The sequence below is a fragment of the Tasmannia lanceolata genome, unplaced genomic scaffold (assembly GCF_043159265.1).
Source record: "Tasmannia lanceolata isolate RefF3 unplaced genomic scaffold, GAP_Taslan_0.1 ptg000007l, whole genome shotgun sequence".
Classification (NCBI taxonomy): domain Eukaryota; kingdom Viridiplantae; phylum Streptophyta; class Magnoliopsida; order Canellales; family Winteraceae; genus Tasmannia; species Tasmannia lanceolata.
In genome coordinates this window covers 7552924-7622911 of record NW_027518684.1, presented here as the reverse complement: position 1 = coordinate 7622911, position 69988 = coordinate 7552924, and the positions used below count along the sequence as shown (strand labels likewise).

Sequence of the window (69988 nt, the reverse complement as noted above, 5' to 3'; positions counted from 1 at the left end):
ATTAGGGGTGGACATGGTTCCGGTTCGAACCGAGGAACCGAACTGAACCGGCACATTTGGTTCGGTTCGGTTCGGTTCCATTTCTATATGATTCGGTTCTGGTTCAAAAATCCGGGAACCGGTGAAAATTCGGTTCGGTTCCGGATTTGGGATCCCAGAACCGAGAATCGAATAGGTGTGGGCCTCACTGTATTTTTTTTAAGGTGTTCTTGCATGTAGCGTAAACACCATATAAAAGAGCATTATTTTTTATCAAGATACTGATAACAGCTTAAGGATAAAGGATCATCCAACAATGATTAACCAGGAAAGTTGAATAGGGCGGTTCTTTCTAGGGAAATGATATTTCCAACCCTTTTTGTTTTTCCTTTTTTTCCCTAGAAATGAATACACGCTCATGGCATTGGGCTACTCTTTTTCTGAGAAAAATAGTGATTTTCAGGAAAAGACAAACAAAAGGTGGTGGAACTTCTGAGAAAGAGGGGTCTCTTTTTATGTCTTGTTTCCTCCCATTGGTGGATGGGTGTAATACATGGGACCAATTCCAATGCAGGGTGGGTCACCTTGCTCCCTCCAATAGTAATGTACGTCTTGGATGGTTAGTGAAGGGTGGCCCACTTGACATTTAGCGTTAATTGAAATCGATTGGGTCCGCCCACGCTGATAGGATTCGCCTATAAAAGAGATCAACGGTAACGATCAATTTTTAAGTCGCATACATTTATGTGCAATCAAGACCGTTGATCTTGTAGAACATCGTGCCCACATGATCTTGTTCTCATGCCAAGTAAGCACCCCTTGTATACGAAAATCAATGTTCTAGATTTTGTTGGTGGAGCCTTAAGCAAGGCATGATTGATCAAGGGCCTACAATCATCCAGTTAAGGTGTTTGGATCAACGGATCAGATTGTTTTCATTGGTACAAGGAATGGGAACCATTTATCTTCAATCGATATCACCTATCATTTTAAATGGCCCCTACAGCCTCTACCTGTACGGATCCATAGTCAATGCAAACCATCTCTTATGGTCCTTCCCAACCGAACCGAACTGAACCGATTATATATGGTTCTGGTTCGGTTCGGTTCCACACATATATGGTTCGGTTCTGGTTCCAATTTCAGGGAACCGATTATTCATGGTTCGGTTCTGGGTTTAGCCCAAAACCGAACCGAACCGAACCATGTCCACCCCTACATACTATAACTTATGTAACTCGGGTCGGGTCGCGCCCCTTCAAACCCGGCTTGACCCGAGATTCATGCGGGCTTTTGAATGCTCAACCCGGCTCAACCCGAAACCCATGAAACCTGAACCCAACCCAGGCTATTTTCGGGTCGGGTCGATGCGGGTCGGGTAAAACCCGGCTCGAGTTGCAGCCCTACGTACGCCCCTAGTCACGTCCGGGTCGATGCTGAGTTCTCATTCGAGTGTCCAAGTTTTGCCTCCAAGTCCTTCATAACTCCTTTGACACATTAAAATAGAAAATTGACTCAGCAACATTTAGCCATAAATTATCAAAAGAAGTGAACTCGCACGATGTACAATTCATTTAACTTATCCCATTTTTGGACCAAAAGAAAAAAGAAAAAAAAATGAGATTATGGATTTATAGGTCATCATGACAAGTTCTATTTTATTTTTAGCTGAGATACTTCTCTATATAAAGAGTAGGTTGATGCACCATTTTACACAGACCAATCTAGAGAGAGAGAGAGAGAGAGAGAATGGGCAGCTTAGCGAATCTCCCACCGGCCGTAGAGAATCCCCCACCCGCTGTCGGGGAGATGGTGACTGTGCTTAGCATAGACGGAGGTGGTGTGAGAGGCATAATCCCTGGAACCATCCTTGCTTTCCTCGAATCCAAATTACAAGTAACTAGCAATCTATATTTCTCTTATTCTTTTTTTTTCAATGATCGACGATCAAAGATGATGATTTGTTCGGTCTCATTCGTGTATTTTATAAAGGCTTGTTCTGTTTCATCTTTGGTTCTAAGTGATTTAAAGTTTCATTAAATGGCATGATTTGTTATTTTTATAGGAACTTGATGGACCGGACGTTCGGCTCGCCGACTACTTTGACGTGATTGCCGGAACAAGCACTGGCGGCTTGGTGACCGCCATGCTTACCGCCCCGGACAAAAACAACCGCCCGCTCTATGCAGCTAAAGACATTAATAACTTCTACTTAGAACACTGCCCCAAGATATTTCCTCAGAAGGGGTGCGTTTATCAATACTCCCTCCCTTGAATTCACGTATTTGCATGTATTTATTTCTACCTAGTTTTATAAGGATTCTGATTGAAAATCTTGGGTGCAGCTTCTTGAGTTCAGCTAGAAACTTGTTGGGTGCAGTCTTTGGACCTAAATATGACGGCAAGTACTTGCACTCTTTGGTTAGAGAGATTCTAGGGGAGACTAAGTTGCACCAAACCTTAGCAAATATTGTAGTTCCAGCTTTTGATATTAAGTATCTTCAGCCAGTCATCTTCTCCACCTACAAGGTACTAATATACATTCCAACCTTCATATTTCAGTGTTTGATTTTGAATCTCAAATTCTCTCCCGTGTCTATTCCTATGTCCCCATAGGAAGGCTCTGAAAATTCTACGATTTTGGTATTTAGGATATATAAGGTCTTGTTTGCCCACCTTTTGGGTGTCATTCACTAGAACCAATAGTCATTTCGGTGTCCCACATGGGGCCTATTTCCTCACCAATAACAGACTCTCTCTATTGGGTATCCCACAGTTGATTTCTTTCTTTTTTTTGTCTCAATGCCACATATGTTCAACTCTAATGTTAGCTTGTTATATAAATTTCAGGCAAAAAATGAAGTGTCTAATGACTTGTACCTCTCCGACGTATGCATCGGTACATCGGCGGCCCCAACATATCTTCCAGCTTACTTCTTCCAAACCCATGATGCCAAAGGAAATGTGAAGGATTTCAATCTAATTGATGGAGGAGTCGCCGCAAATAATCCTGTACTTAAAATCATGTTTGCTATGTTATCATGGCTTTCTTTCTTTCGATGTACAATTTTAAGTCATTGCAATAAAGACAATATGGAAATTTATGTATATTTTTCTGTTTATGTAGGCATTAACGGCAATATCGGAAGTAAGCAAAGAAATATTAATGAATAACCAAGATTTCTTAGACATAAAGGCTACGGATTATGGGAAGTTCCTAGTGTTATCTTTGGGGACGGGGTCAGCAAAGCAGGAAGAGAAGTATAGTGCAAATATGGCGGCCAAATGGGGATTTTTTGGATGGCTTTATAACATTGGGGCTACTCCTTTGATTGACTCTTTCTCACAGGCAAGCGGAGACATGGTTGACATTCATATCTCTGTTCTCATCCAAGCTCTCCACTCCGAGTGCAACTATCTTAGAATCCAGGTCTCTCTCTCTCTCTCTCTCTCTCTCTCTCTTGTTTTGTGTCTGACTTTTCAGCCAATTTTTTTCCACAGTCATTAAATTTATCTAATGTGGCTCTTCTCTTGGGAAAAAGTTGGCCGCGAAATGGCTTTCCATCGAAATTGCTTAGCAAATCCCAAAAAAGTTTTATATATGCATATTTTCAAAGTAGGCTTCAAAGCTTTATTTTCAAAGTCTTTTTGAAGGGATTTGCTCGGACTATTGCAGGAGAGAAAAGCCACGCAGGCTCACTTTCTAGCTTTGTCTTATTCATTTAATTGATCTGAGGAGGGGGTTCTCCCATGCAAAAGTCAGGTGCAAAATGGCTTCCACGAAATTGCGTAGCAAATCCCCTTTCTGAATAATCAAAGTTTCAAAGTTCTGAGTTTTATAAACCTTTATGGCAATGTCTAAGCCATTTTGAGGCCCCTCTTTTGCTGAATTTGTCTTAGAAGTTTAATTCAAATGAAGTAGCACTTCTCTTCTTAAAAAGAGGTGCTGCGGAATTGCTTTTGGCGAAATTGCCTTTATCGAAGAAAAGCCAATAGTATGTTTTCAAGAAGAAATAAATTAAACGTATAACATGAAAAAAAAATGCAAATTTTTGCTGACATAAGTTCTATCATTTGGGTATATAACGCTGTCTTTAGCTCGAATGATGCTATTTATTTTCTAATTAATTCATACTTAATTAGTAAATGAATCTTTGCTCGAATAACAGGATGACACATTGGTTGGCAATGCATCATCGGTCGATATATCCACGACAGAGAACCTATTAAATTTGGTGGAGGTGGGCAAAAATCTTCTGAAGAAACCAGTGTCTAGAGTGAACTTGGAGACAGGCCTTTTCGAAGAAGCAGGAGGACTGATTGGAAATGGAACCAACGAAAAGGCCTTGATTCATTTCGCAAAGCTTCTATCCAAAGAACGCAGGCTCAGGCAAAAGAATGTGTCTCCTGCCTGATTCCAACGTTCTAAAGATTACATTATATGCTTAAATAAAATGTATGAGAGAAAATCCATGGATCATTGAAGATTGACCATTCATTAGTAGGTGCGATATGATTATTGTAAGAGAATAAAATCAGATCATCATTTGATTGATTAGCTTGTAGTTTATAAAACCAGCTTTCGTTTGGTAGTTAGGTTCAAGGTTATCTTTTTCAAATATTATTATTTTTATCTATCTCCTTGAGTGTTCTGTTCTGTATTAACTCATAAGAGATAATTGCATGGTAATCCAAGATTGTTGAGCAATTATTTTCTTAACAATTATAGTCAATTCTCAGTTTTTTAGCACTATACTTGTGCCACATGTCTTGTGTGATTTGTTAATGATTATAAGAATTTTGGGAAGAAACTTATTTCCCTTAGCTTCGTGTCGGGTCTAGATAAAATGGGCACATAACAATTTTTACGCCCATTTTTGCCACATAGAATCGGGCATAAAATTTGTCTTGCACCCATTTTACCCATTTTACTGCCGGCAGAACACGTTATTGCTGAGAATGGTTGAAGAAGACTGAGTTATTCTCGACCATGCATTACAGACATTGAAGGAAAAGAAGGAGAAGCCAAATGAAAAAGGAACTCACTGATTCTGTCTAGGGGAGAGAAAGGTTCCTTAACGTGCAAAAGATTTAAAAGAGTGTCCTTCCCCCACAGGGAAGCAGTAAATACCACTTAATAAAGGAATGAGCTGTATCCTTCATCGTTATTTACATGACTATGAGGAGCTCTGCTAAAAGCACATTATCACCATTCTCACTTGAATTAGTTGACTTAAGTAATTCACAAATCATAAAATATGTTAACAAATTGTAAAAAACACACAGTTCCCTTTCGACAAAAATACATTCATTTAGGCCATGTTTGGCAAACCATGAAAAATTATTTCACGGAACATTTGTTGGCCCGATTGTGTGAGAGTGGCAAAGGAGGGAGAGGAAGAGAATTGAGTTGGCACAAGTAGGCAGCGTCAAGAATTCTTAAAAACTAGTGAAACATTACCTATTAAGGGCACGTTTGGCTACCATGAATTGTTTTTCATGATAAACTAGTGTCTCCAGACATGGCCTTAGAATTGATTACTTATTTTCCTTATTTTTAGGAGCTTTTCACTCCCATCCTCACCGGGCCCAACAAATGTTCTAGGGAATATTTTTTTTCATGCTGGCCAAACATGGTAAATAGTTTTCCTCTGCTTGGGAGAGGTCTCCATTCCTTTTTGTCAGCATTAACAAGAGGACCGGTTCATTCTCTCAATGTGTCTAATAGAAGAGAAGCAACGCGAAGCAAGACTGACTGGTTTGGTAGCTAGCTATATTATAGAAAATAACTAAAGTATCCCTATTTGAAGGGTCAATTTTCAAAAGAATGCCATGTCATTCATTGGAAATTTGTGAAATAGGGGCATTTTGATCATTTCAAATGAAAGCAAATAGAGGCAGCTAATGCCTGTTGCTCTAGCCTAATTACTTCTTTTCTTGGAAAACGTGGCTTGCAAGGAGGTGGCCTACAAAAGAAATGAGAGGTATACACATGTTTTTTGAGACTTTTTTTGGGCGATGATATTTTCACTCCCCCTGCAGTACGCATTCGCTCCCCTTATCAATGCTTTTTGACGTCACATCAAGTTAAAAGGGGAGCGAATGCGTACTGCAGGGGGAGTGAAAATATCATTGCCCCTTTTTTTTTATCAAAATATGTGCAAAAGTCTCAAAACATGTGTAAAATTAAGGGGATGTTTTTTTCGCCCCCTATTGAATGATACACCCCACTGTTAACGTGAATTGTGGGCAGATTTTAACATTTTTTGACGTCAAATCATGTTAAAAGTTGGGCCTATCATCCCAGGGGATCATAACCCTAAAATTATTGCAAAATTAAGTTTCCAATGCACATCTTAAGGAGTGCCCTAAGGGCATGAAATTCTTCTCATTTTCTTTGTGAATGTAAATGGAAAATCACATAAATCTTGTCATGTTCTGTGTTTATGCTTTATTCTTTTCTATCCGGGTTCTTATGAAAAAAAAAAAGAAAGACAAATAGTAAAAGGGTTTTACTCACGAGTGCCCTAAGGGCACCGGTTAAGGTGCATTGGAAAAGAACTTTTCCAATCATTTTACACATACTTTCACACTTTTACACCCATTTTGAGATTTCTTTATAAAACATGTGTAAAATTTCTTTCCCAATGCACCCTAACTGGTGCCCTAAGGGCAGTCGTTAGCAAAACCCATACTAAAATACTGTTTTTAATATCTCCCATTTGTTCTTAAGTGCTTTAACCAAACATTTGGTATCCTCCTAATTGAAGGATGTTTGAGATGGGGCTCATCCTTTTACAATATTTCTCAACATTCATCTCCCTGTCATATCTTCAAAATCATCTCCACTGCTGTATATAGAACGAGTTGGTGGAGAGTTCCTAAGCATTCAAGATAAAAAGTTGGGGGTAAGATACCTCGGACCATTACCGGAGTTTCGTGGTATGATACGGTCGATTGAATTAAGGGATATGGTTGGGGGAGAGATTAACGAGTCTCACAGGAGTGAATCTTCGAAGAAGTCATTCTGAGAGTTGGCTAGATTGAAATCGGGGGCTAACTATGGGGATAAGAAGAGTGAGGGAGGTAAGAAGGGTTCTCCATTGAGTAGTGTCAAGTTAGGGAGAAAGGGGAGAAAGTACGTGAAAATTGGTTCCTTATGAAGACGTTATCATGGAATGTAAATGGATTGGGCTCTTTGGAGAAGAGAGCTCAAGTGAAGGAAATGGTTAAAAGATGTAAACCGAGTCTTGTACGTCTACAAGAAACCAAATTAGAGGTTATAGATAAGGTTACTGTTCGGAGTATTGGTCTCAGAGGTTAGTGGAGCTTTTCTTTTGTGGGATCAAGAGGCCTTTCTGGGGGGATTTTGGTTGCTTGGGGGGAGTCTTATTGGAAGGTGGTCGAGGAATGGAAGCGTAGTTTCTCCTTGTCTGTCGTTCTGGAAAGGGTGGAAGACGCCGTGAGGGTTGTTTTCTCTGGGGTCTATGAGCCTTCTCTAAGGGTGGAGAAAAAGGTTGTTATGGGGGGAGTTAGATAGGATTAGGGTGCGATGGTCCCATCCTTGGTGTCTAGGTGGAGACTTTAATGAAATTATATTTGTGTGTGAAAGGGTGGCTTGCACGAGGTCCAATAGAAATATGGTCTTGTTCGCTGATTTCATTTCTAGGCATGAGTTAATCGACCTTCCATTATCTGGGGCTTGGTTCACGTGGAATAGAGGGGAGAGTCATAGTAGGATTGACCGCTTCCTTGTGGATGAGCTTGGCTCCTGAGGTGATACAAAGAACCTTGGTTCATTCGGTTTCGGATCACTGTCCTATTCTTATGGATCCGAGGTTAGAATCTTAGGGCGCCCCGCCTTTTCGATTTGAGATAGCATGGCTCCAGGACCCGAACATGGAAGAAAGGTTGGGAACATGGTGGGCCTCTGAAAATTTTGAGGGGCCTGCAGACGTAAGAATAGGGAGAAAATTGAGATTTGTTAAGAAGATGTTGAAGGAATGGATTAAGGAGAAAAGAGTGTCTGACTCTTGCAGAAAGAATTGGTTGGAAAGTAGGATTGTAGATCTAGGCGCTTTAGAGGAAGAGGGATTGGGGAACATGGTTTCTAGGGAGGAGCTGGGGCTTTTTCGGGAAGAACATAAAAGTATTCTTCTACATGAAGAGATATTCTGGAGGCAAAAGTCGAGGGTCAAGTGGCTGAAGGAAGGTGATAAAAATACTGCTTACTTTCATGCTATTGCAAGTGCTAGAAGGGGTAATAGGATTGTCTCATTGATGGTGGATGGGGAGGTCGTTTTCGGAAAGGAAGATATTTTGAGTGCTATATTGAGCTTTTATAATGCCATATATACATCAGATGGTATATCGAAGCCTATTCTGAAGGGTGTGGATTTTAACCATTTAGAATGTGACCAGAGTAGGGAATTGGAGGATCCGTTCGAGATCGAAGAGATTGAGAGGGCTGCTTTTTCTTTGGGTAGAGATAAGGCTCCCGGGCCTGATGGCTTTTGTTTGGCATTTTTCCAATCTTGTTGGGAATATGTCAAGGGCGACCTTGTGGTGTTTTTTCATGAGTTCCATCACGGTATGGAGTTGGATAGAGGTACGGGGGCTACTTTCATAGCTCTAATTCTTATGGTGGAAGGTGCTAGTATGATAGCGGAGTTTAGGCCTATCAGTCTTGTGGGATGCCTTTATAAGGTTTTGGCTAAAGTTTTAGCGGAACACTTAAAGAGGGTACTTCCATCAATCATATCGGATTATCAATGTACTTTCATAGAAAAAAGACAAATCTTGGATTGCTCCTTGATTGCAAATGAGGCTATTGACTCGTATTGCAAACTTTGTAAGAAAGGCATACTGTGTAAGTTGGACATGGAGACAGCTTATGATAGAGTGGATTGGAGATGTCTGGATTACTCTCTTGAGCGTATGGGTTTCGGATGTCTATGGCGTTCGTGGATGAAGAGTTGTGTGTCATTTGCTTGGTTTTCTATTCTCATTAATGGATCTCCAAAGGGTTTCTTCAAGTCGTCTAGAGAGCTTAGACAAGGGGATCCTTTATCCCCTTTCTTGTTTGTCATTGTGGCGGAAATCCTTAGTAGGTTACTGGCGATGGGAAGTGGCCTTGATCTTTTTAGAGGGTTCAGGATCGGCTTGGAGGAGGTGGAGGTTTCCCACTTGCAATTTGCTGATGATACATTATTATTTTGTGAGCAGGAGACTGGGCAAGTGAGAAACTTTAAAGCCATTTGAGATGCTATGAGCTCATTTCGGGCCAAAAATCTAATTTCCACAAGTGTAAAATTTTTGCTTTGAATATTCCTAAGGAGAGGGCTCAGGAAATTGCTGTGATTCTGGGAGGTCAGTTGGACTCGTTGCCTTCCTTGTATCTGGGCCTTCCGTTAGGGGTTCGTAGACCGAATAAAGATCTGTGGGATCCTATAGTTGAGAGGATTAAGAGAAGATTGGGTTCACGAAAAATGAATCTTGTTTCTCGTGGTGGTAGGCTTGTGCTGGTTAAGGCGGTATTGTCCAATATACCTATATACTTCATGTCTTTATTTAAATGCCCTGTGAGTGTCTCCCTTAGGATTGAATAGATCCAGAGGAGATTTTTGTGGGGTGGGAATGAGGATAAGAGAGGTATTGCTTTGGTCAAATGGGAGGAGGTTTGTGTCCCCATTAAATTGGGTGGTTTGGGTTTAAGGAGAGTTAGAGATTTTAATCATGCGCTCTTGGGTAAATGGTTATGGAGATTTGGGGAGGAGCATGATTGTTGGTGGGTCAAGGTCATCAATAGTAAGTATGGATGCGATATGGGGAGATGGGAATCCTTGGACTTGTTTGCAAAAAAAGGGTTGTCGGTTTGGAGAGACATTCTAAAAATGTCTTTTCTTTTCAAGTCAAAGGTTAGATTTAGAGTGTATAGAGGTGATAGAATATCATTCTAGCAGGATGTGTGGTGTGGGGATGTGTAATATGGCTTCAAATAGCGAGGCCTTTGTTAGCGATTGCTTTGAGTTGAATGAGGGTGTTCTTGTGTGGAACCCGGGGTTTAGAAGATCATTTTTTGAGTGGGAGGTGGAATTGGTCTCTAGCCTGCGGGCCCTTCTTGAGGGATGTTATATTAAAATGAATGGGGAGGATAAAAGACTTTGGACTGAGGAACTTTCTGGGACTTTCTCGGTTAAATCTTTCTATGAAAGTATTATGCAAATTTCTAACCCTTCATGTTCGACAAAGGTATGAAAATTTCATTGCCCACCTAGAGTTTGTATCTTTGGTTGGGCGGTTTGTCGTGATATAATACAAACCATTAATTTTCTGAGAAACCGTGGTATGTGGCTTATTATCATTGCCCACTATGTCTGCAAGATGGGGATATGTGGATCATTTGTTTATGCATTGTTCGTTCACTAGGATCATATGACGATTCATCTTCATGAGATTTGGGATTTGTTGGGTTTTTTCTAAATCTATTCCGTCGCTATTGCACCTTTGGGGAGGGGTTCCTTGGAAGGAAAAAGGAAAAACCTTGTGGAATTTTTGTTTACTAGCCATGTGGTGGTCTATATGGAAGGAGAGGAACTCTAGAGTCTTTGAGGGGAAAGCCATGAATCCTCATTGGATTGACTTGAAGATCATCGCCTTGGTTATATCTTGGGTGAGATGCCTCCCCTCTTTCCGGTTTGTATTGGCTTTTGATCTTTGGGAAGGATGGAGGGAGGTGTGCTTTAGTGTTGAGGGGAGAGATCTTATTTTGCAAAGATGGGAGCCCCTGCTCAAAACATGTATGAGGTTAATTTCGATGGTGGTAGTTCCGGCAATCCAGGAGTGGGAGGGGTTTGTCACAATGATAAGGGGGATGTTGTGTGGGCATACTATGGATCTATTGGTGTGTCGGGCGGCACATTTTGGCATTTTGGATATTGATAGAAGGTTAATGGATCTGACAATTGTTGAGGGAGATTCATTAAATGTGATTCTGTGGACCCCGATCCGAGAGAGAGGTGGGGGACAAGCCCCCAGCGGCCTCTGGATCATCCACGCGTGGAGGAGATCTCTACCAAGGAACTCTCGAAACGGATGCCACCCTCATAGCATAGCACGAGTGACGATATAAAAAGAATGAGATACCTCTTGATCCAAAGATAAATCCTCAAACCAAAACGTACTTGAAATAAACTCAGAGTCGCCATCCATGGATAGGCCATGGAACCCAAAAAATAAATCCTCTGTGTAATGGATAACCGGAAATATATATGGGCCCATGCCTGATTACGAATGGAGAAGGTCCGAAGAGCACCCCAAATTCGTCCGAGTGCAAGCACTTGGTCCCTTATGCCATTTATTATTAACCTTGAAGAGTTTTGGGCGAAAATCATGTGAAATTGGAACAAATATCCCCAAAAAAATGTCTACCTAATCATGCATGACTTGGGGATGGAATAATAAGCATACACAAAATAAATGAAAGAAGTGTCACCTAAGCATAGCTAGGTTATGAGTGTCATGCCCAATGAGTGTTTAAGTTCTGGTGAACAAACACATGCATGCTACAGCTAAAGGTATAAGGTCTGCACAGGAAAGTAAGAAAACACAACAAAATACACAACATGACAAAACAACAAATCCTAGGACTCTAAACGATTTAACCCGAGTCTTCGGATGGTCTGATGTTCATCCAAAGAAGCTTACGTATCCCCTCCTCCCCAAGAATCAGAGTCACTTAGTTCTTCGCACCTATTCTAAACTATGATGCCTAAGACATCTAGACCTCTATCCTAGACTCGATCTAAAAGACCGAACTAGTTATTAAAGCTTCTTATGTGATTATTTAAATTCTAATGGATTGTGAATTTTAGGACACCCTATATGCCCTAACTAAATGCAGGTTAGCCCTAAGCTAATGCAGGTGGTTCCTACAACCTATGTGTAACTAGGTTGTGTTTCCTACGAAAAACAAAGGGCGGACTAACCCATCCTATTCTAGTCATCAGTCGGCGATGTGAATCGCCAACTGACCGGATGGAGGCGTTCCTATAACTCTAGGACAAACCCCTAACTCTAAAACAAGCACATAACAAACAAACAAACACCAAGGACAAACCCTTAACTCTAAAACTCTCTATCTAGGACAAATCCCTAACTCTAGAGGAAGAGCTTCTTGAAAACAAGGTTTTAAAGTTTTATTCAAAAAGAAGATTTTCGATACTATTTACAAAAGTCTGGTTAGACTTGGGATGAAGATCTGAAGCTGCACTACGTACCTCGTGAAAGAGGATTAAGCCAACGTAGTTCGAAACGAACTTTCCTAAACTACTCCAAAACATAACACATTACACTTTTTTAAGGTTTTTGATGTTTTCAAATGTTTTTGATGTTTTAAATTTATGATGTTTTTGAGTTTTCAAATATTCTAATGTTTTTGGATTTTAAAGCTTTTTCAATATTTTTGGATTTCGAATTTCAGATGTTTTGGATTTTTAAAATATTTTAAGTGTTTTTGGATTTTAAAGTATTTTCACCCTTTTGATCAAAAATCTAAGGGAATACACAAAATAACACCCTGGGCCAAACCCTAGGGCTAACAGGGGAAACCCCTAAACCTGGTAAACTAATGCCAAAGACAAGGAATTAATAGAATCTCAGGAGGCAAAGCTCTAATGAGACTATGCTAGTTTCTAATAAAGAAGAGTGACAACAGCTTCAAGGAGAAACTCCTAACTAATGCTACTAAAGAAGGGGGCAAATGAGTCAGAGACTCTAATAGCACTATTAGAAATGAAAGTAAATGAGTCAAGGACTCTCTAATAACACTACCAAAGCGATAAATCAGTCAAAGACTCTCTAATGATCCTACCAAAATAGGGCTACCGAGACAATGTATGTCTCTTAGTGTAACTCATTATGAGACCACAATGGTCTCCTAAATGAAGGGCTCTTCTATCTAAAAGATATCTAAAAAGACTGTGTTAGTCTACTAAATAAAGAGGGGAGCACTACTTGGACTGAGCAAGTCCCCTAAGAAAATGGGCTTGGGCTAACGCCTTCATCGCCATTATATTCCACGGATTAAATGAAAGGGTAATAGGACAATGAATGCAATCCCATTAATAATTATGATATAATAAACACATCTGATGCACAACATGTCAACAAATCTTGATGAAAGAAAATAGTAATTCATATTATAAGAGAAATTATGTATACGACCATAACCATTAAACACAGGTGAACTCAGAAATTGAGATTTTCTATTGACTTTAAGCTAAAAAAATGGACTCTAAGAACCCTTAACATTTCAACACTTGAATAAGCATTACAAAATTTAACAGGTTACAATACATGCTGTAATATGGCACACCATCTATCACCAACAAGAAACTGAAATTTTATGCCTCAAATTCAACTCAATATTCTTAAAATTCTTTGTGACTGGAATCAGTTTGAGGAACAACAGATCATAAACAAAAATTGAGACCTAAACAAGCATTTTACATGCTCATAGAGTATCACTGCTGCCCTGTTTCTTTAAGCAGGAAGAATATATAGGAAAAATTACAGCACAAAAAAATCATGTCCACACTTCAATTCAATTGTAATATATCATCAACCTTTCAGGCATTCTCACACATTATGCACCAAAGACAACACCACAAAGAATCCCCGAACAAACCATTGTCCATATCATGAATCATATGACAAAATTATTTATTCATACGAGGTGGGGATTATATATTTATGCAAGGTTGTAGTTCAAACCAAAATTCATCCACAACAGAAATATCCCAACCACTTCTCCTTATTTTCTCCTATGAAGCACTGACCCTACAATCGGCCCTTGCAATTTATTTTGAAATAACCAAAGCATAAACTCCCACCCCTTAGCCATTTGAGCAAAAGAAATGAATTATTGGTCAAGAATTCCACACAAAGCTCATATGTGCTCATTCACATCTCAGAAGTTCACATTCAAGCAAAACCTTCCTTCGAAATGCATCATAAACTAGTAAAACTTTTGTAGTGATCAAAGAAAATCACACAGATTTGATTCCGGAAATCTAAAACAATAAGTTCATCATTCAATATAAAATCAAGAAGAAGTACTTTCCTGAACTGTCTGGATATGCCAAAACATTGCAGGCCAATATCTGCTGAAATGTATGAACTGAATAGGGAAGGAGATTGTCACTCTACTCATGCTACTTTCACGCAAATATTCCATCTTTCCTTTATGGGAATTTCTCATTTAAAATTAGTGTTCAAACTTAATTAACCTTTTCAAAACAGAATATTAAGCCTTCTCTATTTAAATGAATTGCAATACCTCTATGCTCTTATTTTAAGATAGCTAAACATGATTTCCATATGATTACCTTTGATATTCACAAGGCTATCAAGAAGACTTAACAGTTCTCACAAATTTCATAAGGAAATGAATGGGTCCAACACTCACATTTTAATATTCTATGAACCATTCATACATTATCACATTCCACAAGAGTTTCTCAGAAGTCATTCTGAAAAAGAAATACAAACAGGTTGTGTAATAGCTGCAACAAAGTTAAATTGATAACCACATATTTAGTTTTTTACAGAGTTGCATCAGGCTATTAATCAAGAAAAATGAAGGGGAATCACAAAAGTATTATTATAAATGACAATTAAGGGTGTTAGTCTCCAAGGGAAAAACTCTAAGGAACAAACCCACAGATCACTGAAATAACATAAGAAAGACCAGCTAAAAGAAACATGCCATTCTTGGACTTGCTAAGGATTAGCTTTCCAATTGAAAATCTACATTTAGACTACAAACAACTGACATCCACTACATTCTTAACAGACTATGAGATCATGAATATATGACACACGTATTAACTTTATTAAAAATGTGAGCAAACATGAGAACAACACATATTATGGATAAACACATACCAAATGAACTCGGCATGGACATTACCATTACATACACATACATACATAAGCACAGGCTCACAGATATATACACACGTACTTACACACGGTCTCGTACACCTTGAAAGCTAAATGTAGATCACCAGGTAATCTGATGATGCGTTGAATGCTATATTAGATCTGTACGATTTAATAAATAGAGATAACAGAAAAGGTTTAAATCATGGAATTTTTTTAATAAAAATTAAATAAATCCCGAAAGGAAATGATAAGATCTTACAGAGACATAGCTAGATCTACTCAAATACGATCAAATTCGAAGATTCATAAATCCCCAGGAAGTAACAGAAAACAAATCCTATTATGAACAAACTAGATCTACATTTATTTAATAGAGGAAAAGAAAGAAAAAAAAATGAAAAATTAATTGGACTTACAGACGATGAAGAAGCCGAAGATTTGATCAATCTAGCTGAAGAAGAAAATGTAATGACTCCTTTTCTTCACCTTTTCTTAGAACCGATGAACACTCCTGATCTCTTTGCTTGAGAAGGTAATGATCTAGGGTTTGGTGTCACACATCATAAGATCCAGAAGAAATTCTCAAATTAAAACCAAATCTATCTAGGCAACAAGCAGATTTGAGTGTAGAACAACCAGATATGCATATAGCAAAAATTAAAACCAGCTGAAATGATCAGATGCTAATGAAATTATTGGAATCTGGAAGAGGTCATGTTCAACTCCAATAGAAAATAAGTTCAATTTTAACAGAGTTGAGCTGGTTTGAACGATGAAGAAATGCTCCAATCTAGACCGAGAATAGCAAATTTAGCCCATCACAAACAAATTGATACTCAAGGGCATTTAGATCTGAAATTTGATGCTATCAGAGGGACAGATCTAGGGTTCTAATGGATAAGGATTTGAAGGTTTGAGAGTTCGAGGGTTTGAAGGAAATAAAGAAGAATAGGATGGCTGTGAAATTAAGATGGTGGCTAAGGAAGGTTGAAGACGATGGTGGATGAAAGTATAAGCTGGAAAATGGCCAGATTCCGGCAAATGTCACCGGATTTGTAATGAATTTGGCCAGATCTGAGCCAAATCCGAACGGAGAAGAAGGTATGAAAGGGGAAAAATGAAAAATGCTATTTCTAGAAAAACTTACACAGATTTAAGGTGATAGGATTGAAGAAACTCCAGCGTAAATGATCTAGGAAGATGATCGGAACATGGCCGGAGCTCCGGTCAAACACCTTGGAGAAGAAGATCAGAAATCTCTCTCTCCCTCTCTCTCTCTCTCTCTCTCTCTCTCTCTCTCTCTCTCTCTCTCTCGCTCTCTCTCTCTCTCTTTCTGTAAAAATGAGAAAATGAGCTCCTCCTCTTATTTTTATTTTATTTTCTGCTTTTATATAAAGAGGGGCACTGACCGATATTAGCACTACCATTTTTAATAGGCTCACCACAAAATTTATGAGCGCATGATTACGCAAATTGTGATAGGCGCACAAACGAGTCGCGTCTTATTCCAAATTTGCTCTGCACCGCTCCAGGATAATTCACCCTCCTTATATATTTACACCGCGATGCCGCTCAAGGTTTGTTCACTGGAAAAACGTGCTCGGATCTCGACGAAATTTTGCAGGGACTCGGGTGGGACCCTAACCTAGCTTAGGGTGCAATTTGGAGTTCCAATTCCATGATTTGATAGGGTTTTTGCTTAATAATGTTCTAAGAGGTTTTGCTTGTCGAGAGAGAGAGAGAGAGAGAGAGAGAGAGAGAGAGAGAGAGAGAGAGAGAGAGAGAGAGAGAATGGGCAGCTTAGCGAATCTCCCACCGGCCATAGAGAATCCCCCACCCGCTGTCGGGGAGATGGTGACAGTGCTTAGCATAGACGGAGGTGGTGTGAGAGGCATAATCCCTGGAACCATCCTTGCTTTCCTCGAATCCAAATTACAAGTAACTAGCAATCTATATTTCTCTTATTCTTTTTTTTTCGATGATCGACGATCAAAGATGATGATTTGTTCTGTTTCATCTTTGGTTCTAAGTAGATAAACTTAAGTATCTATAAAGGTAATATAATACATTTTCCCACATCTAGATTCAAGTGATTTAAAGTTTCATTAAATGGCATGATTTGTTATTTTTATAGGAACTTGATGGACCGGACGTTCGGCTCGCCGACTACTTTGACGTGATTGCCGGAACAAGCACTGGCGGCTTGGTGACTGCCATGCTTACTGCCCCGGACAAAAACAACCGCCCGCTCTATGCAGCTAAAGACATTAATAACTTCTACTTAGAACACTGCCCCAAGATATTTCCTCAGAAGGGGTGCGTTTATCAATACTCCCTCCCTTTAATTCACGTATTTGCATGTATTTATTTCTACCTAGTTTTATAAGGATTCTGATTGAAAATCTTGGGTGCAGCTTCTTGAGTTCAGCTAGAAACTTGTTGGGTGCACTCTCTGGACCTAAATATGACGGCAAGTACTTGCACTCTTTGGTTAGAGAGATTCTAGGGGAGACTAAGTTGCACCAAACCTTAGCAAATATTGTAGTTCCAGCTTTTGATATTAAGTATCTTCAGCCAGTCATCTTCTCCACCTACAAGGTACAAATATACATTCCAACCTTCATATTTCAGTGTCTGATTTTGAATTCCAATACTTTGAATATACCTTATATTTGTATCTCAAATTCTCTCCCGTGTATATTCCTATGCCCCCATAGGAAGGGTCTGAAAATTCTATGATTTTGGTATTTAGGATATATAAGGTCTTGTTTGCCCACCTTTTGGGTGTCATTCACTAGAACCAATAGTCATTTCGGTGTCCCACATGGTAGGGGTGGTTATTCGGTTAAAACCGAACCGAAATAACCGAGAAGGTGGAACCGAACATATTTCGGTTACTCGGATTTTGGAACCGAAACCGAAACCGAATTTGTGAGAACCGAACAGGACTGAAACCGAAAACCGATTTCGGTTTTCGGTTTTAACCGAGTAACCGATTAAAAGCAAAAAACTAGATGAAAAAAAAAAACATAAAACCCTAAAGCATGGTTATTAACATTTGTCAGAGGTTTCAAAGAAAATATATGAAAGCCTTAACCTCTAATAGATGAAAACCATAATAGATTGAAAACCTAAACCAAAATAGATGAGATGCATGCCCCTAAACCCTAAACCCCTAAACCTATAAACCATAAAACGAAAAAAATAGCTTCACAAATAGATGAAAATAGATGAAACCCTAAATAGATGAAAAATAGATGAACACTACTAACCTATGAGAGAGAGACAGAGAGGCGACAGGGAGAGTCGAGGGATGTTGATCCACACTTCTTCTTTTTCCTCTTCTTCTTCTTCTTTTTCTTGCCGACGGTTGTCATATGGATGAACTGGTGGAGACGGCGGTCCGGCGGAGTCGAAGATGAGGCCGTCCGGCGGTAGAGAGGAGAGTCAGAGAGGAGAAAAAACCCTAGCTGCTTTTGGGTTTGGTCTTTTGACTCTTTTGCACTACGATGATAAAAGGGAAAATCGAAATTAGGTTTTGATTTTTGAAAGACTAAAAATTAGGATCGTTATTTTTACAAGGGACAACCTCCTTGCATTGAATGATATGTACTGTATCATAAACAGGGGCTGTCCCAAGTGAAAATGGGGTTAGTAGATATCAAGTTAAGCAACTCATTAATTTCGGTTTTAGGTTAAACAGAATTTTTTTCCTCCGGTAACCGAAAACCGAAATTTGGATTTTTTATAACTGAAACTGAACCGAACCACTCTGAAACCAAACCGAATTGACCGACCGAATTCGGTTCGGTCGGTTAATTCGGTTTTAACCGATTAATGCGCACCCCTACCACATGGGGCCTATTTCCTCACCAATAACAGACTCTCTCTATTGGCTATCCCACAGTTGAATTTTTTTTTTTTTTTGTCTCAATGCCACATATGTTCAACTCTAATGTTAGCTTGTTATTTAAATTTCAGGCAAAAAATGAAGTGTCTAATGACCCGTACCTCTCCGACGTATGCATCGGTACATCGGCGGCCCCAACATATCTTCCAGCTCACTACTTCCAAACCCATGATGCCAAAGGAAATGTGAAGGATTTCAATCTAATTGATGGAGGAGTCGCCGCAAATAATCCTGTACTTAAAATCATGTTTGCTATGTTATCATGGCTTTCTTTCTTTCGACGTACAATTTTACGCCCATTTTAAGTCATTGCAATAAAGACAATATGGAAATTTATGTATATTTTTCTGTTTATGTAGGCATTAACGGCAATATCGGAAGTAACCAAAGAAATATTAATGGAAAACCAAGATTTCTTAGACATAAAGGCTACGGATTATGGGAAGTTGCTAGTGATATCTTTGGGGACGGGGTCAGCAAAGCAGGAAGAGAAGTATAGTGCAAATATGGCGGCCAAATGGGGAGTTTTGGGATGGCTTTATAACAGTGGGGCTACTCCTTTGATTGACTCTTTCTCACAGGCAAGCGCAGACATGGTTGACATTCATAACTCTGTTCTCTTCCAAGCTCTCCACTCCGAGTGCAACTATCTTAGAATCCAGGTCTCTCTCTCTCTCTCTCTCTCTCTCTCTCTCTCTCTCTCTCTCTCTCTGACTTTCAGCCGATTTTTTTTCATAGTCATTAAATTTAATCTAATGTGGCTCATCTCTTGTGAAAAAGTTGGCCGCAAAATGGCTTTCCATCGAAATTGCTTAGCAAATCCCAAAAAAGTTCTATATATGCATACTATAATGCAACTATACATGTAGGCTTCAAAGCTTTATTTTCAAAGTCTTTTTGAAGGGATTTTTTCGGCAATCTAGAGTAGAGAAAATACATTTTGCAGCTGACTTTTGCAGGAGAGAAAAGCCACGCAGGCTCACTTCTAGCATATTTTTTCTTATTCATTTAATTGATCTGAGGAGGGGGTTCTCCCATGCAAAACTCGGTGCAAAATGGCTTCCACGAAATTGCCTAGCAAATCCCCTTTCTATCATTTGGGTATAGAAGGCTGTCTTTTGCTCTAATGATGCTATTTATTTTCTAATTAATGCATGCTTACTTACTAAATAGATCTTTGCGTGAATACCAGGATGACACATTGGTTGGCAATGCATCATCGGTCGATATATCCACGAAAGAGAATCTATTAAATTTGGTGGAGGTGGGCAAAAATCTTCTGCAGAAACCAGTGTCTAGAGTGAACTTGGAGACAGGCCTTTTCGAAGAAGCAGGAGGACCGATTGGAGATGGAACCAACGGAAACGCCTTGATTCGTTTCGCAAAGCTTCTATCCAACGAACGCAGGCTCAGGCAAAAGAATGTGCCTCCTACCTGATTCCAACGTTCTAATGATTACATTATATGCTTAAATAAAATGTACGCGAGAAAATACATGGATCATTGAAGATCGACCATTCGTTAGTTGGTGTGATATGGTTATTGTAAGAGAATAAAATGAGATCATCATTTGATTGATTAGCTTGTAGTTTAGTAAGCCAGATTTGATTTGGTAGTTAGGAACTTAGGACAGATTATATCTTTTTCAAATTTTATTATTATCTATCTCCTTGAGTGTTCTGTGTTAACTCATTAGAGCTTATTGCATGCTAATCCAAGATTATTGAGAATCGGGTCTAGATAAAATGGGCACATAACAAATTTTACGCCCATTTTTGCCACATAGAATCGGGCATAAAATTTGTCTTGCACCCATTTTACGACCCTTACATCAAAAGAAACATGGGAAGTGTTCTTGAATCAATTCCTATTCGTTGATTTCTACTGTTTTAAAGTGAATATTTCAAGAAACGGCCGGCAGAACAGGTTATTGCTGAGAATGGTTGAAGAACACTGAGACTTATTCTCGACCATGCATTACAGACATTGAAGGAAAAGAATGAGCAGCCAAATGAAAAAGGAACTCACTGATTCTGTCTAGGGGAGAGAAAGGTTCCTTAACGTGCAAAAGATTTAAAAGAGTGTCCTTCCCCCACAGGGAAGCAGTAAATACCACTTAATAAAGGAATGAGCTGTATCCTTCAGCGTTATTTACATGACTATGAGGAGCTCTGCTCATAGCACATTATCACCATTCTCACTTGAATTAGTTGACTTAAGTAATTCACAAATCATAAAATATGTTAACAAATTGTAAAAAACACATTCATTTAGGCCATGTTTGGCAAACCATGAAAAATTATGTCACGGAACATTTGTTGGCCCGATTGTGAGAGAGTGGCAAAGGAGGGAGAGGAAGAGAATTGAGTTGGCACAAGTAGGCAGCGTCAAGAATTCTTAAAAACTAGTGAAACATTACCTATTAAGGGCACGTTTGGCTACCATGAATTGTTTTTCATGATAAACTAGTGTCTCGAGAGAGGTATGGCAGGTGAAGTGGCTAAATATAGTGTCTCCAGGTTGAGAAGTGGCTAAAAATAAGGAAAATAGTGCCTCTAAGTTGGCTAAAAATCAGAAAACAAAATACTCTACACAAAATTGGATCTGAATTTTTCCTCATTTTTTGCTACTTCTCCCCCTAATCTCAATCGTGCCCCTCAAATCTATTGGGAAAAAAATCCTACCAGACATGGCCTTAGAATTGATTACTTATTTTCCTAATTTTTAGGAGCTTTTCATGACCTCCTCACTCCCACCCTCTAAAGTCTCCCAACTCCTCACCTGGCCCAGAAAATCTTTTAGCGAATATTTTTTTCATGCTGGTCAAACATGTCTGCAAGATGGGGATCTGTGGATCATTTGTTTATACATTGTTCGTTCACTAGGATCATATGGCGATTCATCTTCATGAGATTTGGGATTTGTTGGGTTTTTCCAAAATCTATTCCGTCATTATTGCACCATTGGGGAGGGGTTCCTTGGAAGGAAAAAGGAAAAACCTTGTGGAATTTTTGTTTACTAGCCACGTGGTGGTCTCTATGGAAGGAGAGAAACTCTAGAGTCTTTGAGGGGAAAGCCATGAATCCTCATTGGATTTACTTGAAGACCATCACCTTGGTTATATCTTGGGTGAGATGCCTCCCCTCCTTCCGGTTTGTATCGGCTTTTGGTCTTTGGGAAGGATGGAGGGAGGTGTGCTTTAGTGTTGAAGGGAGATATCATATTTTGCAAAGATGGGAGCCCCCTGCTCAAAACATGTATAAGGTTAACTTTGATGGTGCGAGTTCCGGCAATCCGGGTCCAGCAGGAGTGGGAGGGGTTTGTCACAATGATAAGGGGGATGTTGTGTGGGCATACTACGGATCTATTGGTGTGTCTGATTCTTCAGAAGCGGAAGTGAGGGCGGCACATTTTGACCTTTTGAATATTGATAGAAGGTTGATGGATCTACAATTGTTGAGGGAGATTCGTTAAATGTGATTTGTTGGCTGAAAGGTGGGGTGGCTCATCCGTGGAGATTTCTTTCCATTTTTATGAGATTGAGGACCTAACTGCGAGGTCCGCTATCGGCTTTTAGTATTTAACCAGCTCTAAGTATTATAATTGTGTTCAGATTTTTTTTGTCTTCGGGAGAATTTACTATCTAGGATTTTTTCATCTTGATGCATGATATTTTTTGGTAATTTTAATAGCTTTTTTAGAGCTGTTTAAATACTAAAAGACAAGGAGAGTTTGTATCAACATCGAAATAGAGCAGTGCAAATATCAGGAGCCTGTATATAATACAAGGGATTCGCTAGGCAATTTTATGGAAACCCATTCCATGGGATTCGCTAGGCAATTCCGGTGGTTCTATTATGTGGTTCGACCACCTTCCTCCCTGAGGAGGGGTCTTCTCTGTATTTTGTTTTTTCTTCATTCCTGTTTCTTTCTTGCTTCTTTTTGTATATATGGGTGGTCCATCTCGGCTTCCTTTTTTTTTGCTATGATATATATTTATTGTCATTCCAAAAAAAAAGGCATTCAAGACATAACCGCGCAAAGGGTTAAAACATGTTTTGAGGCTTTTGAGTTCATTCTTTTTTTTAGGAATTTCTAGTTAGTCAATTAAAGTCAAACTAAGTATTATAATTGTGTTCAGATTTTTTTTTGTCTTCGGGAGAATTTACTATCTAGGATTTTTTCATCTTGATGCATGATATCATTTTGGTAATTTTAATAGCTTTTTTAGAGCTGGTTAAATACTAAAAGACAAGGGGAGTTTGTATCATCATCGAAATAGAGCAGTGCAAATATCAGTAGCCTGTATATACTACAAGGGATTCGCTAGGCAATTTTGTGGAAACCCATTCCACGGGATCAATTTTTTTGTTAGAATACAATCCGTTTAATTATCCTGTTTTTCTTCTTAATTAGAACCGTTCTTTGCGATTTTCACTATGGTATCCGCCCCTAATAAAACATTACCTGTGTCTCCGCCCCTAATAACACCAATGGATCACAAGATGGATGGCCAAAAAGGCAAGGGATCAGACTATATTATTTATTAATTAGATAAATGACCTAGAATTGAAAAGGAAGATATAAAAACATTGAAAGAAAGTAAAACATGCCACAAACAAAAACTACATTCGGCGAGTTAAGATCGTTCATTGCCTCAGTGTAGAACACCTGCTATGCATGCTATTATTTTAATAGCATTTTCCACACACAAAAAAAATGCAAAAAACTCACCGATCTTAAATTATTTTTAAGATAGATGATTTGCAAAAATCAGTAGCCTGTGGTTCTTGAAAAAGGTGATAGATTATAGCCTTGGAATATAGGTTCCCCTTCTCTTGTTGAAGAAGAGAGCAAAAAAAAAAAAAAAAACATGAGCATTGAACACAAAAGTGAGAAGACGAGAGAGGAGTAGCAGATCTAACGGAAGATTTCTGGGAGACTGGCAGTGTTTCCATTGCCATTACAACAACTTTGAATGGAGGCAAAGATGCAGAAGATGCCCGTTATTTAGATCGACTCGGTGCCCTTCACTAAGTACATCCCGGAATGTGGGGATTAGTTCCCCTGGGGAGCGGAGTTCCAGGGGGATTGCCGGACAAGTCTCGGATTTTAGACACCAAAACTGGCTCTGCCCTCCCTGTCAATACCTTAACTTCAGTTGGCAGAAGGAATGTCGTTGGTGTCGTCAGTGTAAATCCTCCCTGAAGTGGCTTCCTAGGTCCAGTTTCCATTCGGAGGTTTACATTAATGATGAGAACGATCTTTGGCCCGACTCGGGTAAAATATCTTGCAACAACAACTTAGGGTTTCAATCTTTATCTATTTCAGGCAAGGAAGTGGAGAATCGTATGGGTTCCCTAAGGGCTTGCTTGTTAGGGAAAAAAAGAACCGTAACGAATCGTTGCAGGATCTCTGGACTTGGGCGCAAATGTCTAGGGATATCCCCTCTTTAAATTGCCCTTCTATTTCGTTGCCAACTGAGGTTCTTTTTATGTTTGAATCTGAGTCTCAAGCCCTACATATTCTTGCTATGGGATCTGTATCCCTGGGCAATCATTTGCTCTGCCTCTCACCATGGAAACAGGATTACATCCACGGAGAGGAGGCCTCTTGGGTTCACTTCCATGGAATCCCACTGCACATCTGGGCTGTTTCAACGGTGGAGGCGCTAGGGGCTCTCTATGGTAGAGTTGTAGAAATTAAAATGGAAGGTAGCCATCAGAACTGTATGAGTTTTGTTTTGGCTACTAAAATTATAGCCCCCCGTTGGCATTTTCTTCCCTCCTGTATTAAGCTTAAAGTCTCAGATCAGATCTACACTGTGGGGATCGAGCTTTCGAAAGCGGTCCCTGATTCAATCTTCCCTGGGTCAGATCGTTATCTGTAGGAGGAACAACAGTCTCGGGTGATTGGGGGTTGCCTGTCTTTCGAGCCGTTGAACACTGGGATTTCAAATTTCAAATGTCCAGATCTGCAGGGTGGGGTTCATGAGAAAGACCTTTTCGTCTGCCCCGAAAAGTCGTTGCTTTGTCTGGTAGCTCCTAAACCCAGAATTTCTGCTCATAAGCGACAAGTAGCCTGGTTGAGCACGTCTACATAGTCAACTGACCTGCACCCAAGATCCAAGAAAATGTTTGGCTATAAAAGGCCTGCTAGAGTTTATAATGGTTTAAAGTCGGCGGCAAAGTGGCCTCAGTCCCATCACAATAAAAAGATGAATCACATGGTGAATGCACTGGCTTCGATCTCTGGATCAAGGACGAATAGGTTACTTAAGATCCTAAGATCTTTTGCTAAATCGGGTAGGATTGGCCCATCCCACGATTAATCTTCCGTGGTCATAAGTGAAAGGTCAAGGAAATGTTACCTCTTTTGATGTTCCTGCCTTTAACTCCCATCGCAGGTTTCCCTGGATGGGATGGCTCGAATAAATGTAATTATTACTAGTCTCTGTTAAAATTTCTTTGGGATACTTGGTTTGGCTGTATCCAAGTTACTAAAGAGGGAGGGTCAGGAGTTTATGCCCCAGGAATTATCCTCTTGTCCAGGGGGGAGGAAGAGGAGTCTTTACATGGAAATCATGGTGCTGAATTTAGTACTTCATAAGATAAGAAGAATGGTTTTTGATGAAGAGTTAGCAATCACTAACATGTTCATGATATCTCTGGAACTTTGCTGGAGGATAGGTGACGGCGGAGTAGACTATGGGAGGCTTCAAGAGAGGCGGCCATCTCTTACCTTGACGCAGGGAGCATGAGAGCGGCAACACAAGATGAAAGATCAACACAACAAGCGACTAAAATAATCTCGTGGGGGCTTGAAAACCCATGCCACAGTTTGGAGAAAAACTCCAATATAAAACGTGAAAGGAGCGAAGCTCCTTCACCCACGTGAACAAGCCAATGCTCTCTTCACAAGAGATGTCCCAAAAATAAACTTTATTCAAATCTCCCTTATTTCCTCATGCTATTACATTATATAAAAAAGGCCAAAATCTAAGAATAGCAACCCTAAATTCTTACCTAACTATTATTCTCAATCTTCTAACTAAAGCAACGTAAATAAAATGAAGAAATATCTCTAACATAATCCTAAAATAGTAATCCCGTATTAGACACTTACCATATCCTAAAACTGCCTCTAACTTAGCCAAATCAAGTCCAAATAGCGTAATCTTAGGCTCTTTAGATAGGTAATCGGAAAACCTTCACTATAACAAAACCAATATTTACCGGCGGTCGCAACCGCTGCTAATATTAGGTAACACCGTTGTTATACAATTTAGCCGCGGTTTCCTTTCCGCTGGTGTATGTCCCGTCGGTGCATCCTTTACCAACGGTAAAAACCGTAGCTATTACGACCGCTAGTGTATCTGTCAACTTTAGCAGCGGTTATAACCGCGGGTATATATCGATATATACCCGCGGTTATAACCGTAGCTATTACAACCGCTAGTGTATCTGTAAACTTTAGCAGCGGTTATAACCGCTGGTATATATCGATATATACCCGCGGTTATGACCGTGGCTATTAACACCGCTGCTGTAGTGTCATAATTAGCGGCGGTTAGGACCAGTGGTAGAGCTCAGTGTCGTTAGGGAACCACAGATATATACCAGCGGTTTTAACCGCTGGTATATATCAGTAATAAGTACCAGCGGGTATAACTGCTGGTATATCGGTGTGATTTAGTGAACTTGAGATATATACCAGCGGTCATAACCGCGGGTATAGGCGATGTTCTCACGCGTGTATAGGAGATATATACCAGTGGTTATAACCGCTGGTAAATGTGTGAATTTTTTTTTTCAAAATACACGCTGAATATCTGTGACACATACAGAACCTGCTGTACATATTCAGAAGTAATAAAACACCATTTTACATATTCAGAACCTGCTGTACATATTCAGAAACGCTGAACGTGTGTAAGATCATTTTATAGATTCAGAAGTAATAAAACACCATTGCATTTTTTAAATCATAAGAGCATAAACAATAAGATAAATAAACAACTCCCATAGGAGGGTGGAGGCCCAAAGACTAAGAGACTAAAACAAAAAGCCAAAGCTGCAGCAAAAAAAAGAAAGGCAAGAAACTGCTCTAGCAACCCAAACGGGCTACTTTTTTGCTGAGTAAACTCTACATCCAATAAAATGAGGTGATTAAATATTTTCAGAAGAAAAAAAAGCAGATGTTTTGTGACCAAAAGGGCTACCTTTTTGCTTCTGCTCCTGTGCATAAAGCTCCCGCTTCCATCTAGAAAATCCATAACGGCAATTTTCAAATTAGATGAGCAAATGTTATATCTAAAGAATGAGAAACTCGGTTATTTTACATACTAAACAATACAAAATTTGGCATGTTAAGACTTTACCTGAAGTATTAATCCACAGGCCCTTCTTGTTTTTGCTTGCTAGATTAGATAAGTGACATTAGATAGTTGAGGTGTGAATGAAAACAATAAGGCAAGGAGCCACTTATCAATATGTTAGAGAAGCTGGAAAGAACTACCAAATATAGTAGAGCAAAATGAATTATACAGATACAGCAACCTGTCTTTTGCTTAACCAACAAAACTTGCAGGACTATTTTGAGAGCCATAGTTAAGCTACCAGGACAACCTAAATTCTGATGACATCAAAGGTGCTCAGAAAATTACAGTTACATGACACATAGGCAACTTTTTATTTTTTGAAATGGTGAAAATATTTATTACTTATAAATAAGACCGAGGTGGTCGAATACATATAATCAGACACCTGGCATGCTTCATCGAGCATTTTAGAATTAACATGCAGTAGTAAATATTAATGGAACACTATGCTAGTTGATGATACTTCAACAACATGTGCATTTCTATTATTTTTTTTATCCAAATTATTACTGCCAAAGTTTCAATAAATTCTATAATAATCTACCGAAACGCATTGAATTCATGAGGCAGTCAACCAAATTTAAGAAACCATAAAATAAAATGCTAGCAACTTAGGGCATATGAAAATGGTGCCAAAATTAGCAACATGCATCAACTAATCACATAAAATGCAAGTAACAAATAACAAATGGAAAAAATTTCAAAAAAACAAAAAAAAAAAACAAAAAACAAATGGATATAGATCCAAATTAGTCAATCGATCCTACCCTCATCCTTTTGGGGTTGAGCATGAGAAAGTTTGAAGGGCTGGCTATCTCCTCGAAAATCAGTCATAGATTCTAAGGCTTCATCACCATTTTTTATCTGTTTTATATTGTGCGGCGAAGAAGCTGATTTCACAGATTTGTCCACATTTAGACGAATGATACGTGAACCAGTTCCAAGAGCTGCTCCGTTGTTTGTGGTCCGTGATTCACATGCAGATTCTGCCATAACTTGATTTGATTCTTTCCCTGTTGCAGATGGTGAATGGGGTAATAGCGGCTCTCGTTGGAGGATAGATATGGCGCATGATACCTCTTTCACTTGGACCCCTGACTCATCATCTGAATTTTAAAATGTTAAAATAATGTACACGGGCCATTCTTAGATCTTTGGTTGGTATGTTTTACTTCAAGAATTATTGATTTATCTCACCTGGAGCATATTTGGGAAGAGTATTGTCTGAACCACTGATTATTACTTGAGACTCGAGAAAATGTTCAATTGCCTGCCTGAGGGATACGTTTGGAAGCAAATCATCTAATCTACATTTGGTAGAAGAACACTTTGGACACCTTTCCTTCTCAACCAATACCAAACGTATACCTGCAGCCAAATGGCACGTTTAAGGTAAAAATTAATAAATGCAGGTACGTAAAATGAAGTCCGCTTATGTTTGTAGAAACTAGAAAGTTACCAACACTTCCCAATGACAAAAAACAGCCCTTGGGGAGATGATATAATTTTTATCTTATTGTGATTTATCTGGGATTCTTAACAGGTCTTACAAGCCAATGAATAAAGCTACGGGCAAGTTGATAGGGACAATTCATCATATTTGGAACTTTGGGAATATTCGTGAATGAGCTTACACTTGTCGCAAAAGCTATGATGGCAGCATGGTATCATCACAGCCTCTTTGAAGATTGTGTTGCAAAGAGAGCACCTTAGCTCCGCAGGCAATTCTATGTTTGTCAATGTTGGAGTACTGGTATCTACCTCTCTATAAAATTCCATTGTAACATAGAATTAACAAACATGGGGAGCCATAGATATAGGTAGAAAGTAAAAGCATGAAGGGAAATGAGCACAAAGAAATTTACTCCAAGTTCATTTGTTCTTCGGATTTCTTTGGCAACCTATCCCCTTCAATACCACGATCCATATCAGAGTGCTTCTTGAGGATTCCTGATATTTCAATCATAGTGGAGTGTGAGAAGTCTAGAGGCTTCCTGATATTTTAATCATAGTGGAGCTTGAGAAGCTTAGATAAATTTCTAGAGATTAATACAAAAGAAAAGAGCCAAAGCATTTACCTCTTGAACTAGCCTCACTGAGATCACTTGGTACGAACTTTTGATATCTTGAAATAGAAGGCTCGGAGAATCAGAGTCAACATACACCAATTATGTTAGTGATTTTGCATTTTCAAAATCATGTATTTTACATGTTTTAGTGTTTTGGAAAATGTTTTATCAAAAGCGTTTGGGAAAAGGAAAATGTTTTCTTAGAAATATTTGCTTTTACAAAAGGATGTAGAAGTGTAGTTGAAAAGATAGTCCCGTACCAGATGAGAGAAAAGAAAGAGAAGGGCTTATAAAGCACTATCTTTTCTAATACTTGTTGATTGCACATTGGGTTGGACCCGCAGGACGGTGCAACGCACCGTTCGCACACGCGTGCGCGCGGCGTGGGCAATGGGCTATAGGGCGCATAGCGGCGCTTTATTGGCACTTTTTTAGGCGCACTTTGTACTTCGGTCAAAGAGTGTGATCAAATGGGTTGTGTCCCTTCCCCCAACGGTCATGTGCCAAGTGGGTGCGATCCACACCATAGATGGTTGATCTAACGATGACTGGGTTGGAGTGAGGTTTTACTCAAACCAACAGTCACCTCTAGAATCGATCAGGACCGTTCAATATCAATGGGTGCGATCTAATGGTCAGATTTCAAACATTCTGGAAAGGTGCCCTGTAGAGGTGTTTTTCACACTGAAAAGACACCAGGTGGTCTACAAAATGTGCAGAATTCAGTCATTTCATATAGAAAAACGAATTGGCAATTCTGACAGACTTTACACTCTCTTCTACACTCCTACAAAATCCCCAAGTATTTCTATATACTGTTTTTCTTTTGTTTACTGTTCTAGATACTGTTTTTCTGCAGAAACATTATCTAGAAATTTCTCTAAGGCTTGAAATTTCGGAAGGGCATTTCGGGTTTGATTCCGCTAGTGCTATGCGTCATCAAACATTAGTAGGGCTTCCCTACTAGGCTTCATTTTATACTAAGGAGGAAATTCGTGGATCCCCTTTGCACACTACTAGTGGGGGCGAATCTTGTCTTAAGGAAAGTGATATCACGCCTTGAAGCAACAAGTTTCTATTTTTTTATCAACAACAGTGCCCTCAAATTTTCCAACAATCTTTAGACAAGATTATTTACTGTTGTTTCAATGGCACTTTATTCAGTTCGTCAAATGACCCAAAACTTTGTCAAACTCGAACGTTTCGACAAAGGAAATTTCAAGCGCTGGCAGAAGAAGTTGCACTTCATTTTGACATCACTCAAAGTGGTCCGGGTTCTCACTACTCTAAAGCCGGCAGCAAATGAAAATGAAACTTTGGCGGAGGTCGTGCAAGGATGAAGTGGGAACAGGATGACTGCATTTGCAAAGGGCACATCCAAAATGCTATGTCAGATACACTATTTGACATATATCAAGGCATGGGATCAGCAAGTGAAATCTGGAATGCACTTGAAGCCAAATACTTGGCGGAAGATGCCAGTAGCAAGAAATTCACTGTGAGTCAATTTTTAAATTTTAAAATGGTAGCTGATAAGTCTGTTATTGATCAATTACATGAAATACAACATTTAATTAATCAAATTCATTTGCAAGGCATCATTCTTGATGATTCCTTCATTGTCCCTTCAATTATTGACAAACTTCCACCAACTTGGAAAGACTTTAGAAAAAGTCTAAAACACAAGAAAGATGAAATGTCTATTGAAGACTTGGCTCAATGCCTCAGGATTGAGGAAGAGTCAAGAATCAGAGACAAGAAAGAAAATGAAACTGTATCCTCTAAGATCCATTTGGTGGAAAATGTCAAGAATTCGAACCAACAAGGAAAAGGCAATTGAAAGAGAAACAAACATCCTGAAAAGAAGACTAATAAGAATAAGAAAAGAAAGGGTGCTTGTTTCAACTGTGGCAAACCAGGCCATTACAAGAGTGAGTGCCGACTGCTTAAGGATAAGAAGTCGGGTGCACCAACAGACAAAGAAAGGTTTGTCGCCATGATTTCAGAGGCAAATATGCTTGAAGATGGCAATGATTGGTGGATTGACTCTGGTGCGACGAAGCATGTCTGTAAAGACAGGAACCTGTTTTCAACTTATGAAACAGTTGAAGATGGAAGCATGTTATACATGAGAAATTCGTCGACAGCAGAAGTCAAAGGGAAGGGCAAGATGGAACTTGAGTTCACATCCGGCAAGCGACTCACTCTAACCGATGTCTACCATATACCAGAAGTTAGAAAGAACTTAGTGTCTGGAAGCATTCTCAACAAGAATGGCTTCAAACTTGTATTTGAATCTGACAAGTTCATTCTTTCTAAGGGGGGTACTTTTGTTGGGAAGGGATATATGTATGAAGGGATGTTCAAACTTAATATCAATAAAGTGAATGTCGTTGCTTATGTTTTGGATTCTTCTTTATCTTTATGGCATAATTGTTTAGGACATGTAAATACTAGGAAAATGAATGATATGGTTAAGTTAACCTTAATATGAAAATGACTTAGTAGATAGATGTAAAACATGCATGCAAACTAAGATAATTACTAAGTCATTCCCTAAAGTAGATAGAACTTCTAACTTGTTAGATTTAATACATAGTGATGTATGTGACATACATAGTGTTCCCACAAAGGGAGGTAAAAAGTACTTTGTTATATTTATTGATGATTATTCTAAGTACTGTTATGTTTATCTCCTTGGTCATAAAGATGAGGTTTTAGAAAAATTTAAAATTTATAAAACTGAAGTAGAAAACCAATGTATAACAAGCATTAAATGTCTCAGATCAGATAGAGGTGGTGAATATCACTTTCCTCATTTCTGTGAATCAGTAGGCATAGTCCATGAAACTTCTGCCCCTTATACACCACAACAAAATGGTGTAGAAGAAAGAAAGAATAGGACACTTACTGAAATGATTAATGCTATGCTTGTTAATTCTGGTTTAAATAAAAGGTTTTGGGGTGAAGCCTTACTTACAGCTTGTCACATTTTGAATAGGGTACCAAGTAAAAAATCTCAACTAGGGTATGCTAGTGTAATTGGTAGTCTTATGTATGCTATGACTTGTACTAGGCCAGACATACAATTTGCTGTACGTAAACTTAATAGGTTTATCAGTAATCCTAGTTTTTCTCATTAGAATGCAGTCTATAGAATTTTAAAATATTTAAAGAAAACTATAAACTATGGTTTATGTTATAGTGGGTATCCAACTGTAATAGAAGGATACTCTGATGCTAGTTGGATAACTGAGCGTATAGACTATTTATCAATCAGTGGGTGGATTTCACCCTTGGTGGGGGAGCAGTCTCCTGGGCCTCTAAGGAACAGACATGCATAACAACTTCAACTATGGAAGCAGAGTTTATAGCTCTGGCAGCATGCTGTAAAGAGGCGGAATGGCTTCGGAATTTGTTATTGGAAATTTCGTTATGGTCTAAACCAATGCCATCGATTTATGTCCATTGTGATAGTCAAGCCACACCATCAAGGGCATATAATCATGTTTATAATGGTAAGTCCAGACATATAGGACTTAGACATAGTGCTATAAGAGAGTTACTTACTAATAGAGTAGTAACTATTGATTTTGTGAGATCGAGCCAAAACTTGGGCGATCCATTCATTAAAGCTCTTGCAAGAGATCTGGTGTGTAAAACATCATTAGGGATGGGGTTAAAGCCATTAACCAATAGTCACCAATGATGGAACATCAACTCAACACTTGAATAAACATCAAGTCTTGAGTTCAATGAGTTTAAGTACATCATATGGAGTGATTGCAAGCACTATAATCTGTATTATTTGCCATCCCAAGGTAAAGTGCTTGGTACCTGTAATGTTTAAAAGGAGAAGGCTGAGTATTTAAACTCTTAATAGGCTTATAACATAGTGTTGGAGTGTTTTAGTTACAGGGGCACTCTTGATAAGCCTACCTATATGAGTGTGGGAGTGGTGCCGCTTCCTATGAGACCTGGCTAGTCTCTAGAGCGCTCATGAAACCAAGATATAGACACAAGGCCAGTACATGTGTCGGTTTTAGAAATTGCCCAAAGAAGTGAAATCTTGTGTGTGAGATGTATCCGGTTAACCAAATAGAATAGCTAGTTCAAAGATACGTCTACTATGCAATTCTGGTTAACTTTGATATGTCCTCACTAAGTGAAGGTTCAAATCGAGAGATACCTTCATCTATGCATAAGATTTCCAAGCCTGATGAGAAAATTTTCTTTGATTTTGAAAATGGTGGGGGATTGTTAGTGATTTTGCATTTTCAAAATCATGTATTTTACATGTTTTAGTGTTTTGGAAAATGTTTTATCAAAAGCGTTTGGGAAAAGGAAAATGTTTTCTTGGAAATATTTGCTCTTACAAAAGGATGTAGAAGTGTAGTTGAAAAGATAGTCCCGTACCGGATGAGAGAAAAGAAAGAGAATGGCTTATAAAGCACTACCTTTTCTAATACTTGTTGATTGCACATTGGGTTGAACCCATGGTTGGACCCGCGGGACGGTGCAACGCACCGTTCGCACACGCGCACGCGCGCGCGCGGCGTGGGCAATGGGCTATAGGGCGCATAGTGGCGCTTTATTGGCGCCTTTTTAGGCGCACTTTGCACTTACCAACAGTCACCTCTAGAATCGATCAGGACCGTTCAATATCAATGGGTGCGATCTAACGGTCAGATTTCAAACATTCTGGAAAGGTGCCCTGTAGAGGTGTTTTTCACACTGAAAAGACACTAGGTGGTCTACAAAATGCGCAGAATTCAGTCATTTCATATAGAAAAATGAATTGGCAATTCTGACAGACTCTACACTCTCTTCTACACTCCTACAAAATCCCCAAGTATTTCTATATACTGTTTTTCTTTTGTTTACTGTTCTAGATACTGTTTTTCTGCAGAAACATTATCTAGAAATTTCTCTAAGGCTTGAAATTTCGGAAGGGCATTTCGGGTTTGATTCCGCTAGTGCTACGCGTCATCAAACATTAGTAGGGCTTCCCTACTAGGCTTCATTTTATACTAAGGAGGCAATTCGCGGATCCCCTTTGCACACTACTAGTGGGGGCGAATCTTGTCTTAAGGAAAGTGATAGCACGCCTTGAAGCAACAAGTTTCTGTTTTTTTATCAACAACAGTGCCCTCAAATTTTCCAACAAATTATACCTGTTTTACAGATACATTGTGATAGAAAAGAAGGGGCAAGTAGCAAGTTTAGAATCTGCTTAAACTCTGGAAATCAATCATACTAGTTACACTGTACTAGCTGGATATTTAAGAATGGTAACATTGAGAGCAAAATTTATACCACAGAAGATGAAAGTGATGCATGCCTGTACCCATACCATATATTCACAAAATATGTATGAGCGATTCACAAAATACTTACAAATTCGCAGCACAGTTCAAAGGCGCACACTAGAAGAGGATTCAGTTGAGGAACTTAGATAGCTCAACAAGAAATCCAATTGGGACTGAGCCTTCGCCCAAAAGGGCTGACTAGGCAAAACATGGAAATGCGTTATATGATACTTTAGTAAAAATTTGATTCATACAATTTGAATGTTTCATTATTTTTTTAACAAAAGAACAATGATCATTCATGTAATTTCAGCATTCTGTTATTTAAACAAAAATGACATTTTCGACATTGCACAGGAGGTTCAGAAACTCCTAACATTCCAATCCACCCATTTACATCTGCAAGCAACAGCCTATGCTGGAAATATAAAACGCTCCTATGTCCAACTAAAGTCAACACTGTAGTAATAAAATTATGAAATATTCCCTCGTTGACTGTTTCTGGTAGAATTGGTAATCATTTACAAGAGCATTCTTTCATTATTTGTTAGTATACTTGAAAAAAGATGTTTCAATGTTTTCAACATATAGCATAACTAAAAGCCAAAGAAGGTTTCAAAAAAATGCTTCTAATCTTCTAATTCTCATCTCTCAGTTCTTTCCATAGGAAAGATGCCAATTTTGTTATTATTATTTTTCAATGGCATGAAAGATGCCAATTCTATTCGCTCAATCAAAATCTAGAATCTTCGCCTATCCAGAAAAATCTTAAATGGCATGAAAGGCGCCAATTTTATTCGCTCAATCAAAATCTTGAATCTCTGAAATATTTCAGTTTCGGTTTCGGCCGAAATCACTTAAAAATTATGACAAAGATTTCGTTATTTCTTAAATTTCGACCGAAATGTCTAAAATTTCAGTGAAAATTTCGGCGATTTCGGTGGAAATTTCGGCTATTTCGGCACATATTTACAATTTCGGTGGAAATTTAGTAAAAATGGCTAAAACGAAATTTCAACTAAAATTCGGAATTTCGGTGAAATTTCGTCGAAATCTTGTAAAGAAACGACTTCATGTAAACATCAATTCGGCCGTGGCCATAACCGAAATATTTTGGTAATTTCGTTTCGTTTCGGCTGAAATTTAAAACCATTCATATAACTACTTCTCTTAAGTCTTAACTATTCATTGAGGAGCAAATAGAAATGATGATTGAAAGACTAACTCTCAGAAAGCAAACATGACTTCTTACAATACTAATAAAGGCTTAATATGAACTGAAAAAGCTTTCTATGATAGAGGATGAAATTGTAATAGCTCATGCATGAAGTAAGTGTGTGTGTGTGTGTGTGGCTGTTGAATAAAGGCATTTCACAGCGGGCTGTTGCATGATAGAGCAGCCACATAGGCTCACTTTTCAGCAGGTTTTGTCTTATTCATTTAATTCATCTGAGTGGCTGCTCTCTCATGCAACAGACAGCCGCGAAATGCTTTTCTGCAAAAGTCGCTAATAAATCCCATTTATAGACTTGACATATTAGTGAGAACTGAGAACTGTAGCACAAGGACAAAAGTTGAAGGAAAGAGGTACACACAGAGATCTGAAACTATTAAGAAAGTCATACCTTGGAACAATGTTAGCTGCTTTTTTATCCCTAATACAATTCATCATGCCAGCATCAGGATCCGAGTCGGATAAGGATGCCTCAAAGAACAGGATATAAATCAACGCCAAAGTCATCAAAATTATCCATATCCACATTCTGAAAATTAGATGCACAAATACAAAATATCATAAATGGATTTTCATAGTTGATAATTAGATCAATCTGTACTACACTACGAATCCAAATTCAGAAAATTTAAAAGTACAAATACAAAATATCATAAATGGATTTTGTAGTCGATAGTTAGATCAATCTGTACTGTACTACTACTGTATATGATACGAAAACAGCCCATCGTCAAAGAGAGAGATGTTGTACCAGATTTCAAAATAAATGTGAGGTCAACTCTGAAAATTAACACTCTCACAAAGTGGCAAGATGAAAAGGGACCCATTGAAAGGAAAATAAGTCTGTGTGCAACTCTTGTGTGGTTAACTAAAGCTAATGAAGGATGGCACTGTGCCTTTTAAAGGCTATCCAACTGGTGTCAATTTTGGCTCGGGCTCGGAAGCTCGCTCGAGCTCGGCTCGAAAAAAGCTCGGCTCGAGCTCGGCTCGAATCCTTAACGAGCCGAGCCCGATTTAGGCCAGGCTCGGCTCGGCTCGGCTCGTTAATGCTCGTTAAGAATTTAATATATTTAAATATATATATATATATATATATATATTAATATATACACTAAAAGGGTTGTCTAGGGAGTAAAAGGGGAGGCAAAATATGTCACTTCATTTTAGGAACCCCATTTGTTACTTGGACCACCCCCATAGTGTAAAAAAAGTAGTGAAATTACAATATTTAGGGCATTGGTTGGAAAGCAAGTTCAGAATTCTCTCCTTTTTTCTCCCGTTGGGGTTCCATTTTTTTTTGCCCTTCTATAGGGTTTCCAATAACACCGATGGTCTAAACCTGTGATGCTATCAGCTTGTGAACTTTTGGATCTGATTCAGTTTCTTGTGTTTTTGCTGCTTCTCGCGGTTTTTACTCTCGAACGAGGGTTTTTTCATCGGGAAACTGTGTAAATTCAGATTCAAGGGTTTTATTCAACTATATTCATGCCTGGGCTCGTTAACTATGGCGGTAAGCTTCGGATTTTCGTGTTTTACTTTATTATTTGGGATCTGTATGACGTTTATTAGTTTTGATTTGTGTATTCCATGATTTCTATTACGGACCTTGTTGATTACGGAGTTTCTCTTGTGAATCGTAACATTTTTGAGGTTGTGGATTAGGGCTGTCCAGGGAAGATGAGGGGTGTGAAAAAAAGCTCGGTAAGGCTCGCGAGCCGCTCGTGAGCCTGGCCGAGCCGAGCCCGAGCCTGATTCGAGCCCGAGCCGAGCTTTTGAGCATAACGAGCCGAGCCGAGCCTGGCCAAGCTCGGCTCGGCTCGGCTCGTTTACACCCCTATATCCAAGGTTCTACTTCCTACGTGAGACCTGCCTAGGCACCTGAACCTAAGCTAATAAAGGTTGCCTATGTGATCACCTAGATCAAAAGGTGAATGCTCAAGGAGTAAACAACTAATCTTGGCTGGGCGTTTAGATGCATGGAAAATTTCTTGGTAAACTTTTTCACTGAAAAATGAGTTTTCCAGGATAATTTAGCCTTTTTAAGTTACTTCATCGCCTTTGACACTACCACATTTGTGAGCACTAAGTTTTGAACATAATTCATCCATAGCACGATCGGCCCAGCTGGGGACTCTACTCTTGAGTTGGGCATAATTTGGTATAGTCATGTATACTATTGCCCATCCTTAATGGTTTAGAGCAATCAGAATAATCACAACATTTTGACTTGTTAAGACACCTCCCATTTTTCCACACATTTAAAAATAAAATAAGATTCACCACCACGAATCAAAACAAGTATGAATCATCTCAGTTTCCACACCTCAAAGTACATGGTCATATGTACTCAAAAAGTTTATCATTCAAAAAATGTCCTCAACAAGTTAAAACTCTTTTTATTTGAATGGTTATAAAGTTTGTGGAGATGCGGGTTATTGAACAAGTTATAACTCACTACCACGACTCAAAACTCAAATGAGTCATTTTGGTTTCGTCACCTCTTGGTACAAGGCCTTGAGTAGTTGTTAGTATCGTTTCCCTGGATGGTAATTGATGTGATGTACCTGACTACATGCATTGTTAATCATATAATCATAATAATATTATGGAATACATTGTGAATATATTGGGTGTTGGGTCTCTTTTCTCCTTTGATTGGTTTGAGATCACTTGACCTCTTTCGATGGATATGAGAATATTGACTCTCTTCCACCCGATTAATTAGATTGCAAGTGTCCCCTCATTGGATATAGATTGTTTCTCTTGGGAATATGAGAGAATCAGATGTTAAAGATTGTTATAGATGTAGATTAAAAAAAACAGATTCTCTGAATATGTGTAGATCAACAAACTATCACAGCAGGGGGGGTGTCGGGACATCTCACTTATACAGCTGTCATGTGTGAGGTGGTGGTGATGATAGGACTCCCTATTCAAATATGAGAGTGGGTACTTGTACACAATGACATGGTCAATTAGAGGAAATTGCACTACAGATGACTTGGGATTTGATCTCATGGTCGTACACTATATCAATCCCATGAACAGAGAAGCTTCTAATTTTCTGAATAACACTAGTGTGTGATTCACTAGAAGAGTGATCTCTAAAGGAAGAGAAAGAACACAATGTTTTGTGTGCATAAACTATAACAGAAAGAGGAGTCGGGAAATCTCACTTATACACTGTGTCATATGTGAGGTGGTGGTGATGATTCTTGATCATAGAACTCCCTATCCATGAGTGTGGGGGACTTGTACACATTGATAGGGTCAATGAGAGGAAATTGCACTACCGATGACTTGGGATTTGATCTCATGGTCATAGACTATCAATCTTCTAACCAACGAAGCTTATGACTTTCTAAATAACAATAGCGTGTAATTGATCGACTCGAAGTGTGATCCCTGAAGGAAGCAAAAGATCACAATGTTAGGCCTTACATTTATGTAGATTTTGAGTTCTATACAAGCTAGCATAAATCTTTTTGTAATGTGAATAATACATTTTGAATGGAATCTAAATAATACATTACACATTAAGAACCTATTGAAGATCCTCATATTTCATGGCGTTTGTTCAGTTCAATGCTTGGTGTCCATATCAGATCTGAATACTTGTATCAGTACACACATACATGACAGAAGTACAATCAAGACATGAGACTGGTCACTGGTGGATGTATGCATACCTCTTCCTGAGCCTTTTCCTCCTCCTTCTTCACATGAGACTGGTCACTGGTGGATGTATGTATTGCATCTGAATGGGTTTTGTATGAAAAAAATGAAAAACAACAGATGATTAAAAATCAAATAGAAGAGTTTCATGTTACATTCTGGTTCTGTATGTAACAAGATGGGTTTTGGTAAAAAAAAATCCTTTGAGTGGGTGCTATTTTGGTTAAGAATTAAGGTCAATGGTTATGCAAGCTGTTGGGTTTAGACAAAAAACCCTTTGCATACCGATTTAAAGTGTTTTTTTTTTTCAAAACCCAACTCCTCTTACCCATTGATCAAAATTCTTAACCATTTCCAAATCCCCCGTCAATAGCTTGCATACCCACTGTCACCGGAAGATGGGTTTTGACCCAAAAACCCTTTCAATGGGCTTTCAATGAAGAAGACACTGCTCGTATTAGCATCAAACTCAAACCTTTCCTTGATATTTTCAATGCAAGCGAATAGCAAAATGTACTCATAAACAACGGCCATAAGCAAGTGTATAATGACTGATCAGTTGTTCAAAAACTCAACTAAAATATGCATAAGCTAGTATTAAAGAAAGGGTACCTTTTCATCCAATCCGTGAATAAAGCCGTCTGTAGCACTCTAGACTCTACCGAAAGGCAGCAGAAAATCTACATTTCCCCACCTTACCTACATAGTGTAAGTATGTTAAGAAGCAAGAGAAATCTAAGAACACTCAACATAAATACAATAAACACATGAAGGCATACTAAAATATATGCCAAATTCCCAAATTTACACATGCTAGAGACATGAATTTCAGGGAAAGTGAGCAAATGCTAATATTACTAAAAACTATCTATCTCAGCATTTCTATATCAAATGCTAATGCTAATAGATGGGAACTACCTTTCTCATCGTAGATCTCGTGTCTGTAGGGAAAATGAGCAACAACTTCTCAACTCTCGACTCATGACCCATCCACAACTTGACAACTTCTTATTTACACTGAATTCCTAAAGAAAACTAAAAGTAAAAGTTACTTCATCAAGGAAAGTAAAGAAAAATTACATCAGAATGGAAAGTAAAGAATAAACAATGCTGAATGCAATTCCTATCCCTTTGCTACCTGATCAGTTGTTCATATCAACCTCCTTATTTATGCACACATAAGATATAAAAATCATTACGCAAAAATAATATGACCACCATCAAAATCATCCCTTTACTACCTCGTCCACACAAAAAATTTGGAATCGGATACAAGAGTTTAGCATATCCCCAACCACTGTTCACATGAAGATTATCTATAGATTAGCATGTCCCCAATGATGATGTCACTCATCATCCATAACTACAAAAAACAGATAACATCCAAGTCCATAACTACAAAAAGGTACTACAAACATAAAAGTAACTTAATTGCTCGGTGCTTCTTTAACCTGCAAAGAAAGTAAAAAAAACAAAAATAAAGAAAACGATTAGTAAATATATGATAAAAATATATATTAAAAACCAAAATTATATCACAAACTTACACAAAAAGATGGCCAAACGACATGTCCTCCAGCCACGTCTCTAATAGTTTTCCGTCGTCCTGATGGTCTTATCAGAAGTTCATCGCCCACTATTATAACCCTGACACTAACAAGAGAAAATCCTGGCCCAATCGGTGTGCCATCAACTATCGTCGCCGGATCTTTGCTCACAAGAAGTCCTTTGGCCAATTCAATCCCCGGTCGTGCCAAGCTCATCAAAATAACCTAAGCAACATTAAGGAAATGAAAACTTGCAAATTACACAGTCAATGATAGCGGTCAAGTATTGGAATTAGCTGGATGAAAATGTAAAATCAATTATACCTCTGTGGAGGAGCAAGGCGGGTGACTTGCAGGGGGGAAGTCACATCTCGTGATGGAGTCGCATCGGCAGTATTCTAAAATTATTATAAAATAGAAACGTTATGTAAAAAAACTCATTTTACAATTTTGTATCTTACTTGTATGCAACATAATTTCAAACATTACCTGGCTACCACTGAAATTTGACATGAAATTCTGAAGCTGCTGGGTCACCTCCTCCTTAAACTGGCGACAATCCTCCCTAATTTGTTCTTTGTCATTGCGCTCTTCTTCAATCATTCTCTGATAATCCATGCGATTTGGTGATGGCCCAAAACAATCAGTTGGGGTCGTACCAAACCCCATCATCCGCACCCTGCCATGTCTCTCTGATCCTATGAAATGGGCAAAGGCGTCGTCTCTGAAAATTGCAACGTTGCAACGTTGCTACTGGAAGACTCAGGATGCTCCATCTCGTACTGTGTAAACTTTTTCTGAAAATAAGAAAAAAAAACAATAGAAATAAAGCTTAACATAAAACCGGCCAAATAAATAAAAAAATAGCATATAGTATTGGCACATTATATTTAAGCTTTATCAACAATCTTCCCATTTTTCTTCGTATGAGTAAGCTTGAATAGTTCAGGGCGGCTAAGAACCTTGCCACTTCCTTTCTCCTGTCAACAGGAAAACAATTTTATCATGTCAAAACCAATATATAAATGAGGAATTAAATTAGAAGTTCATGAAATTACCAGATCATAGCGTTTACATGCGAAGCTCTGAGTCCCATTTGTGTGCATCATCACTTGTTTGGATCGGTTAGCCTTGTTCGTTATACTGTGCTTCTGAAATTAGCAACCAAATATAATAATGTTAATTTTTTAATATTAATGTTAAAACCAAAATAAGATTGCATTTTACCTGAGCAAGCGATGACTGCCAATGGGCGCAGAGACCCGTCCACTGGTCACCAATTACTCTATCATCCGTGCATGGGAAACCAGGATCGAAGTAAGTTTTTCTCAAATAACATTTCCAATCTTTCCATTTTGTACCGATATTACTCAATGTCCAACTCTTATGCATCTCATCAACATCATAGTAATCCTAAATTGACATGTAAGAAGTCTTTAATACCATGGAATTATAACAAAATTTAAAATCAAAATAATACTAGCTTCCTAAAAGAACTTGTAGGAAGTTAATAATACAATTTATTTTCATCGTACCTGAACAACTTCCCACGCATCTTCTTTCTTTTCGTTAGGCACTTGCCTCCAGTCGAATTGGTCAATTGGTAACTCAGCACCAAGTCTTGCTACAGTGCCCAAGAAATTTGTGAATTTTTTCCCTATTTTTCCTATGGGCTGGCCAAATTTATTAAACACTACTCTCTTCCTTTGACTCCTAGGGCATCCCCATGTATCTTTGCAGTAAGTGGGACCACGTCTCTTCCAAGACCTCATCGACGAGGAGGCAACATCCTGTATCTCAGGAACAAAGGAGGGCTATGTATGCAAGTGCCCGACCTGGTCATCCAGATCCTCGGTCTGCTCATCCCCCTGTCCTACCTGGGAATCATCATGTGTATCTTGGGCCTGAGAATGTGAGGGTGGCATAGTGAGATTGCGTTTCCTCATGTCTGATCACCTGTACATGATTAACAATTGAGATTGATATCTTAAATAATAAGCATACAACTATTGCAAATTGATAACAATTTAACGATTTGACATTTAAGTGGAGATGATCATGTATCCATCAAATTTCAAAAGATAGCAGGTGTAAGTATTTTAGTAAACAAAGCCTATAAGTTTAAGAACATTAAGAATAGAGCAACATTTAATGATTCAAAACTCCCAAATATGATACCCCCTCAACCATTTCTTAGAAAAAGAACAGGTACAAGTGTTCCACTACACAAAGTCTACAAATGTAAGAACATTAAGAAAAGAGCGACATTTTGTCAAAATTCAAACAAATCAACCATCAAAGCAGTACACCAAATAGAGAAAGAGATATGATCCCGTTTATTTATCGTTGGCAAAGGGACTCTCATCGCCGTCACTAGCATCTGAATCTGTATCACATTCTTCATCATCTGGTATTGCCTGGGTCAATTGTTCCAACGGTTCATCAATTTCTGTCCTTACTATATTTATTCGTTCCCAGCTATTTACGTCTTCCAAATTTTGGATTTCTGCTGCCTCGGTCTGGACATCTCCCTCATCATTGTTCCCATGTACCTCATACAAGTCCCTAGGTTTTGTCTTCACAACCACATGCCAGTCTTTGTTACCGGGGTGATCTTGCACTTAGAATACTTGCTCAGCTTGAGATGCAAAGACAAAAGGCTCATTTTTATAAATATGACGTGTCATATTTACAACTGTATAACCGAACGCATCTATTTTTATTCCCCTGTTCGGCGTTACAACATCAAACCAATCACATTTTAAAAGCAACGCCTTCAGGCGTCCAAAGTAGTTAAGTTCAATAATATCTGTTAAAACACCGTAATAACTAATATCTCCGGCTATTGGATTCTGATCCCTGGCACAAACTTTTTGTATTTGCAGTGACAACAGCTCCACAATTCTGTGTTTTCCTTTTCTGTTCGCGAGCCTTCGTGTGAAAGCGGAAACCTTTACTAATAAACCCTTTGTATTTCCTAGCGACGGGCGCTGGCCCCCCAGCTAACCATCTAAGCTTTTCTGATATATGCTCACTCCTTGTCCGCTGCAAATTTTGAACCTATTCAAAATTTGATAATGATTAGCAAAGACCAACGTGTATGCTAAATAGTGGGAAAATATTCTTCTAATGATACTGCGGCTAACGAGGTAGTGGGAAAATATTCTTCTAATGATACTCCTCCCCTTTCCAAGCATCCCTCACTCCTACGGTTCTACCACCGACTGCTGCCATAGTTCAATCACGAGTCAAGATAAAGGTTCTAAATTTCAGTTTCGATCGCCACGAATACGGAAAAGAGACAAAAAATGAAAGCTCGGATCTCCGTCATAGAGATCAATCATCAAAATCTTGTCTAGGCAAGTAGTTTAAGAGAAAGAACTAACCCGATATGGAGGGGGAGAATTCCACACCCTCCTAGCAGGTGAGGAGGTAGAAGGAATGAGTAACTGCCGGGAAAGGGATCAGACCAAGACCTTACCCCAAAACCAGACACGCTTGTGATCTCCTTGCCTCCTAATAAAAATCGAGTCCCAGCCTCTTATGACAGAAACTGCCATGTCGAGCTCCTGATCAAACAAGTTCCAGCAAAAAGAACCTTTCCAGATCACCATGTCCTCCTAGCGAACATAGGACTTACCAACACTAGCCTCACAGTCAAAGACCACTCTGAAGAGACTAGGGAATTCAGCCTTCAATGGGCGATCCCCGCATCAAAGATCATGCCAAAAGCGAATGCGCGAGCCAAATCGCACCCTAATCTTATACTTTTTTAAAATTAAGTCCATGGATCTCATAACGTTTTTTACACAGAGTCATGCCTTGGGACCTAAAAGTGTCCTCTGACTCTCAAACTGTAAAATCCAGAACCAAACTTCCCAACAATCATCTCCCTCCAATGTTCTCCCTCAAACCTCCAAATCCGCTTACCAAAAAGGGCAATGTTCACATCACTGAGACTACGGATATTGAGATCCCTCTCTTCCTTAGTGTTCCAAAGGAAGTTCTTCTAAAGCTGATCCAGTCTGTTAATGACACTCACTACTCACAAGGCTATAATAGAGAGATAAGGGGCATATTAGCTAAAATTGATTTGATAAGCATAATCCACCCCACAAAGGTAGCCGACTTTTCTTCCAACGGGAGAGCTTCTTCTCAACCCTCTCAATCATCGGACCCAAAGACCCTTAAGTAAATGACAAAGGGGCAACCATATATAGGAGTTAAGGATCGAAGTAACCTTGCATTCAAAGATTCGAGCAAACTTTTCAACCTCTCCACTGCTCAACCATACGCTCATCACAGAAGACCCGGGGAAATTTATTCTTTGATCCAATGCTGATTCTCTGACCTGATATTGCCTTGTAATACCTCATAATAGCCTTAAGGTGAAAAACTTTCTCCTCAACGCTACTTAAGAGAAGAGAGTGATTAGCATACTGCAAGTGGGTAAATCTCAACGACCCAAAGGACTCACAGGTGATCATCATATCAGTATACTTATCTGACAAGATGAACATGTTCAAAGACACGTTACCGTGTGAAGGGGAGTGTTAAAGATAACACATATGTTGACATGGTGCATACACAAGGTATCTTATAGTGACAAATTCACATAACTTCTTTCGACAGTAGAAGAGATGGTTATCATCAGTCATTCAATAATTCCTCTGCAGAAAAATAGGGGCCTAATCCGCCTCACTATTTTCAGTAAGAGTTGAGCACCATTATTAGTTTCATCATTATGATGTCAATCTACGTATCTTGATGCAAATGAACTTGCTCATCTCAATGTATTCAAGCATGCTTTCGATGACATGAGAACCAAGCACATGTTTCTCATGAGGGTTTGACTCAACTCAAATGACACATGGCTAAGTGCTGGCCGTGCAAACTAAATAACTATTTTGGCCATTAACATAGGTGCAAAAGGGCCAAAACAAGGACAAAATAGACGATCTGAGAATTTGATTTTTGTTTCCTTTCTAGTTTAAAATTTTTTAAGTCAGGTTTTGTAAGCACGCACTAAACCTGCCAGAGTACCCAAGAATCCAGTTTGACCCCCAATTAAGTTTGTAACTAACATTATTTAATTAAACAAATTTTCAATAATAATTAGACAGCGATGAAAGAACTTATAACTCAAGTCAGCATCATTAGTTCTAGATAGATACTTAAAAAATGCAGTTACAAGCTCCTTGCCAGTAACACAAAATCTCTCTTGCTATATGAGACAAATCCTGCCCTGGGTTTTGGAAAGTGAATGGTCCAAAATGGATCTGAATTTCTTTTTTGTTTTGTTTTTTTGAATGGAAAATGGATCTGAATTTCTTGTTACTTCCATTATACTAAATTGAGACCAATCAGTGAAGGTCACAAGATAACACAGCGATGCAAGTACTTAGAACTCACGTCAGCATCATTAGTTCTAGACAGATACTTATCAAATTCGGCCACAAGCTCCTTGCCAGTAACAAACGATTGCTTATTACGCAACTCAACTAAGCCTTTGTCCCAAACTAGTTGGGGTCGGCAAACTATTGCTTATTACTATTTCTTATTATTATTTGGTCAAAACTGAAAATCTCTACAAAAATAAAAAATAAAAAACTAGACCTCGTTTTATCCTTTCTTCAAAACAAGGCAGGTGCTCTTGGGGGCATCGTTTCTTATTTTAGAAACATGTCCCGGGAGAAACAAATAATCCTCCAAAAAGCATATTAAATTTATCATGCCCATTTATGTCATGTAGATGCACAGATTGCCTTTTAATGCAAATTATCAATTGCTGAAAAGAACTTAGATATGACGTACCTCAGTATACACAAAGTAAATAAGTTCTTCCACTCAAGGTCCACCAATTGTCCATTCTCTACCTCCCAAGTCATAAAAAATGATGAAATAAATTTAAAACTCACCAACAAGAGTCTCCTCAAAACATCGATTCTTGTCGTGATGTGCAGTGAAAACATGAACATTGTGCCCATGGGACGCAAGTTGAACTGCAGCATCGACAATCAACCTTTCAGCACCGCCTATGTATAAACATCATACATTTTAGCACCAGAACGACAAGTCTTTTCACAACAAAATTTAATCAGAGCGAAAAAAGTATCCTGTCTAAATCCAAAATGACTACCTTCTTATCATAATCCCCAGGGGTCCATTTGGATGCACACAATATACAAGGGAAAGGAATATATATTCACATTTCTTTACTTTCCTTCCTCCTAATTAGAGAGGAAAGTCAAAACGTGCAAAACGGATTGGATTTGGAAAATATACAATCAACAAGGACTGTCACGTGAACAAGGTTTTAAATTTTGGTTTCGGGGTTAATTTCGGTCCCCACCGAAACCGAAATTTCAGCAGAAATCCCGAAATTTGGTAAAGGGACTTGAAATGTCTGTTTTTTGGGCCGAAATTTCAGGTAATTTCGGCTGAAATTTGGTAAAGGATTAAAAAATTAATATTTTTTCCGAAAATTCGACTGAAATTTGGTACATTTCACCAATTTCGGATTTCGGCCATTTCGGTTTCGGTCTAGACCGAAATCCGAAATTTCAGATTTCGGCCGAAATTTAAAACCTTGCATGTGAATATTAAATGGCAAGCAAAAAATGCTAAGAAATGGAAAATGTGTCCATTAAACCACTTTTTGGTGCATCCAAGGCATATAAAGATGAAAATTCCAATCTGAATTCAGATAATCTAATCCCTATCAATCTCTAAATTAGAAGGGTCACACGTCACGACTGTCTTATCAATAATTAAAGCGTCATAGCTAAGCATTTGTTTGAATGTACACTCAAATTACACTTTGGGCCTCTTCAAATTGCATTTTACCCATCAATGTAATCTAAAAAGTCTAATTTTACTCTGGAACCAGATATGTTTCAAAGTACAATCATACAAATATACCATAATCCAAAATCAGTAAATCACAAGACCAACATAGAGAGAGGAATAGGAAGGAGATTAAACCTATTCCCAGATCTGGATGGATGATAGCAATCTTTAGCTTTGAACTTGCCATTTTCCCCATTATTTTGCTTTTCTTTCTCTCCACGTGCTAACTTTCTAGGTTTGCTGAAATAGCCTCATCGACATAATTTCCTTTGCCAACATTTCTTACCTGAGAAAGAGAGAGACCAAATAATTGAAAACCCTAACCCTAACCAAAAGGTGGTCATTCATGCAAATTCAAGACACAGGATCCCGTCTTCGTTAAGATAAGAAAAATCATACAAGAGACTCGATTCTCATTTTGCAATCAAGATTCAGAATGCATATTTTTTCGTGCTTGAGCTCGATCAAATTCGAGCTCTGTGTTTATCTTGATTTCGACACAGATTTTGGGTGAGCTATTGCTCTGTTTTTAGCTTGATTTCAACACACATTTCAGCACAGTTACTGCCCAATTTTCACTTGGTTTTTAGGGTTTAGGGGTTTAAAACTATGCATATATCACTTTTTTAAAGTAGGCCCAGATTTCAGTTTGTATTAAACCAGTTGTTCCTACTCATTTTCATCATGTTTCTGCAACCATGTTAGCTTTTGCCCTGTTTTTTATCGTGTTTCGTCATATACATTTTTTTACACATTTCTCCAACAAGTCGTGACACAACTTGTGTTTGAATACAATAGGCGTCTTAGTATTTAATGGGTTTGTAACTTAGGGTTTCAAAATAGAAAGCCAGATAACCCAAAAAAGAAAAAAACAGACTACAAATGAAATAAACAGAGAAGCAATTACCACTTTGAAGAGAGATCTAGGGTTTCACATCTCAATCAAAAAAGCAAAGAAAAACAAAAGGAGAAGAGGATGGAGAAGATCTAGGGTTTCGCGAACCCGATGATGATAAAGAAGACGCGCTCGCTGGTGCGAACATAAACCCTCGACTTGGAAGAGAAACCTAGGATGCGTTAAGTCGAATTCGACTATAATTTTTTCACCCCCGTGTAGGATTATGCGCCCCCCCTCCGTTTCACGTGGTTTGACGTTAAAAAGCAATAAAGTTTGCCACATTTTCACGTGAACAGGGGGGGCGCAAGGCCAACCAATAGGAGAGGATGCGTTAAGTCGAGCGCAGGCAACCCAACTGCGCTCGAGGCAGAAACTCTTTCCTTAGAGAATTTATATGATGAAGGGCCGTATGAACACGTAAAGGTGGTACAATGGGAGTATCACCCTTAGAAAGAAGCTGTTGTTGGATACAATATCAAGGATGGGATGATGAGTACTGTTAGCTCGGGCCTTTCATCATATAATCTCTTTTCTTACAGTCATTTACAATAATTTTCTTATGCATTTCGGTTTGATTGATTAAAAAAATATGTTAGCCTTAAATTGGTTCTTTGAGAGTTTTGCTAAGCTATCCACCTTATGGGTAAGCTGGGATTGAACTTGTGACCTCAAGGTTGAGAAACAAAACCTCAAAATCATTGAGCTACACATGTCTATCCCCAGTCATTCGGCATGTGTAGCTCAATGATTTTGAGGCTTTGTTTATCAACCTTGAGGTCACAAGTTCAATCCCAGCTTACCCATAAAAAAAAAAATCTACCATGATGGAAGGCCATAAAATCAAGGGCATTGAATTTATTATTTATTCATTCGCGAGACTAAAATTAAAAAAACAAGTTGAATGAAAATATATAAAACATGCCACAGGTGTCGTGGGATGTCGCCTGCATGCAACACATGCTAGTATTTTAATAGCATTTTCCACGAAAAAAGGGGTAAAAAAAAACACCCCCATCTTAAATTATTTTTAAGATGACTTGACTTAAGCAATTAACAAATCATAAATTATGTTAACAAATTGTAAAAAACACACCGTTCCTTTTCGACAAAAATACATTCATTTAGGCTATGTTTGGCAACCATGAAAAATTATTTCACGGAGCATTTGTTGGCCCGATTATGTGAGAGTGGCAGAGGAGGGAGAGGAAGAGAATTGAGTTGGCACAAGTAGGCAGCGTCAAGAATTCTTAACAACTAGTGAAACATTACCTATTAAGGGCACGTTTGGCTATCATGAATTATTTTTCATGATAAACTAGTGTCTCGAGAGGGGTATGGCAGGTGAAGTGGCTAAAAATAGTGTCTTCTAGTTGAGAAGTGGCTAAAAATAAGGAAAATAGTGTCTCCAAGTTGATAAGTGGCTAAAAATCAGAAAACAAAAAACTCTACACAAAATTGGATCTGAATTTTTCCGCATTTTTTGCTACTTCTCCCTCTAATCTCAATCGTGCCCCTCAAATCTATGGGGAAAAAAAAATCCTACCGGACATGGCCTTAGGAATTGATTTCTTATTTTCCTAATTTTTAGGAGCTTTTCATGACCTCCTCACTCCCTCACTTTTTGGCGTCAAAGCACATTAAAAGTGGGGCCTATCATCCCAGCCATCATCACTCTAAAATTATTGCAAAATTAAGTTTCCAATACATCTTAACGAGTGCCTTAAGGGCATGAAATTCTTCTCATTTTCTTTGTGAATGTAAATGGAAAATCACGTAAATCTTGTCATGTTCTGTGTTTAGGCTTTATTCTTTTTTATCGGGTTCGTATTCAAAAAAAAGAAAGACAAATAGTAAAAGGGTTTTGCTAACGAGTGCCCTAAGGGCACCGGTTAAGGTGCATTGGAAAAGAAATTTTCCAATCATTTTACACATACTTTCACACTTTTACACCTGTTTTGAGATTTCTTTTTTGCTATGCCTCCACATGTTGACCCACCAATCAACCCTAATCACTAAATAAAAGTAGAACGCGTGTGATGCATGCTATTATTTTAATAGCATTTTCCACACAAAAAATAATGCGAAAATGCTCACCGATCTTAAATTTTTTTTAAGATAGTTGATTTACATAATTAACAATTTTTTTTATAGGTAAACTGGGATCGAACCGGCGACTTCAAGGTTGAGAAACTAAGCTTCAACCATTGAGATAAGACCAGCCCTATACATAATTAACAAATTATAAAATATATGAGCAAGTAGTCTATATATAAAATTCCACTTGCCATCCACTTTTAAGAAAAATGTATTTGTTTAAATAGTTTTGTCCTACCTTCTCGAGATCCTTATCCTTACAACTCCATTCATATTGAAGGAACTTTTTGGGAACCGCAATAGCCTGTGACCGCTGCTTAAATAATAAAAGTCAATATGATCTAGTGCAATTATCAAATCATGAATAGATGCTTATCTTCACTAACAAAACAAGGGATGCATTCAAGGATTAATTTTCAGACGAATGTCATAGTTAGGTTGGCAGTTGACCTGATTACATCGGCAAATTCTGCCCCATGGGCCTTTTCACTTTACACTACACTTTCAAAAAACTCACCTCCTGTTTTTCTGGCCTGACTTTTCTTCTACCGCTTGGAAAACGTGGCTTTCGTAGAGCCTTTGCTCTTTGAATGTGAATTATTGTATATTTCTATTTTAACAACTGTTAAGGAACGTACGCCTAGGGCTGCAAGTCGGGTCGAGTCGGGTCCGGTTTTTTTTAGGAAAACCCACGATTCCCAAACCTGGCCCTACCCATGATAAATCTCAGGTCGGTTCGGGTCGGGTCGGGTTTTTTCACGCTGACGCAATTTTTTAAGGAAAATTCTTGTTTCGCAAGGCAACTCAACTCATAGAAGCAGAAATTACACTCACATTACACTTGAATCAAACAATGATGTAATTACACTCACATTACACTTGATCGAATCAAACAATGCTGTAATCAAACAATGTTGTAATTACAATCAAACAATGCTGAATCAAACACTTGAATCAACTCAACTCATAGAAGTAGAAATTACACTGACATACAATAACAGTGGGTGCGTGGGTTTTCACTTTTAACTTTTAACTAATAACAGAAAAAAATGTACATACTACAACTTATGTAACTCGGGTCGGGTCGGGCCCCTTCAAACCCGGCTCGACCCGAGATTCATGCGGACTTTTGAATGCTCAACCCGAAACCCATGAAACCTGAACCCAACCCAGGCTATTTTCGGGTCGGGTCGATGCGGGTCGGGTAAAACCCGCCTCGAGTTGCAACCCTACGTACGCCCCTAGTCACGTCCGGGTCGATGCTGAGTTCTCATTCGAGTGTCCAAGTTTTGTCTTCCAAGTCCTTCATAACTCCTTTGACACATTAAAATAGAAAATTGACTCAGCAACATTTAGCCATAAATTATCAAAAGAAGTGAAACTCGCACGATGTACAATTCATTTAACTTATCCCATTTTTGGACCTAAAGAAAAAAGAAAAAAAAATGAGATTATGGATTTATAGGTCAGCATGACAAGTTCTATTTTAGTTTTAGCTGAGATACTTCTCTATATAAAGAGTAGGTTGATGCACCATTTTACACAGACCAATCTTGAGAGAGAGAGAGAGAGAGAGAGAGAGAGAGAGAGAGAGAGAGTAGTAAGAGTTTTTCTTGTGGTAAGAGAGAAAGAAAGAGTTCTAAGAGGTTTTTCTTGGAGAGAGAGAGAGAGAGAATGGGCAGCTTAGTGAACCCCCCACCGGCCGTACAGAATCCCCCACCCGCTGTCGGGGAGATGGTGACTGTGCTTAGCATAGACGGAGGTGGTGTGAGAGGCATAATCCCTGGAACCATCCTTGCTTTCCTCGAATCCAAATTACAAGTAACTAGAAATCTATATTTCTCTTTTTTTTTTTTTTTTTCAATGATCGACGATCAAAGATGATGATTTGTTCGGTCTCATTCGTCTATTTAATAAAGGCTTGTTCTGTTTCATCTTTGGTTCTAAGTAGATAAACTTTAGTATAACTAGCGTAATCATCTATAAAGGTAATATAATACATTTTCCGACATCTAGATTCAAGTGATTTAAAGTTTCATAAATGGCATGATTTGTTGTTATTATAGGAACTTGATGGACCGGACGTTTGGCTCGCCGACTACTTTGACGTGATTGCCGGAACGAGCACTGGCGGCTTGGTGACCGCCATGCTTACCGCCCCGGACAAAAACAACCGCCCGCTCTATGCTGCTAAAGACATTAATAACTTCTACTTAGAACACTGCCCCAAGATATTTCCTCAGAAGGGGTGCGTTTATCAATACACCCTCCCTTTAATTCACGTGTTTGCATGTATTTATTTCTACCTAGTTTTACAAGGATTCTGATTGAAAATCTTGGGTGCAGCTTCTTGAGTTCAGCTAGAAACTTGTTGGGTGCACTCTCTGGACCTAAATATGATGGCAAGTACTTGCACTCTTTGGTTAGAGAGATTCTAGGGGAGACTAAGTTGCACCAAACCTTAGCAAATATTGTAATTCCAGCTTTTGATATTAAGTATCTTCAGCCAGTCATCTTCTCCACCTACAAGGTACTAATATACATTCCAACCTTCATATTTCAGTGTTTGATTTTGAATCTCAAATTCTCTCCCGTGTATATTCCTATGCCCCCATAGGAAGGCTCTGAAAATTCTACGATTTTGGTATTTAGGATATATAAGGTCTTGTATGCCCACCTTTTGGGTGTCATTCACTAGAACCAATAGTCATTTCGGTGTCCCACATGGGGCCTATTTCCTCACCAATAACAGACTCTCTCTATTGGGTATCCCACAGTTGATTTCTTTCTTTTTTTTTGTCTCAATGCCACATATGTTCAACTCTAATGTTAGCTTGTTGTATAAATTTCAGGCAAAAAATGAAGTGTCTAATGACTCGTACCTCTCCGACGTATGCATCGGTACATCGGCGGCCCCAACATATCTTCCAGCTTACTTCTTCCAAACCCATGATGCCAAAGGAAATGTGAAGGATTTCAATCTAATTGATGGAGGAGTCGCAGCAAATAATCCTGTACTTAAAATCATGTTTGCTATGTTATCATGGCTTTCTTTCTTTCGATGTACAATTTTACGCCCATTTTTAAGTCATTGCAATAAAGACAATATGGAAATTTATGTAAATTTTTCTGTTTATGTAGGCATTAACGGCAATATCGGAAGTAAGCAAAGAAATATTTTTTAAAAACCAAGATTTCTTAGACATAAAGGCTACGGATTATGGGAAGTTCCTAGTGATATCTTTGGGGACGGGGTCAGCAAAGCAGGAAGAGAAGTATAGTGCAAATATGGCGGCCAAATGGGGATTTTTTGGATGGCTTTATAACAGTGGGGCTACTCCTTTGATTGACTCTTTCTCACAGGCAAGCGCAGACATGGTTGACATTCATATCTCTTCTCTCTTCCAAGCTCTCCACTCCGAGTGCAACTATCTTAGAATCCAGGTCTCTCTCTCTCTCTCTCTCTCTCTCTCTCTCTCTCTCTCTCTCTTGTTTGGTGAGAGAGGAAAAGTCCAAAAAACGATAATAGCATCAACTTGAAAGGTTGTGTGAGAAAAAATAGGTTTAAAATGTGTTGTGGTATTAATAAAAGGCACTGATATTTGCACTACCATTTCGCGGAAAGCCATTTTGTGTCTGACTTTTCAGCCAATTTTTTTTCATAGTCATTAAATTTATCTAATGTGGCTCTTCTCTTGGGAAAAAGTTGGCCGCGAAATGGCTTTCCATCGAAATTGCTTAGCAAATCCCAAAAAAGTTTTATATATGCATATTTTCAAAGTAGGCTTCAAAGCTTTATTTTCAAAGTCTTTTTGAAGGGATTTGCTCGGCAATCTAGAGAGTAGAGAATATACATTCTGCAGCTGACTTTTGCAGGAGAGAAAAGCCACGCAGGCTCACTTTCTAGCTTTGTCTTATTCATTTAATTGATCTGAGGAGGGGGTTCTCCCATGCAAAAGTCAGGTGCAAAATGGCTTCCACGAAATTGCGTAGCAAATCACCTTTCTCAATAATCGAAGTTTCAAAGTTTTGAGTTTTATAAACCTTTATGGCAATGTCTAAGCCATTTTGAGGCCCCTCTTTTGCTGAATTTGTCGTAGAAGTTTAATTACAATGAAGTAGCACTTCTCTTCTTAAAAAGAGGTGCTGCGGAATTGCTTTTGGCGAAATTGCCTTCATCGAAGAAAAGCCAATAATATGTTTTCAAGAAGAAATAAATTAAACGTATAAAATAAAAAAAAAATGCAAATTTTTGCTGACATAAGTTCTATCATTTGGGTATATAACGCTGTCTTTAGCTCGAATGATGCTATTTATTTTCTAATTAATTCATGCTTAGTTAGTCAATGAATCTTTGTGCAAAAAACAGGATGACACATTGGTTGGCAATGAATCATCGGTCGATATATCCACGAAAGTGAACCTATTAAATTTGGTGGAGGTGGGCAAAAATCTTCTGAAGAAACCAGTGTCTAGAGTGAACTTGGAGACAGGCCTTTTCGAAGAAGCAGGAGGACCGATTGGAGATGGAACCAACGAAAAGGCCTTGACTCGTTTCGCAAAGCTTCTATCCAACGAACGCAGGCTCAGGCAAAACAATGTGTCTCCTGCCTGATTCCAACGTTCTAAAGATTACATTATATGCTTACATAAAATGTATGAGAGAAAATCCATGGATCATTGAAGATTGACCATTCATTAGTAGGTGCGATATGATTATTGTAAGAGAATAAAATCAGATCATTATTTGATTGATTAGCTTGTAGTTCATAAAACCAGATTTGGTTTGGTAGTTAGGTTCAAGGTTATCTTTTTCAAATATTATTATTTTTATCTATCTCCTTGAGTGTTCTGTTCTGTATTAACTCATTAGAGATAATTGCATGGTAATCCAAGATTGTTGAGAAATTATTTTCTTAACAATTATAGTCAATTAAATGATTGCACAACAATTTAAAATAAAAAAATTATATCGATTGCGAGAGTAACTTTATTTTTTGCTCTGCCAATTCTCAGTTTTTAGCACTATACTTGTGCCACATGTCTTGTGTGATTTGTTAATGATTATAAGAATTTTGGGAAGAAACTTATTTCCCTTAGCTTCGTGTCGGGTCTAGATAAAATGGGCACGGGGCACATAACAAATTTTACGCCCATTTTTGCCACATAGAATCGGGCATAAAATTTGTCTTGCACCCATTTTACGACCCTTACATCAAAAGAAACATGGGAAGTGTTCTTGAATCAATTCCTATTCGTTGATTTCTACTGTTTTAAAGTGAATATTTCAAGAAACGGCCAGCAGAACACGTTATTGCTGAGAATGGTTGAAGAAGAGTTATTCTCGACCACGCATTACAGACATTGAAGGAAAAGAATGAGAAGCCAAATGAAAAAGGAACTCACTGATTCTGTCTAGGCGAGAGAAAGGTTCCTTAACGTGCAAAAGATTTAAAAGAGTGTCCTTCCCCCACAGGGAAGCAGTAAATACCACTTAATAAAGGAATGAGCTGTATCCTTCATCGTTATTTACATGACTATGAGGAGCTCTGCTCAAAGCACATTATCACCATTCTCACTTGAATTAGTTGACTTAAGTAATTCACTAATCATAAAATATGTTAACAAATTGTAAAAAACACACAGTTCCCTTTCGACAAAAATACATTCATTTAGGCCATGTTTGGCAAACCATGAAAAATTATGTCACGGAACATTTGATTGTGAGAGAGTGGCAAAGGAGGGACAGGAAGAGAATTGAGTTGGCACAAGTAGGCAGCGTCAAGAATTCTTAAAAACTAGTGAAACATTACCTATTAAGGGCACGTTTGGCTACCATGAATTGTTTTTCATGATAACCTAGTGTCTCGAGAGGGGTATGGCAGGTGAAGTGGCTAAATATAGTGTCTCCAGGTTGAGAAGTGGCTAAAAATAAGGAAAATAGTGTCTCTAAGTTGATAAGTGGCTAAAAATCAGAAAACAAAAAACTCTACATAAAATTGGATCTGAATTTTTCCTCATTTTTTGCTACTTCTCCCCCTAATCTCAATCGTGCCCCTCAAATCTATGGGGAAAAAAATCCTACCAGACATGGCCTTAGAATTGATTACTTATTTTCCTAATTTTTAGGAGCTTTTCATGACCTCCTCACTCCCACCCTCTAAAGTCTCCCAACTCCTCACCTGGCCCAACAAATCTTCTAGCGAATATTTTTTTATTGCTGGCCAAACATGTCTGCGAGATGGGGATCTGTGGATCATTTGTTTATGCATTGTTCGTTCACTAGGATCATATGGCGATTCATCTTCATGAGATTTGGGATTTGTTGGGTTTTTTCAAAATATATTCCGTCACTATTGCACCATTGGGGAGGGGTTCCTTGGAAGGAAAAAGGAAAAACCTTGTGGAATTTTTGTTTACTAGCTATGTGGTGGTCTATATGGAAGGAGAGGAACTCTAGAGTCTTTGTGGGGAAAGCCATGAATCCTCATTGGATTTACTTGAAGATCATCGCCTTGGTTATATCTTGGGTGAGATGCCTCCCCTCCTTCCGGTTTGTACCGGCTTTTGATCTTTGGGAAGGATGGAGGGAGGTGTGCTTTAGTGTTGAGGGGAGAGATCTTATTTCGCAAAGATGGGAGCCCCCTGCTCAACACATGTATAAGGTTAACTTTGATGGTGCGAGTTCCGGCAATCTAGGTCCGGCAGGAGTGGGAGGGGTTTGTCACAATGATAAGGGGGATGTTGTGTGGGCATACTACGGATCTATTGGTGTGTCTGATTCCTTAGAAGCGGAAGTGAGGGCGGCACATTTTGGCATTTTGAATATTGATAGAAGGTTGATGGATCTGACAATTGTTGATGGAGATTCATTAAATGTGATTCGTTGGCTGAAAGGTGGGGTGGTTCCTCCGTGGAGATTTCTTTCCATTTTTTATGAGATTGAGGACCTAACTGCGGGGTCCGCTATCGGCTTTCAGCATGTTAGAAGATCGGCGAATGATAAGGTGGATGCGCTAGCTAAGCGTGGTATTTCCGGTGGTTCTATTATGTGGTTCGACCACCTTCCTCCCTATGGAAGGGTTTTCTCTGTATTTTGTTTTTTCTTCATTCCTGTTTCTTTCTTGCTTCTTTTTGTATATATGGGTGGTCCATCTCGGCCTCCTTTTTTGCTATGATATATATTTATTGCCATTCCAAAAAAAAACGGCATTCAAGATAAAAGGTTAAAACCTGTTTTGAGGCTTTTGAGTTCATTCTTTTTCTAGGAATTTCTAGTTAGTCAATTAAAGAGAAACTAAGTCTTATAATTGTGTTCAGATTTTTTTGTCTTCGGGAGAATTTACCATCTAGGGATTTTTCATCTTGATGCATGATATCTTTTTGGTAATTTTAATAGCTTTTTAGAGCTGGTTAAATACTAAAAGACAAGGGGAGTTTGTATCATCATCGAAATAGAGCAGTGCAAATATCAGTAGCCTGTATATACTACAAGGGATTCGCTAGGCGATTTTGTGGAAACCCATTCCACGGATGACTTTTGCATGAGAGGTACACGGGATCAATTTTTTTGTTAGAATACAATCAGTTTAATTATCCTGTTTTTCTACTTAATTAGAACCTTTCTTTGCGATTTTCACTATGGTATCCGCCCCTAATAAAACATGGCCTGTGTCTCTGTTGTTTAGAGTTGTGTAACACCAATGGATCACAAGATGGATGGCCAAAAAGTCAAGGGATCAGACTATACTATTTATTAATTAGATAAATGGCCTAGAATTGAAAAGGAAGATATAAAAACATTGAAAGAAAACTACATTCGGCGAGTTAAGATCGTTCATTGACTCAGTGTAGAACACGTGCTATGCATGCTATTATTTTAATAGCATTTTCCACACACAAAAAAAATGCAAAAAAACTCACCGATCTTAAATTATTTTCAAGATAGATGATTTACATAATTATCAATTTTTTTATAGGTAAACTAGATCGAACCGGTGCCTTCAAAGTTGAGAAACAAAGCCTCAATTACCATTGAGCTAGGACCAACCCTATACATAATTAGCAAATTATAAAGGGAAATGACTTCTGCGCTCCAGTGTTTTGATAAACATGCGCTCCACTTGTTTGTCTTGTAGTATTTATAGGGATGTTTGAGGATATTACAGTTCTCAAAAAGCTCTTAAAGCCCTTTAAATACTACACGGCGAACAAGTGAGTGCATGTTTATCAAAAAGTTGGAGCGCTGAAATCATTTCCCATTATAAAATATATGAGCAAGTAGTCTATATATAAAATTTCACTTGCCATCCTCTTTCAAGAAAAATATATTTGCTTAAATAGTTTTGTCCTACCTTCCCAAGATCCTTTCACCTTATAAATCCATTCATCTTGAGGGACTACATCCTCCAATCTTATATAAGGAGATGTTCTTTGTCACGCCCCGAACCCATAATTTGAGGTAGGGCGCATGTGACAGCCGCTACACGCCCAAGGGGTCGCCCCCACAAGCATGCAAGCCTTCCTCACAACCAACTATTCTCAATATTCAGATCGATTAATAAATGCAGAAATTTTAGTCTCAATTAAAGCTCCAATGAAATATATCTGTAGCTCCATAATTATAAATCCAACAATAATTATTCCAAGACAATCACCTTAATAAAATAACAAAAGTTTCTAAATTGGAATAATGAAATAAAGAAGGAAATCTCCTAGGCTCCAATCCAAGTGCCTGATCTCAGCAAGTCTACTGCCGCTCCTCTGTATCTGAAAATTGTTAAACCACATAATGAGCTAACAGCCCAGCCGGTTTTTCAAATCCAAGCCGGCCAGCTAATAGGAAAACGAAAACAATGCTGGTGTGGAAAAGAAGTAACATGCCATAAAATTTTAGTCTATGCAGAAATTGATAAGAAGCAAGAAAATCATTTCTACATAAGCTACATAAGAAAAATACATGCTTTTACAAAAAACGGTTCCAACCACTCGATTATGCAGTTTTCCACTTTGAAAACAATGATAAAGAATATATATTTTCAACCACTTGGTTTTACAGTTTTCCATTTAGAAAACAAATACTTAACAGTCTTTTCTGTGGCCAATTTCCAACCTTATTGGCAAGTAGCGTAACCCAAGGCGAACACTCATTCGCAGGACTCACAGGTCCTAAAGCGCGCAATATCACAATATCAATAGCCAGAGGACTCCCTACTGGCCGCCCGAGATCAACCTTACGAGCAAATAAACTTGACCGGTCTACGTGATCACGTCTAGTGTACTCACCCACTGGCAGGTTGGGCACTAGATCCCCACCAGAGATCAACCTTACTGGCGGAATCCATTCCATACCAAGACTGTATACAAATATAGAGAGAAGCAATTTAATGTTTGCAATACCATGCCATAAATTTTGTAGACGTTTCAAACCATGGGGGGCTCCCCCATTCAAATCTATTGAAACCATGTCATAAATATAATGCTTTTCAATAGTGTTTCATGAATTTGAGTTTCCAAAATCATGTTAGTCACAAAGCTCTTTATTTTTTTGTATAGATAAGGAAACATGTTAAGACTAAAGTCTTTCATGGATAATCACAATTAAATCATTTGGAATGACATGCTAAAAGAGAACAGTAAGAAACATTTTCAAAGACAAGTTCCATACAATGAACCGTAATAAAAACTTGCAACAAATCTTAGTATATGAAAAAAACTAGTCATACACTGACATAGGGTAGGATCACCTACCTTAAGCGCAATCTCCAAGAATTACTTTGCAAGGTCAAGATTGATGCAGGTGTAACCACTAGCTCAGTTAATACCCAAGTCTAGGGAAGGATCAACTTCTTTAAGAGATTCCGTCGAACACCCTATGTAGCATCAAATTCCAATAAGGATTTTATTCTAGAAGATATCAACTAGTAAAAATCATTTAGGCCTCGGATATGGTTCAAATATGATCACCGAAACCACTAAGCTCCATAGTTTATGATAAAAGCCAAAGGTCAGACTAAGGAATTCAACTTCCTGGACATTTTAGTACCCATAGCTCAATTGGAGACATCATAACCAATGTTGGTTCTATTATTAGAGAATAGCCATAAGGCATAGCATGATGATCTGAACCGTCCAATTCAGGCCTAGTGATGCAGAACGTGCGGCGTGGATCAAATCTTTTATTTTTAATTTCTTATTTTCGTCATTTTATTTGTGGTATTTTTTTGGGATGTCAAATCTTGTTCTTTTAGCATAATTTTGGTGTTTTTAGAAAGGTTTTTCGATTACCTATCTAAAGAGCCCAAGATTACTCTATTTGGAGTTGATTTGGCTAAGTTATAGGCAGTTTTATGATATGGTATAGTTATATTACGGGATTACTATTTAAAGAAAGTTTTAGTCATGTTTCTTCTTTTTATTTATCTTGCTTTAGTTAAAAGATTGAGAATAATAGTTAGGCAAGAATTTAGGGTTGCTATTCTTAGGTTTTGGCTTTTATATAATGTAATGGCATGAGGAAAGAAAGACAGATTTGAATAAATTTTATTTTTGGGATATCACTTGTGAAGAGAGTATTGGCTCTGTCAAGTGGGTGAAGGAGCTTCGCTCCTTTCACGTGATATTGGAGTTTTCCTCCAAACTGTGGCATGGGTTTTCATACCCCCACGAGATTATTTTAGTGCTGCGCGTGTCGATCTTTATCTTGGTGTTGCCGCTCTCACGCTCCCTGCTTCAGTTGGTATCAGAGCTCAAGGGATCTCCGACGAATGCACGACGGGATGAAGAAGTCGGTGCGCCTAACGTCGGCTTGTCTGATCTAGCCGCGGAGAACGGAGAACGAAGATTTCCAACAATGGGTGAAGTCTTTCACACAGTTAGCATTACTCGAAGCCCGCATCTATGAGACGACGGCCATGGATCTGAGAGTGCCTTCGAGAGCCCTTTTCATGGCTATGCTTCATGCAAGGGATTACAAAAATAAAAATAAATAAAAAAAATAAAGGGGGAATGAAGAATAGAAGATTGATGCGGTGCCGAAAATCAAATTTGGAGAACGATGGCCTAAACTCGAGGTCGAGTTTTCTTCAAGCGGCGGTGAATGATGCAGAACGTGCGGCGTGGAGCAAATCGTTTATTTTTAATTTCTTATTACATTCTTTTTTTATTCTCTTCTTGTACTGTAATGGGTTAGAGGTAAGTCATCTAGTCCTTTCCTTGTTAGTTGGCTTCCGAGAGCTTAGCTTTTTGGGAACCGCAATAGCCTTTGACGCTGCTTAATTAATAAAAGTCAAGTTAAGTTAGTGCAATTATCAAATAATAAAAGTCAAGTTAAATAGATGCTTATCTTCATTAATTAACAAAACTAGGGATGCATTCAAAGATTAATTTTCAAACGAATGCCTTGATTACATCGGCAAATTCTTCTCCTGGAAAACGTGGCTTTCATGGGGCCTTTGCATTTTAAATGTGAAATATCATATATTCATGTTTTATTTCTGGCCTCCTGTTTTTTTCTGGCCTAACTTTTCTTCTATTGGAAAACGTGGCTTTCATGGAGCCTTTGCTCTTTGAATGTGAATTATCTCCAAAATTTTTCCTCCAAGTCTAACTCCTTTGACACAATAAAATTTATTGACTATGACATTCGTTGACTCACGCGTTCATAGAAGAAGTGACTCAGCAACCTTTAGACATAAATTCTTAAAAGAAGTGCAGCTTGCACAATGTACCATTCATTTAACTTATTCCATTTTTGGGCCAATTCCCCCTTAGTAGTACCAAAAAATGAGATTATGGATTTACAGGTCAGCATGACAAGTTCTTTTTTATCTTTTAGCTGATAAACATTGACAACGAATATTTACAGGTCAGAAAAATATGGGAATGTGTACTATTCTCATAGAGCCTTGAGATACGTATCTATATAAACAGCAGGTTGATGCACCATTTTACACAGACCAATCTTGAGAGAGAGAGAGGGAGTAGTAAGACTCTTTTCTTGTGGTAAGAGAGAAAGAGAGAGTTCTAAGAGGTTTTTCTTGGAGAGAGAGAGAGAGAGAGAGAGAGAGAGAGAGAGAGAGAGAGAGAGAGAGAATGGGCAGCTTAGCGAATCCCCCACCGGCCGTAGAGAATCCCCCACCCGCTGTCGGGGAGATGGTGACTGTGCTTAGCATAGACGGAGGTGGTGTGAGAGGCATAATCCCTGGAACCATCCTTGCTGTCCTCGAATCCAAATTACAAGTAACTAGAAATCTATATTTCTCTTTTTTTTTTTCCGATGATCGACGATCAAAGATGATGATTTGTTCGGTCTCATTCGTATATTTTATAAAGGCTTGCTCTGTTTCATCTTTGGTTCTAAGTAGATAAACTTTAGTATATCTAGAGTAATCATCTATAGAGGTAATATAATACATTTTCCCACATCTAGATTCAAGTGATTTAAAGTTTCATTAAATGGCATGACTTGTTGTTATTATAGGAACTCGATGGACCGGACGTTCGGCTCGCCGACTACTTTGACGTGATTGCCGGAACGAGCACTGGGGGCTTGGTGACCGCCATGCTTACCGCCCCGGACAAAAACAACCGCCCGCTCTATGCAGCTAAAGACATTAATAACTTCTACTTAGAACACTGCCCCAAGATATTTCCACAGAAGGGGTGCGTTTATCACCCTCCCTTTAATTCACGTATTTGCATGTATTTATTTCTACCTTGTTTTATAAGGATTCTGATTGAAAATCTTGGGTGCAGCTTCTTGAGTTCAGCTAGAGACTTGTTGGGTGCACTCTCTGGACCTAAATATGACGGCAAGTACTTGCACTCTTTGGTTAGAGAGATTCTTGGGGAGACTAAGTTGCACCAAACCTTAGCAAATATTGTAGTTCCAGCTTTTGATATTAAGTATCTTCAGCCCGTCATCTTCTCCACCTACAAGGTACTAATATACATTCCAACCTTCATATTTCAGTGTCTGATTTTGAATTCCAATACTTTGAATATACCTTATATTTATATCTTAAATTCTCTCCCGTGTATATTCCTATGCCCCCATAGGAAGGGTCTGAAAATTCTATGATTTTGGTATTTAGGATATATAAGGTCTTGTTTGCCCACCTTTTGGGTGTCATTCACTAGAACCAATAGTCATTTCGGTGTCCCACATGGGGCCTATTTCCTCACCAGTAACAGACTCTCTCTATTGGGTATACCACAGTTGATTTTTTTTTTGGTCTCAATGCCACATATGCTCAACTCTAATGTTAGCTTGTTATATAAATTTCAGGCAAAAAATGAAGTGTCTAATGACCCGTACCTCTCCGACGTATGCATTGGTACATCGGCGGCCCCAACATATCTTCCAGCTCACTACTTCCAAACCCATGATGCCAAAGGAAATGTGAAGGATTTCAATCTAATTGATGGAGGAGTCGCTGCAAATAATCCTGTACTTAAAATCATGTTTGCTATGTTATCATGGCTTTCTTTCTTTCGACGTACAATTTTACGCCCATTTTTAAGTCATTGCAATAAAGACAATATGGAAATTTATGTATATTTTTCTGTTTATCTAGGCATTAACGGCAATATCGGAAGTAAGCAAAGAAATATTAATGAAAAACCAAGATTTCTTAGACATAAAGGCTACGGATTATGGGAAGTTGCTAGTGATATCTTTGGGGACGGGGTCAGCAAAACAGGAAGAGAAGTATAGTGCAAACATGGCGGCCAAATGGGGAGTTTTGGGATGGCTTTATAACAGTGGGGCTACTCCTTTGATTGACTCTTTCTCACAGGCAAGCGCAGACATGGTTGACATTCATAACTCTGTTCTCTTCCAAGCTCTCCACTCCGAGTGCAACTATCTTAGAATCCAGGTCTCTCTCTCTCTCTCTCTCTGACTTTTCAGCCGTTTTTTTTTCAGTCATTAAATTTAATCTAATGTGGCTCTTCTCTTGTGAAAAAGTTGGCCGCGAAATGGCTTTCCATCTAAATTGCTTAGCAATTCCCCAAAAAGTTTTATATATGCATATTATAATGCAACTATACATGTAGCTTCAAAGCTTTATTTTCAAAGTCTTTTTGAAGGGATTTGTTCGGCAATCTAGAGTAGAGAAAATACATTTTGCAGCTGACTTTTGCAGGAGAGAAAAGCCACGCAGGCTCACTTCTAGCATATTTTGTCTTATTCATTTAATTGATCTGAGGAGGGGGTTCTCCCATGCAAAACTCAGGTGTAAAATGGCTTCCACGAAATTGCCTAGCAAATTCCCTTTCTGAATAATCAAAGTTTCAAAGTTTTGAGTTTTATAAACCTTTTTTTTTTTGAAATGGCAATAATTAAATAGAGTTTTATAAACCTTTATGCCATTGTCTAAGCCATTTTGAGGCCCCTCTGTTGCACTAGAGATCGAAGAGCCACCTCATAGCTGAATTTGTCTTAGTCATTTAAGTCAAATGAAGTAGCACTCTCTTCTTAAAAAGAGGTGCTGCAAAATTGCTTTTACGAAATTGCCAAGAAAAGCCCAAGCTTTATCAAAGAAAAGCCAATAATATGTTTTCATAAAAAAATAAATTAAACGTATAAAATGAAAAAAAAAAAAAAAGCAAAATTTTGGAAATATAAGTTCTATCATTTGGGTATAGAAGACAGTCTTTTGCTCGAATGAAGCTACTTATTTTCTAATTAATGCATGCTTAATTACTAAATAGATCTTTGCGTGAATACCAGGATGACACATTGGTTGGCAATGCATCATCGGTCGATATATCCACGAAAGAGAATCTATTAAATTTGGTGGAGGTGGGCAAAAATCTTCTGCAGAAACCAGTGTCTAGAGTGAACTTGGAGACAGGCCTTTTCGAAGAAGCAGGAGGACCGATTGGAGATGGAACCAACGGAAATGCCTTGATTCGTTTCGCAAAGCTTCTATCCAACGAACGCAGGCTCAGGCAAAAGAATGTTACTCCTACCTGATTCCAACGTTCTAATGATTACATTATATGCTTAAATAAAATGTATGCGAGAAAATATATGGATCATTGAAGATCGACCATTCGTTAGTTGGTGTGATATGGTTATTGTAAGAGAATAAAATGAGATCATCATTTCATTGATTAGCATGTAGTTTAGTAAACCAGATTTGATTTGGTAGTTAGGAACTTAGGATCAGATTATATCTTTTTCAAATGTTATTATTATCTATCTCCTTGAGTGTTCTGTGTTAACTCATTAGAGCTTATTGCATGCTAATCCAAGATTATTGAGAAATTCTTTTCTTAACAACTATAGTCAATTAAATGATCGCACAACAATTAAAAATAATTTTTTTTTATCGATTGTGAGAGTAATTTTGTTTTTTGCTCTGCCAATTCTCAGTTTTTAGCACTATACTTGTGCCACATGTCTTGTGTGATTTGTTAATGATTATAAGAATTTTGGGAAGAAACTTATTTCCCTTAGCTTCGTGTCGGGTCTAGATAAAATGGGCACATAACAAATTTTAGGCCCGTTTTTGCCACATAGAATCGGGCATAAAATTTGTCTTGCACCCATTTTACGACCCTTACATCAAAAGAAACATGGGAAGTGTTCTTGAATCAATTCCTATTTGTTGATTTCTACTGTTTTAAAGTGAATATTTCAAGAAACGGCCGGCAGAACACGTTATTGCTGAGAATGGTTGAAGAAGACTGAGTTATTCTCGACCATGCATTACAGACATTGAAGGAAAAGAATGAGAAGCCAAATGAAAAAGGAACTCACTGATTCTGTCTAGGGGAGGGAAAGGTTCCTTAACGTGAAAAAGATTTAAAAGAGTGTCCTTCCCCCACAGGGAAGCACTAAATACCACTTAATAAAGGAATGAGCTGTATCCTTCATCGTTATTTACATGACTATGAGGAGCTCTGCTCATAGCACATTATCACCATTCTCACTTGAATTAGTTGACTTAAGTAATTCACAAATCATAAAATATGTTAACAAATTGTAAAAAACACATTCATTTAGGCCATGTTTGGCAAACCATGAAAAATTATGTCACGGAACATTTGTTGGCCCGATTGTGAGAGAGTGGCAAAGGAGGGAGAGGAAGAGAATTGAGTTGGCACAAGTAGGCAGCGTCAAGAATTCTTAAAAACTAGTGAAACATTACCTATTAAGGGCGCGTTTGGCTACCATGAATTGTTTTTCATGATAAACTAGTGTCTCGAGAGGGGTATGGCAGGTGAAGTGGCTAAATATAGTGTCTCCAGGTTGAGAAGTGGCTAAAAATAAGGAAAATAGTGTCTCTAAGTTGATAAGTGGCTAAAAATCAGAAAACAAAAAACTCTACACAAAATTGGATCTGAATTTTTCCTCATTTTTTGCTACTTCTCCCCCTAATCTCAATTGTGCCCCTCAAATCTATTGGGAAAAAAATCCTACCAGACATGGCCTTAGAATTGATTACTTATTTTCCTAATTTTTAGGAGCTTTTCATGACCTCCTCACTCCCACCCTCTAAAGTCTCCCAACTCCTCACCTGGCCCAACAAATCTTCTAGCGAATATTTTTTTCATGCTGGCCAAACATGTCTGCAAGATGGGGATATGTGGATCATTTGTTTATGCATTGTTCGTTCACTAGGATCATATGGCGATTCATCTTCATGAGATTTGGGATTTGTTGGGTTTTTCCAAAATCTATTCCGTCACTATTGCACCATTGGGGAGGGGTTCCTTGGAAGGAAAAAGGAAAAACCTTGTGAAATTTTTGTTTACTAGCCACGTGGTGGTCTCTATGGAAGGAGAGAAACTCTAGAGTCTTTGAGGGGAAAGCCATGAATCCTCATTGGATTTACTTGAAGACCATCGCCTTGGTTATATCTTGGGTGAGATGCCTCCCCTCCTTCCGGTTTGTATCGGCATTTGGTCTTTGGGAAGGATGGAGGGAGGTGTGCTTTAGTGTTGAGGGGAGATATCTTTTTTTGCAAAGATGGGAGCCCCCTGCTCAAAACATGTATAAGGTTAACTTTGATGGTGTGAGTTCCGGCAATCCGGGTCCAGCAGGAGTGGGAGGGGTTTGTCACAATGATAAGGGGGATGTTGTGTGGGCATACTACGGATCTATTGGTGTGTCTGATTCTTCAGAAGCGGAAGTGAGGGCGGCACATTTTGGCCTTTTGAATATTGATAGAAGGTTGATGGATCTACAATTGTTGAGGGAGATTCGTTAAATGTGATTCGTTGGCTGAAAGGTGGAGTGGCTCATCCGTGGAGATTTCTTTCAATTTTTTATGAGATTGAGGACCTAACTGCGAGGTCCGCTATCGGCTTTTAGTATTTAACCAGCTCTAAGTATTATAATTGTGTTCAGATTTTTTTTGTCTTCGGGAGAATTTACTATCTAGGATTTTTTCATCTTGATGCATGATGTTTTTTGGTAATTTTAATAGCTTTTTTAGAGCTGGTTAAATACTAAAAGACAAGGAGAGTTTGTATCAACATCGAAATAGAGCAGTGCAAATATCAGGAGCCTGTATATAATACAAGGGATTCGCTAGGCAATTTTATGGAAACCCATTCCATGGGATTCGCTAGGCAATTCCGGTGGTTCTATTATGTGGTTCGACCACCTTCCTCCCTGAGGAGGGGTCTTCTCTGTATTTTGTTTTTTCTTCATTCCTGTTTCTTTCTTGCTTCTTTTTGTATATATGGGTGGTCCATCTCGGCTTCCTTTTTTTTTGCTATGATATATATTTATTGTCATTCCAAAAAAAAAGGCATTCAAGACATAAACGCGCAAAGGGTTAAAACATGTTTTGAGGCTTTTGAGTTCATTCTTTTTTTTTTTAGGAATTTCTAGTTAGTCAATTAAAGTCAAACTAAGTATTATAATTGTGTTCAGATTTTTTTTGTCTTCGAGAGAATTTACTATCTAGGATTTTTTCATCTTGATGCATGATATCTTTTTGGTAATTTTAATAGCTTTTTTAGAGCTGGTTAAATACTAAAAGACAAGGGGAGTTTGTATCATCATCGAAATAGAGCAGCGCAAATATCAGTAGCCTGTATATACTACAAGGGATTCGCTAGGCAATTTTGTGGAAACCCATTCCACGTGATCAATTTTTTTGTTAGAATACAATCCGTTTAATTATCCTGTTTTTCTACTTAATTAGAACCGTTCTTTGCGATTTTCACTATGGTATCCGCCCCTAATAAAACATTACCTGTGTCTCCGCCCCTAATAACACCAATGGATCACAATATGGATGGCCAAAAAGGCAAGGGATCAGACTATATTATTTATTAATTAGATAAATGACCTAGAATTGAAAAGGAAGATATAAAAACATTGAAAGAAAGTAAAACATGCCACAAACAAAAACTACATTCGGCGAGTTAAGATCGTTCATTGCCTCAGTGTAGAACACCTGCTATGCATGCTATTATTTTAATAGCATTTTCCACACACAAAAAAAATGCAAAAAACTCACCGATCTTAAATTATTTTTAAGATAGATGATTTGCAAAAATCAGTAGCCTGTGGTTCTTGAAAAAGGTGATAGATTATAGCCTTGGAATATAGGTTCCCCTTCTCTTGTTGAAGAAGAGAGCAAAAAAAAACATGAGCATTGAACACAAAAGTGAGAAGACAAGAGAGAGGAGTAGCAGATCTAACGGAAGATTTCTGGGAGACTGGCAGTGTTTCCATTGCCATTACAACAACTTTGAATGGAGGCAAAGATGCAGAAGATGCCCGTTATTTAGATCGACTCGGTGCCCTTCACTAAGTACATCCCGGAATGTGGGGATTAGTTCCCCTGGGGAGCGGAGTTCCAGGGGGATTGCCGGACAAGTCTCGGATTTTAGACACCAAAACTGGCTCTGCCCTCCCTGTCAATACCTTAACTTCAGTTGGCAGAAGGAATGTCGTTGGTGTCATCAGTGTAAATCCTCCCTGAAGTGGCTTCCTAGGTCCAGTTTCCATTCGGAGGTTTACATTAATGATGAGAACGATCTTTGGCCCGACTAGGGTAAAATATCTTGCAACAACAACTCAGGGTTTCAATCTTTATCTATTTCAGGCAAGGAAGTGGAGAATCGTAT

General features: G+C 38.5%; 6 protein-coding genes and 1 long non-coding RNA gene across 8 annotated transcripts; 4 read left to right on the top strand and 3 right to left on the bottom strand.

Annotated features, from left to right (window-relative positions):
* The first annotated feature begins 1717 nt into the window (after positions 1-1717).
* LOC143880897 (patatin-like protein 2) lies at positions 1718-4544 on the top strand. The gene is made up of 6 exons (XM_077383879.1): positions 1718-1875; positions 2045-2226; positions 2325-2508; positions 2830-2991; positions 3107-3409; positions 4149-4544. Exons 1-6 carry the CDS (start codon positions 1729-1731, stop codon positions 4392-4394), a joined length of 1224 nt encoding a protein of 407 aa, XP_077239994.1. The 5' UTR covers positions 1718-1728; the 3' UTR covers positions 4395-4544.
* Positions 4545-16677: 12133 nt separating this feature from the next.
* LOC143880896 (patatin-like protein 2) lies at positions 16678-20297 on the top strand. The gene is made up of 6 exons (XM_077383878.1): positions 16678-16863; positions 17060-17241; positions 17340-17523; positions 18907-19068; positions 19195-19497; positions 20028-20297. The coding sequence occupies exons 1-6, from the start codon at positions 16717-16719 to the stop codon at positions 20271-20273; spliced, it is 1224 nt and encodes a 407-aa protein (XP_077239993.1). The 5' UTR covers positions 16678-16716; the 3' UTR covers positions 20274-20297.
* Positions 20298-26819: 6522 nt separating this feature from the next.
* LOC143881287 (uncharacterized) lies at positions 26820-28861 on the bottom strand. Its single transcript, XM_077384272.1, has 5 exons — positions 28850-28861; positions 28413-28583; positions 27983-28321; positions 27216-27254; positions 26820-27097 (listed from the first exon to the last, which is right to left on the bottom strand). The coding sequence occupies exons 3-5, from the start codon at positions 28206-28208 to the stop codon at positions 26820-26822; spliced, it is 543 nt and encodes a 180-aa protein (XP_077240387.1). The 5' UTR covers positions 28209-28321; positions 28413-28583; positions 28850-28861.
* Positions 28862-28881: 20 nt separating this feature from the next.
* Positions 28882-29385, bottom strand: LOC143880895 (uncharacterized). Its single transcript, XR_013251812.1, has 3 exons — positions 29294-29385; positions 29081-29165; positions 28882-28980 (listed from the first exon to the last, which is right to left on the bottom strand). It is a non-coding gene; the product is annotated as an uncharacterized LOC143880895 (long non-coding RNA).
* An 11326-nt stretch (positions 29386-40711) lies between these two features.
* LOC143881688 (uncharacterized) lies at positions 40712-49043 on the bottom strand. Its single transcript, XM_077384938.1, has 10 exons — positions 48806-49043; positions 48034-48184; positions 46968-47084; positions 42585-43005; positions 42277-42462; positions 42108-42200; positions 41539-42029; positions 41374-41447; positions 41050-41274; positions 40712-40953 (listed from the first exon to the last, which is right to left on the bottom strand). Exons 4-7 carry the CDS (start codon positions 42819-42821, stop codon positions 41940-41942), a joined length of 606 nt encoding a protein of 201 aa, XP_077241053.1. The 5' UTR covers positions 42822-43005; positions 46968-47084; positions 48034-48184; positions 48806-49043; the 3' UTR covers positions 40712-40953; positions 41050-41274; positions 41374-41447; positions 41539-41939.
* Positions 49044-52487: 3444 nt separating this feature from the next.
* LOC143880894 (patatin-like protein 2) lies at positions 52488-55621 on the top strand. Its single transcript, XM_077383877.1, has 6 exons — positions 52488-52711; positions 52957-53138; positions 53237-53420; positions 53743-53904; positions 54032-54334; positions 55260-55621. Exons 1-6 carry the CDS (start codon positions 52565-52567, stop codon positions 55503-55505), a joined length of 1224 nt encoding a protein of 407 aa, XP_077239992.1. The 5' UTR covers positions 52488-52564; the 3' UTR covers positions 55506-55621.
* A 7240-nt stretch (positions 55622-62861) lies between these two features.
* Positions 62862-66187, top strand: LOC143880893 (patatin-like protein 2). Of its 2 annotated transcripts, XM_077383876.1 has the most exons (6): positions 62862-63130; positions 63372-63553; positions 63647-63830; positions 64179-64340; positions 64468-64770; positions 65625-66187. In XM_077383876.1, exons 1-6 carry the CDS (start codon positions 62984-62986, stop codon positions 65868-65870), a joined length of 1224 nt encoding a protein of 407 aa, XP_077239991.1. In that variant the 5' UTR covers positions 62862-62983; the 3' UTR covers positions 65871-66187. The 2 variants fall into 2 exon arrangements, with proteins under 2 accessions (XP_077239991.1, XP_077239990.1); XM_077383875.1 differs by having other exon boundaries at positions 63372-63830.
* The last annotated feature ends 3801 nt before the right edge of the window (positions 66188-69988 follow it).

Bases quoted from the DNA above. Each gene is read 5' to 3' on its own strand.
- LOC143881688 (XM_077384938.1), bottom strand. From the start codon at position 42,821: ATGAGGTCTTGGAAGAGACGTGGTCCCACTTACTGCAAAGATACATGG. The intron at 42,201-42,276 runs GTAAAATGCAAT...TGCTAATTTCAG, and splicing joins GGCAGTCATCGCTTGCTCAG to AAGCACAGTATAACGAACAA. The intron at 42,030-42,107 runs GTAATTTCATGA...TCCTGTTGACAG, and splicing joins CATGTAAACGCTATGATCTG to GAGAAAGGAAGTGGCAAGGT.
- LOC143881287 (XM_077384272.1), bottom strand. From the start codon at position 28,208: ATGGCAGAATCTGCATGTGAATCACGGACCACAAACAACGGAGCAGCT. The intron at 27,255-27,982 runs GTAGGATCGATT...TATCTAATCTAG, and splicing joins TCAACCCCAAAAGGATGAGG to CAAGCAAAAACAAGAAGGGC. The intron at 27,098-27,215 runs GTAAAGTCTTAA...TGGATTTTCTAG, and splicing joins CCTGTGGATTAATACTTCAG to ATGGAAGCGGGAGCTTTATG.
- LOC143880897 (XM_077383879.1), top strand. From the start codon at position 1,729: ATGGGCAGCTTAGCGAATCTCCCACCGGCCGTAGAGAATCCCCCACCC. The intron at 2,509-2,829 runs GTACTAATATAC...TATAAATTTCAG, and splicing joins TCATCTTCTCCACCTACAAG to GCAAAAAATGAAGTGTCTAA. The intron at 3,410-4,148 runs GTCTCTCTCTCT...CTCGAATAACAG, and splicing joins GCAACTATCTTAGAATCCAG to GATGACACATTGGTTGGCAA.
- LOC143880896 (XM_077383878.1), top strand. From the start codon at position 16,717: ATGGGCAGCTTAGCGAATCTCCCACCGGCCATAGAGAATCCCCCACCC. The intron at 17,242-17,339 runs GTGCGTTTATCA...TCTTGGGTGCAG, and splicing joins AAGATATTTCCTCAGAAGGG to CTTCTTGAGTTCAGCTAGAA. The intron at 17,524-18,906 runs GTACAAATATAC...TTTAAATTTCAG, and splicing joins TCATCTTCTCCACCTACAAG to GCAAAAAATGAAGTGTCTAA.
- LOC143880894 (XM_077383877.1), top strand. From the start codon at position 52,565: ATGGGCAGCTTAGTGAACCCCCCACCGGCCGTACAGAATCCCCCACCC. The intron at 52,712-52,956 runs GTAACTAGAAAT...TTGTTATTATAG, and splicing joins TCCTCGAATCCAAATTACAA to GAACTTGATGGACCGGACGT. The intron at 53,421-53,742 runs GTACTAATATAC...TATAAATTTCAG, and splicing joins TCATCTTCTCCACCTACAAG to GCAAAAAATGAAGTGTCTAA.
- LOC143880893 (XM_077383875.1), top strand. From the start codon at position 62,984: ATGGGCAGCTTAGCGAATCCCCCACCGGCCGTAGAGAATCCCCCACCC. The intron at 63,131-63,371 runs GTAACTAGAAAT...TTGTTATTATAG, and splicing joins TCCTCGAATCCAAATTACAA to GAACTCGATGGACCGGACGT. The intron at 64,341-64,467 runs GTACTTAAAATC...CTGTTTATCTAG, and splicing joins GAGTCGCTGCAAATAATCCT to GCATTAACGGCAATATCGGA.